General features: G+C 41.6%; 1 protein-coding gene and 1 long non-coding RNA gene across 4 annotated transcripts; both read left to right on the top strand.

Annotated features, from left to right (window-relative positions):
* Positions 1–16,332: 16,332 nt before the first annotated feature.
* On the top strand, positions 16,333–18,819 carry LOC112071288 (hepatocyte nuclear factor 3-beta). Its single transcript, XM_024138755.2, has 2 exons — positions 16,333–16,598; positions 17,386–18,819. Exons 1-2 carry the CDS (start codon positions 16,527–16,529, stop codon positions 18,574–18,576), a joined length of 1,263 nt encoding a protein of 420 aa, XP_023994523.1. The 5' UTR covers positions 16,333–16,526; the 3' UTR covers positions 18,577–18,819.
* A 2,527-nt stretch (positions 18,820–21,346) lies between these two features.
* On the top strand, positions 21,347–49,337 carry LOC112071287 (uncharacterized). Of its 3 annotated transcripts, XR_011475806.1 has the most exons (4): positions 21,347–21,620; positions 37,275–37,468; positions 39,221–44,676; positions 48,918–49,337. It is a non-coding gene; the product is annotated as an uncharacterized lncRNA (long non-coding RNA). The 3 variants fall into 3 exon arrangements; XR_002894046.2 differs by lacking the exon at positions 48,918–49,337 and having other exon boundaries at positions 21,387–21,620; positions 39,221–45,496; XR_002894047.2 differs by lacking the exon at positions 48,918–49,337 and having other exon boundaries at positions 21,475–21,620; positions 37,278–37,468; positions 39,221–45,496.
* The last annotated feature ends 15,925 nt before the right edge of the window (positions 49,338–65,262 follow it).

Below are 65,262 nucleotides of genomic sequence, written 5' to 3'. Positions count from 1 at the left end.
TTTTAAGTGTCGCTCAGTTTAAAGGTGTTGCTCAGTTCCAGTTTTAAAGGTGTCGCTCAGTTTAAAGGTGTAGCTCAGTTGCATTTTAAGTGTCGCTCAGTTTAAAGGTGTCGCTCAGTTTAAATTTGTAGCTCAGTTCCAGTTTAAAGGTGTCGCTCAGTTTTAAAGGTGTAGCTCAGTTGCATTTTAAAGTGTCGCTCAGTTTAAAGGTGTAGCTCAGTTCCAGTTTAAAGGTGTAGCTCATGTTCATGTAGCTAGAGACTGATGGCTGATATGTTCTTTGTTTAAAGGTTTAACTCATTCTGTAAATCCATGCTTTACAGTAGGAGGACAGTTTATATAAATGTCTTTAAGAAATCAATTGTACCTGATAACTGCTAATGTGTTTGACCAGTAAAGTGTTAACAAATTGCCAAGAGATGTAGACATACGTAGCTCAGAAAATGATGCTATATTTGTTACATTTCTGTTTTATTTCTCAACAAATATGTATATGCATCAAACATGCTGAAAAATCTTCTTACGGATTCAAAGGAATCCACTCTGGTCAAATGGCCATGTGGGACAAAAAAAATAATTAGCATTACTGTTACTTCAGCCATATGCTATGTTAAAGGCCCAGTGTCGACAAAAACGTGATTTTTCTGTGTTTTTATATATATAGTACCAGTCGAAAGTTTGGCCACACCTACTCATTCAAGGGGTTTTCTTTATTTTTACCATTTTCTACATTATAGAATAATATGTAAGACATCAAAACTATGAAATAACACATATTGAATCATGTAGTAACCACAAAAAAGTATTAAACAAATCTAAATATATTTAATATTTTAGATTCTTCAAAGTAGCCACCTTTGCCTTGATGACAGCTTTGCACGCTCTTGGCATTCTCTCAACCAGCTTCATGAGGAATGCTTTTTCAAACAGTCTTGAAGGAGTTCCCACATATTCTGAGCACTTGTTGGCTGCTTTTCCTTCACTCTGCGGTCGTTGAGCAGATAAAAGCACAAGACTGTAGGTTTACCTGAGACAGCGGTCGGTAAAGTGAATCTGTCACACTGATATATTAAAGCATACCCAAATGTAGAATGCACTTCAAGCCAATCAGAATCGAATATTAACATGCTGTAGTGTTATGCTGGTTAGATGAAATGTCACAATCATTTGAGTCCAAGTTAAAGTAAACATGGGGTAGAATAGAATACAGTGAAATAAAACAGATATAATGCAGTAGAATAGAACAGAATATGTGTGTGTGTGTGTGTGTGTGTGTGTGTGTGGTGTGTGTGTGTGTTGTGTGTTGTGGTGTGTGTGTGGTGTTGTGTGTGTGGTGTACGGAGTGAGGAATGGAAATTACCTAGGACTCAAGCATTATAAGACCACAACGACCAGATAAGTGTGTGTGTGTGTGTGTGGTGTGTGTGAGTTGAGGGAGGACTTAACTACTCCATTATAATGGCACCACATGTCAAATCCCATTTTCAGCATGGATGTAATTGTTGAACCACAGAGCATTTGGAGAAGCAGCCTGTGTAGTGCCTACCACAGGGGAGTAAGGAGATGAGGGGGAGAGGCTACAATAGGCCTCAATAGGCACAATGTAGATCTTCTGAGAGTAGTCACTTTACCAGGAAGTTAAAATAGCCAGCCAGCCATAGTTTACCAAGTGCCTTGAGGTCTCAAATGTCTCTGAAGGCTCCAAAATGATCATTGGCGGAGTTTGCAATCATAACAGGCTCACTGTAACTCAATCATCTAATTGCTACTGGTGAGCCTCCCCCTCCTCTCCTCAGGCTGACGAGCTCTTTGATAAAGCTCTTGACTATCAGCTCCACTGAAATCGCTTCAAGATGTGGGCAGCAACATGAGGCTCACTGACCCTGTTCACCCTGACACAACAATGCTAACAGATTTTATTAGACATTGGGAACCATGTACCACACAACTCTCCAAAGGTAGCCTAGAGGTACACATCAGCAGAGAAACCCACGGCTATACGCTCTGAACTTTTTCCTATGGGGTCAAAACAGGAGAACTTATTTTCTTTGACTGTTAAGGGAATACATTTTGATTGAGTTGTACATGGCTTACTGGTGCTCTTCCATGCCGTCCCTAGGAGGGTTGCGTCACTTGAGTGGGTTGAGTCACTGACGTGGTCTTTCTGTCTGGGTTGGCGCCCCATGATTCACCCATGATTATCACATCTGCCCCCTATAACAAACTTAGGGTACAGTGCTTAGATTTTGATYGTGATGTGTAATACAGTCAAATCAACCATTTTGGAGATCTTTGTGGGCTATACTCGGCCTTGTCTCAGGATGGTAAGTTGGTGGTTGAAGATATCCCTCTAGTGGTGTGGGSGCTGTGCTTTGGCAAAGTGGGTGGGGTTATATCCTGCCTGTTTGGCCCTGTCCGGGGTATCATCGGATGGGGCCACAGTGTTTCCTGACCCCTCCTGTCTCAGCATCCAGTATTTATGCTGCAGTAGTTTATGTGTCGGGGGGCTAGGGTCAGTCTGTTATATCTGGAGTATTTCTCCAGTGTCCTGTGTGAATTTAAGTATGCTCTCTCTAATTATCTCTTTCTCTCTTTCTTTCTTTCTCTCTCTCGGGGGACCTGAGCCCTAGGACCATGCCTCAGGACTACCTGGCATGATGACTCCTTGCTGTCCCCAGTCCACCTGGCCGTGCTGCTGCTCCAGTTTCAACTGTTCTGCCTGCGGCTATGGAACTCTGACCTGTTCACCGGACATGCTACCTGTCCCAGATCTGCTGTTTTCAACTCTCTAGAGACAGCAGGAGTGGTAGAGATACTCTCAATGATCGGCTATGAAAAGCCAACTGACATTTACTCCTGAGGTGCTGACCTGTTGCACCCTCGACAACTACTGTGATTATTATTATTTGACCATGCTGGTTATTTATGAACATTTGAACATCTTGGCCATGTTCTGTTATAATCTCCACCCGGCACAGCCAGAAGAGGACTGGCCACCCCTCATAGCCTGGTTCCTCTCTAAGTTTCTTCCTAGGTTTTGGCCTTTCCTAGGGAGTTTTTCCTAGCCACCGTGCTTCTACACCTGCATTGCTTGCTGTTTGGGGTTTTAGGCTGGGTTTCTGTACAGCACTTTGAGATATCAGCTGATGTAAGAAGGGCTATATAAATACATTTGATTTGATTTAGATTTGATTTGACAGGAAGAGACAATAGAGTTCAGCCTACTTGACGGGAAGAGATATATAGTTCAGCCTACTTGACGGGAAGAGATAATAGAGTTCAGCCTACTTGACGGGAAGATATAATAGAGGTCAGCATACCTGACAGGAAGAACAATAGAGTTCAGCCTACTTGACGGGAAGAGATAATAGAGTTCAGCCAACTTGATGGGAAGATATAATAGAGTTCAGCATACCTGACAGGAAGAGACAATAGAGTTCAGCCTACTTGACGGGAAGAGATAATAGAGTTCAGCCAACTTGATGGGAAGAGATAATAGAGGTCAGCATACCTGACAGGAAGAGACAATAGAGTTCAGCCTACTTGACGGGAAGAGATAATAGAGTTCAGCCAACTTGATGGGAAGAGATAATAGAGGTCAGCATACCTGACAGGAAGAGATAATAGAGTTCAGCCTACTTGACAGGAAGAGACAATTGAGTTCAGAATACCTGACAGGAAGAGATAATAGAGTTCAGCATACCTGACAGGAAGAGATAATAGAGTTCAGCCAACTTGATGGGAAGAGATAATAGAGTTCAGCATATCTGACAGAAGAGATAATAGAGTTCAGCATACCTGACAGGAAGAGATAATAGAGTTCAGCATACCTGACAGGAAGAGATAATAGAGTGCAGCCTACTTGATGGGAAGAGATAATAGAGTTCAGCATATCTGACAGGAAGAGATAATAGAGTTCAGCATACCTAACAGGAAGAGATAATAGAGTTCAGCATACTTGACAGGAAGGGATGTTGCCTAAAATGAACAGGGAAAGGTGGCAAATTGCCTGAGTGAATTTACAAATGCACCATGGGAATAAATAGAGGACTTTATTCTAATGCAATCTCAAATCTCAGTGTGTTGTTCAAATATTCCTCCAAAATGAATGCATTTCATTGCTACATTTTTTCACTCCAGCCTCCATCACCTGACCAAAATGACGTACACTAATGGAGAATCCCAATTGGGCAAAATTCTGTCCTCTCATCAACTCCTCYGTCCTCCTCTCCTCAGTAATCTGTATACCGATAAGTAGTCGAGTGGTCAAGGAGAGTGTAAATTCATTAGTAGGTGAACAAAGGAGTGTCCTCTCCTCGATAGCCTCCTCGCACCGAATAAGCACAAGAGTATCCTCTCGGCTCCCTATCTCAGAATCGTTTTGAAATCCACCACATCTCCTTTGAATCGGCTGTTGTTTTCTCAGAGGAGAAATGCATGCACATATTTAAAAATGATACGCTATTTATTATTTTATCTTGCACAACTAGTTTAATTMGTGTTTATAACTTTACAAATWATTTTGGGATTCCACCCCTGTAAAGGTAATTTGCCTGATGACGTGCAAGTGGAGAAGGAGAGTCATTTCATATAAGCGCATTTGTTTCCATGTTTCCTCTCCTTGGCTCCTCGATTACCTTTGACCTTTTTCAAAGTGTCGAGGAGAGGACAGAGAGGAGGTGAACAATACCAATTGGGATTCTCCCTAAGTTAAATTTGAAAAAGATACTCATTGCCACATACGTCAATTCAATGTCTATTCCACGTTGGTTCAACGTCATTCTATTGAAATGACGTGGAAAAAACGTTGATTCAACCAGTGTGTGCCCAGTTGGTAAGGAGATTCTCAATTAGGCAAAAGTCTGTATCAGTATCAGCTAACAACATCATATGTTAGAGCAATCTGGTTCCCGACAGTCGATTATGTACAACACAACCATTAGTAGATGCATGCAACTTCTGAGCATGGGAACACGAGCATCATGTGGTTAGCTGATACGTAAAATACCTATCCAGGCGTTGTAAGATCTTGCATGGGTCAGCAACGCCTGGGCAGAGGAACGCGCCCGGAGAGTCTAATTTCATACGGAGTGCATTTGTTTCCCGTTTCCTCTCCTCGCCTCCGGTCCTAGATTACCTTTGACCTTTTTCTAAAGCAGGCGAGGAGAAGACGGAAGAGAGGCGATAGGAGTTGAGCAAAACCAATTGAGATTCTCCCATAGATTGTATTGGTTGCAATGAGAAACATCATCAATCACACGACTATTTGAAGGGAAAGAAAAAGATCATGGCAACACACTTGAAACAACATTGCTGGATAAAGAGAACAAAGTAGCATCGAAAGTTCTCAATATCACTCTGTACTACAGACTAATACTGTAAGTTATTTCTTACCAAAATGAAGTATCCTATAATATGCCTACCCATATGTCAGGAATGGTCCATACAATGACTTTGTATTTAAACCATCTGGGCTCACTCTCTAGTCTCCAGCCAAGGTTTACACCCATTCCAGTGTTACTCATGATATAGGCCTAAGGCTTGGCAGTCCATCAAAATGATTTAAAAGATTTGCGAGAGCCCAGATACAGGCAGGTTTGTATGTATATATTGTATAAATTCAGGTAATAAACTCCATATGTAGCCCCCAGTGGTCGTGAGATGGTCATGAATTGAGTAAGCCTTTTTTCAAGTGATCAATTTCTTATATAATGCATAATGGCTCCCTCCTCTGGACACTGAACAACATCATTAAACCCCATCATTGCCTTGTCACCAGGTGTCGCTCTATACAAGAGGATAGTCAGGTCAGGGGCCTGTAGCCCCAGAGAAGCACAGGTTCAATCGGGATTCTGTACAGTGAAACACTCCCAACAACGCATTGCTCTAACAAAATACTGTATGTAATAGATATAATTTCAATAAAGATTGCGATGTCTCTCAAACTGAGGGGGTGGAACGGGGTTATAATCCGTGGTGGAAAAAGTACTAAATTGTAAAAGTAAAGATAATTAGCTCAACAGAGAATTACTCATGTAAAAATGAAAATCACCTAGTAAAATACTACCTGAGTAAAAGTCTAAAAGTATCTGGTTTTAAATGCACTTAAGTACAGTGATGTATTAAAAGTTTAAAGTAAATTCTATTCATCAAATTCCTTATATCAAGCAAACCAGATTGCACAATTTTCCAACACTCAGACATAATTTACAAGTGCCATATTTGTGTTTAGTGAGTCTGCCAAATCAGAGGCAGAAGGGTTGACAATGTGTTATATTAATAGCTGTGTGAATAGAATCATATTGCTGTCCTGCCTGAACTTTTGAGTGTCAGGGCAAATGTATGAGTAAAAAGTACATATTTTCTGTAGGAATGTAGTGGAGTATAAGTTGTCAAAAATATAAATAGTAAAGAAGTACAGATATCCCCCCAAAAAACTACTTAAGTACTCAAAGTACATTTTACTGAATTACTTTAATAAGATGGCAGCTCTGTTTCTAGCTCCTACACCACTGGTTATAATGTCCTTCATTATGTCTTTCATCTTTAGCAAAAGAAAATGAATATGCCTCTATGAGGATAGCTTATATTGCACACAATATATATTGTGATATATTGTGAATATATGTATGTTTCATTACACATTAAATGACTGAAATTTATATTTTTTTCTACACAGCAGATATTACAATTGACCCTCTTCACATACCCTTTGTGTCTATGCACTTACACAAGCACATTTGTGATTACCTTTTTATTTTCTTGTGTGTATTTCTTTTATATGACTTAGTATTACTGCATTGTTGAGGAGGGCTTGCAAGTAAGCATTTCACGTGACAAAAATCCATTCATTTTTTTTCATGTAACAAAGGATCATGGAGATGGACGTCTGTCTTCGCGACGTCCTCATGTCTGCTTGTATTTGTACTAGACCAGCTTTGCTCAAGAGATTCACTGCACTTATCGTCTTCTTCTCATTTCCTTCTCCATGCCAGGTGTCCATGGGTATAAGACCAAACAAGCAAACAAACAACACAACAGCAAACCACCTCACAGACAAGATTTGTCTGGGCTTTGGGAGAGATGCGAAGAGATCTTGTTTGCACCGTGGGCCAGTTCCATTTCAGTGTGATGACAGAGGGAACCCTCTCGGGACAGGACAGGCCTTGAGTGACTTCTGGGTGATACAACTGCCTCAAAACTATATCACAGAGCACCACGAGCCCCAATACACTTTGTTATAGCCCTAGTCCTTATCTAAACTAATCAGAAATATCTTTAAGATGATAGTAGCATTTCGTTGCCATTCAGAAATCTTCCTCTCAGGACAGATTGTGTTGCAGCTCTCAGCATCCTTCCATCCTGCCACGCGTCATCTGATTAGCCAGTCCAAGAATGACATAGTGTGAAGAAACTTGAAACACTCAAATACTTGTTTAAAAAATTTGTAGGATATAGAGTCTATTATAAACCATCCAAAATATACTAAGCCACCCTTACCAGACAGCCTAGGAAACCAAAGCGCACCTAACCATATGAACTACTAGTACTCTGATATCACAAACATGTTTTAAGTTGGTTAGATTCTATGAGACATTGTATAAACCGACAAATAAACGGACATAGCTACCATGCTTATTTCAAAGTTGTAGTTATGTAGTCTTTGAACATTCCCTATATGTTTGTTTACTCTGTCCTTCCTGGAGGACAAAAGTCCAATCTCACAGCCTACAGTATTTATTTCCCCTATCTTTTTCCCACATTAAGGTCCAGGTGAGAATTGAAAGCAACGACTGGGGTCATTTACACCTTTGCGTATGTGTATTAGGGACAAAGGTTTTTTTTAAATGGCAAGTGGCTGACAAGATCAATTTTCAATTCCTCTGTCTCTTTACCAGTCATGGCAGTAGCATAAAGTATGTGCCCATTTTCCCTAAAGGCTAATAAAGTAGCATGTAAGTTAGAGAAGAGATAATCAATTAGGATTCATAACATGGGTTTTGTCACTAAAGTCAGGTTTCCACTATGCAATGCCAGAAGCAATATCTGACCATTGGAGTCAGAAGAATGCAGAAGAATGCAGAAGAATGCAAAAGAGTGCACGTCCAGGTTTACTTCTTGATATACTACAGTATCATGACTATGGAGGATGACACCAGTTCTATGTCCATTATGATTTTGAGATGACTGCAGGAAAGGAAAAATAAAGTCAGGAAGGATTTCCTCAATGGTAGTAAATGCAGATGAAGTACATTGGAGTGTTAGATTTGCTGAGCCCAGCTGTGGCTGAAGGTTTCCCATGACCTTGCAGGGCTGCTGTGATGGCCACACATATACCCTCCTGCAAGCAGGCACAATACGCAACCCCTGAAAGGGATGGCCATTGAACTCTCAGGCAAGTGGCAATATTTGCTCACCTGAAATACACACATCTTGCCAATTGGTGTCGGGGTGGGGAAGGGAAGGGCCCCTGGTACAGCTGCGGCCTGGAGAAAGGGCAGAGCAGGAAGTTTTGTGGGGGGCTCCCCTGCTGAGCGGCTGTTTAGCAGTGGCGGACCCATTGTGTTTTATGTGAGACAGGGCCATATTTGTTCCAAGCTGCAGGAGGCTGATGAGGTGCTAATCTGTTGAGTGGCCGTGTCATTGGGCCTCTTTTGCCAATGGCCTGTTAGCTGTCAGGGCCTGTAAAAGGCCACATTTACGGGCTCCCCAAGACTCTGCCAAGGGTGTTCATGGGTAAGCAAACACAGACACTTATGTTGCAGGGAGGCTTTATCGCCGAGCTCCTGGACTGACACATAGGGAGATCTCTTTGAGCCCTCTTCATTACATAGCCGGCCCCCGCTATGTTCCTCAGTAAACACTACAAAAGACCCATATACACATCTACATATGGATTGCTGCCGGAAAATACAGGATGGAGGCTGGACTACTCCTGAACATACAGTACCAGTCAAAAGTTTACACACCTACACATTCCAGGTTTTTTCTTTATTTTTTCTGATTTCTACATTGTAGAATAATAGTGAAGACATCAAAACTATGAAATAACACATATGGAATGATGTAGTGACCAAAAAAGTGTTAAACGAATCAAAATACTGTATATTTTATAGTTGAGATTCTTCACCCTTTGCCTTGATGACAGCTTTGCACACTCTTGGCATTCTCTTAGCATTCTCTCAAACAGCTTCATGAGGTAGTCAGCTGGAATGCATTTCAATTAACAGGTGTGTCTTGTTAAAAGTTCATTTGTGGAATTTCTTTCCTTCTTAATGCGTTTGAGGCAATCAGTTGTGTTGTGACAAGGTGGGGGTGGTATACAGAAGATAGTCCTATTTGGTAAAATAAGCAAAGCGAAATGACAGCCCATCATTACTTCAAGACATGAAGGTCAGTCAATCTGGAAAATGTCAAGAACTTTGAAAGTTTCTTCAAGTGCAGTCGCAAAATCCATCAAGCGCTATGATGAAACTGGCTCTCGTGAGGACCACCACAGGAAAGGAAGACCCAGAGTTACCTCTTCTGCAGAGGATAAGTTCATTAGAGTTACCAGCCTCAGCAATTGCAGCCCAAATAAATGCTTCACAGAGTTCAAGTAACAGACGCATCTCAATATCAACTGTTCAGAGGAGACTGTGTGAATCAGGCCTTCATGGTCGATTTACGGCAAAGAAACCACAACTAAAGGACACCAATAAGAAGAAGAGTCTTGTTTGGGCCAAGAAACACAAGCAATGGACATTAGACCAGTGAAAATCTGTCCTTTGGTCTAATGAGTACAAATTTGAGATTTTTGGTTCTAACCACCGTGTCTTTGTGAGACGCATGTGTCTTCCCACCGTGAAGCATGGAAGAGGAGATGCGGAGGTGCTTTGCTGGTGACACTGTCTGTGATTTTATTTCGAATTCAAGGCACACTTAACCAGCATGGCTACCACCATCCCATCTGGTTTGCACTTATTTCAATTCTTATTTAACTAGGCAAGTCAGTTAAGAACAAATTCTTATTTACAATGACGGCCTACCCTCAGCCAAACCCGGACGGCGCTGTGCCAATTGTGCGCTACCCTATTGTACTCCCAATCACAGCCAGATGTGATACAGCCTGGAATCAAACCAGGGACTGTAATGACACTTCTTGCATTGAGATGCAGTGCCTTAGACTGCTGCGCCACTCGGGAGTGGGACTATCACTTGTTTTTCAACAGGACAATGACCCCAAACACACCTCCAGGCTATGTAAAGGCTATTTGACCAAGAAGGAGAGTGATGGAGTGCTACTTTGAAGAATCTAAAATCTAAAATATATTTTGATTTGTTGAACACTTTTTTGGTTACTACATGATTCCATATGTGTTATTTTATATCATTTCTTCACTATTATTCTACAATGTAGAGTAAAAATAAAGAAAAACCCTTGAATGAGTAGGTGTGTCCAAACTTTTGACTGGTACTGTATGTCAGCTCTCAACAGATGCACCATCTTTTCATTTCACCTTATTCTSTTAACTCACGCACATTACTTATAAACAGAGGTAGTCCGTCCGGTGTGGCTGTGGAAATGTATTTCTGCCTCTGAGGCAGTGGGATCTAGTGGAGAGCAAAATGAAAGGCTCTGTGTCTCTGGTGGCAGGCTCAGGTCAGCCGTGGCTGTGTCAGAGATAATCCCAAACATGACGTTTTCCATCAGCCTGGAATAGAGACAGGACAGATGCAGATATGGGACTGGTGGGAAAGGAAATGGTCAAATGCCATCAGATGTATAACTGAATATTTTCTAAAGGCCCTGATGTTTCTCAGCTTCAGCTCAATGGATTTCAAGAGCTCAAGTCGTTGTGATGATTACAATAAGCTTTTATGTTTCAGACTATCAAAATGTCTGCATGTGGTGAATCATATGATCCCCAACTATTCCCTATTTATGAATCCAACCAGGTGTTAACTGCTTTTTGAGAAATCCCTTGATAATGTTTACCATTAGATGGGCCATTAACTGTTGGATTCATTTCCAATCAGCCCTTCTGATTGGTGCCTGTTTTCTTAGACCATGGCAGGTGAGTGTGAAGGACATTAGCTGACTGATTATCAGGGTTGGTTGGAGTGATATTAGACACAGTTCTTCCCATGGGATCACACCAAGTTAATTAGCATAGCACTACTTTGCCTCATGTTTAATTGCCTTCTGTCAAGGATTAAATGTGTATTGACATTGCAGTTCACTTCTAATGAATAACAATGGATAATTAGGCAATATTAAATATTTTGCCCAATACACATCAGTTAAGATGGTTTAACATAACATAATCAGATCTGGAGCAATATGCAAATGTGTTGTGTCTAAGCTACTGTACAATGTATTAGCAAAAATAGAGGCTCATAGACAAAGATAAGAATTGTTCAGTAACTAACTTCACAAATAATGCTCCACACATTATACACTGAGTGTACAAAACATTAGGAACACCTGCTTTTTCCAAGACATAGATTGACCAGGTGAATCCAGGTGAAAAATATGATCCCTTATTGATGTCACCTGTTAAATCCACATCAAATCAGTGTAGATGAAGGGGATGAGACAGGTTAAAGAAGGATTGTTAAGCCTTGAGACAAATCAGACTTGGATTGTGTATATGTGCTTTCGACACCTTGTAGAGTCCGTGCCCGAAGAATTAAAGCTGTTCTGAGGTCATAGGGGGGTGCAACTCACTATTAGGAAGGTGTTCCTAATGTTTTGTACACTCTGTAGTTCTTGTTGTATTATGTCCTTGTATTACTGTAAGTCCTTTTCTCTTAACATTTTTGAGATGCCATCTGATGTTAGCCACTCTCAAGATGTTGGGTCCCAGGATATTTCCTCCTGTGGTCCACTGGGTAGACAAACACCTAGTTGGATCGATACAGATCATCACTCAGCTTAGGCCTCCTTTTTACATGACAAGAGAAAAGTATCACAAATGAAATTGCCAGGCCCTGGATACAGCACACATAAAACGTAGGCTATTGCGTGGCATTCCCGAGCGCATTCCTCTCAATATCCAAAGGTGCGTATTTGAGGAAATCCTTAGTCCATTTGTGCCAGTGTTTGCCCCAGGACCCAGTGGGGTGAGTCGGTGCAATAACTGCTGCCCCCTCCCTCTGAATCACATCACTATGGCTGTCCTTCCTATTTATTTAGCCGGGTTGTGTGTCTTCCCAGTCTAGTTGCTTTTCAGATTCATTTCCAGGTAAACACACTGTGGCAAGCCGCAAACCTGCAGCCAACAAGCGTTGTCACAGCTGTGGCAGATAATGGGAAGTCCAAACTCCGGGTCTGTTCTGGAATGTTTACTGTCACCACAGGCACTTGGCAGCAAACATTTTTCCATCGCTTTCCGAAGAAAGAGGCTCTCTTTATTAATTTTATTTTTACAAATCACAGGCTTAACTTATTGGCCCCGGTGTTTTGTATGAGGTACGGCAACAAAAACTCGAAAAGGGGGAAACTAAAGTGAATCTTTAAAGCTCGCTGAAAACTGAAGCAGTACAGTGGCAAGAAATCCTACTCTGAAAGCGAAGCTTGAAGCAACACATTTCTGCCAACAACTTCTGGGTGTTTGAAGGAATGTTAGATGGTCCTACCTTTCTCACAGAGCAGAGAGGAGCGCACCCAGTTTCCATCCCCCAGCCCAGCTCTGTTTCCAAGTACCTCTTAGGATTACCCTGAGGCGAAGGGGATCCAGAGAACTAGGCTTTGTGATATGATGGCGTGATATGATGACGTGATAGGATGACACGATATGATTATGTAATTGAAGGTGTGTTGTAATAGCACAGCCAGGTGTCAGACTGTCACCTTTCCATTGGTCCACAAGGGAATCTCAAGTGTGGTAAGGACTGGAGTGTTCAACTCCGGTACGTTAGGGCCACAGTGTTTGAAAGCGGCCTTTGAAGGCTGGAGCTGTGCACCTGTGGGTGAGAGACTTAAATTCATATTCAATGTTTCATTCATGGGGGCAGACAAGAAATACATGTAGCCTATCCCCCAAGAGCTGCCATATCCCCTTAGCTTCCAGTACCTGGTATGAATATCAAATTGGCTGAGAATAAAAGCCAAAATCTCCATAAAATCAAAGCATAATGTGCCCTGATGTGAAGCTTACCATCCAGTACCATCCAGTTTTTAAAGACCCTGAACCATAAAGATCCAATACCATGCAGTTTGTAGAGTCCCTAGTGAGACTGGCCATGTAACATATTGTACAACCAGCATTCCTCTTGTATGGTGGCAGAAAGGTGAGTACCAGCTAGCGGGATACTGCAATGCCAGCGCTGAAGTACTATAGCACCACCCCTTCTGGAAAAGGTGAAAAAAAAGTGGGATATCCTTTTCTGTCACCCATTGGACAAATTATTATTGCACTCACCTCCATCTCACACATGACAAAGGATTGATGCATATGCAAGTTTGTTAAAATGGTCTACATCCATTGTTGCAGGCAGAGGTCTGGCCCAGAGGTCTGGCCCAGAGGCCATTTTAGCTGTTATATATATATATATATTAAATAATGATCTAAAAATATTGATGTGTAATGTTTTTAGACAAATGATGAGATGAGGATAGGTTGACTATTTTATTATTGATTGATGTATTTGTTATATGTTGTATTGTGCTGTTTTGTACTGATTAATGTGTTTAGTCTGTATTGTGTGTTTTCCATCAGGGACCAGGTTGGAAACAAGTGATTTTTGCTGTAACGTGTTATCCGTGTTATCTGTGTTATCCCCTGTGTTATCCCCTGTGTTGTATTCAGTGCATCTTTTTCCCAATCAATCAATATGGACATAATAATGTTATATTATAGTTTTTGTTTTTATAGTAATGAACAAATGTGTGACCACATGAGAAGACATGTGGAGGGGATACGCTGGTTAACATTTAACTCCGGGATTAGCTAAATATTTTACAAGAACATTGGTCATATTGTCTTCTATAGCATGTTTTTTATGAACATTACTTTGTGATAATATGGCCAGTCACATTTTACCATATTTATGTACAGTTGGGAAAGAGGTCAATGACATATAGTTGTCATGGACACAATGTATTCAGAACTCAACACTCTTATAAAAAAGGTTTCCAAAAGGGTTCTTTGGCTGTCCCCATACGAAACCCTTTTTGGTTCCAGGTAAAACCTTTTTGGGTTCCAGGCAGGTAGCCTAGTGGTTAGAGCGATGGGCCAGTAACAGAACGACTGCTGACAAGGTAAAAATCTGTCTTTCTGCCCCTGAACAAGGCAGTTAACCCACTGTTCCTAGGCCGTCATTATAAATAAGAATTTGTTCTTAACCTACCTGCCTTGTTAAATAAAAATACACTTTTGGGTTCTGTGTAGAACCCTCTGTGGAAAGGGTTCTACCTTGACCCAAAAAGGGGTTTTCAAAGGTTTCTCCTATGAGGACCTTCAGCCTAAGAACCCTTCTAGGTTCTAGATAGCACCTGAAGTGATCCAACAACGTCAGTATGAATATTGCAATGCTCAGCTTTTTAAAACACTGTAATGCAAAAAAGAATAATTACATTTTTTATAAGAACAATACTTTTCAATGTCTATACCATGAAGATTTCGGCTTATATTATGCCTCTCAATAAATGGAAGTAACTGTGTTGAATGTGTAGGCTATGTGGTCCTTAAACACACCAAGGGGTGGTCATGATCTCATTTCCAAGTTAAGCAGACGGTCTGTTGTCCCCACGTCAACACGGAATGGTTTACTCTCCTTTACTAATGGGTTTTTACCGATAGTTATGCTCTTACATCTATATGCAGTCAAATAGATGTTCAACCAACGGCACGTGGCTGGCACCATTCTGTGTCCTCACTTTGATCCGGTAAATAAGATAGGAAGTTATTCTATAGGCTAGTTGATTAATTAAAGTAACGATAGGCTATAGAGATTTTAGAGGGTGTTGTTTTCTGTAAGTAGTCTAATGCACCAGTAACAATTATTGTTGGATAAATATAACCAAGAGAGGGCGCTGAAACGTAAATCTTCCTCTAATTGTTCTAGCGCACAACACTAATAAATTATTACAAAAACATATAAATAATTCAAAATAATAAAGAAACCTTAAGACATGGTCGTTATAATTATGTTTTATGAAATCTACAGTGAAAAAAACATGGAACATGTTATTACTGATTAGGCCTATTTGTCATTTATCTGCCATGATTTTAAATGTTTATTTTTCATATTTGTTGTACTTTGTTTTTATTTTATAATTTCAAATAGGCCATTCCCTATTCCCTAGGCTACACCAAAATGTAAATTCGTTAGTGGCTGGATTGATTTTTATTCTAGCCTAAATCATTCTTACTTTTTACCTAAAGCCTATCAGCCGACATCGAGGCAATCCGTTAAATTGTCCGTGCTCAAACACATTGAATAAACTTTACTTTGTTTAAGGTATCTAGCTAACAGCAGCGCTTGTGTCCTGGGAAATCAATAGTCCACACCTTGACACACGCGCGCGTTCACGGACGACACTTTCTCTGGCCTATTTTAGTCCACACCTTGACACACGCGCGCGTTCACGGACGACACTTTCTCTGGCCTATTTTAGTCCACACATTCAATAGCAATAGAACCTATCAAGTGAAAATTACCTTGAAATTATAAAATGCAAAAACGTGGCAATATGTTTTGATATAGGCTACATATTATGGCCATATGTTGTTATTGCTTGCAATTGAGGTTGAAAATATCAATATTATTCTTAAGGGGACAGTAATATAAGTTTTTACCGTAAAACTGGTTGTGAAACCTGAATTGCTTAGGCTACGAATGATTCAGACTAATGGATCAAACTTAAACTAAATAAGTTCTCTATCACTTTACCAAAGCTATATGAAATTGGGTGGCTTAAGATGGAGTAGACTTCGATAAGATCGAGTAGACTAATGAAATAGTACATTACCTCGTCAAATACTCAACTAATTCTAGGTCCTTGGTGGAGGGGAAGAAAAACAATTAAGATGCATTTAAATTCCTTTTTCAAGCAACGTCTGAAAAGAACATCACAAGAGAAATAACGCATGATAAAAAAAAAGCAGCGCCAAAGCAGCAATTACCCCCCCCCCCTTCTGAAATTCAATAAGATTAAAATGAATATTTTTTATATGAGACTGTTCTTTTTATTCAGTGCAGGTGTACAATAGGGGGGCAAGTCGATGAGTCTCGCGCCTAGGTGTGAGGAGATTATTCAAATAGGGCAAGTGAAGAAGTAGGGATTGGAGGCTCGCCTGGCGCACAGAGCTATATCATAGCGTTTACAGCCAGCTCGGAACGTCATTTGAACTCCGGTCATCATCAGACGCTTTTCAGCGCCCGTGGGCACGGCTGGCTGAAAGACACACATGCGCCAGTCCTTGACTAAGGATCCTACCAACGACCCGAATACCCCGTGGTCCCAAATCACCGTTTGTTAGAGCGAGTTTTGCCATTTCTTCTGCGGAGAAACGGTTTGACAACTATTCGGAACTTCCATGATGCTTGGAGCAGTTAAAATGGAAGGACACGAACACACAGACTGGAGCACCTACTACGGAGAGCCCGAGGTGGGTACCTTAAATATCTTTTTTTCGTCTACAGCCGATCCCATTTTATACAACTCAATATTAGCCCAGAGATAATATTAACTTTGTGATCAAATATTGACTTGAGGCGCCTCCAAATCCTGCCCCATCTCTACGCACGGCACTATCCTAACGAAGTTGTGCTTGACATGTAGGGAAAACTTTTTACTCAGATTGTAATTCCATATGTCTACATTTATCTTTACAAAATCATACATAGTTGTGTCATTTTACCCAATGAGCAAACATTTGTTTAACCGTTTTGATTGGTGAACGATGAATTCAAATATTTGTGTTGGAGGTTCTATAATATTGTCCACACACTAGAACAATTTAATCAATTTTCTCTTTGTATTTAAGCTGATTACCGGACGTAAAATGTGGTGACAATTCTTCGTTTTTACTTGCTTGATGTAGGCTAGACATTTAAGCTATTGGTCACATCATCGAGTGAAATTTATATTTCTGTCAAGCAATTTGCTTTACCAAATTTAGCATTGGATTTCAGAAGATGGAACTGCGCCGGGATTGCTTGCTTTAACATCAATTTCGATCATTTATGTTTACCATTTTAATAATACTGATTATCATAGTGTTGCTGGTTGTTATTATTATTTTGCTGATATATTTGATATTATGTTATTATTATAGCTTTATTAGGTTCACTACACATGAACACTATCGACCCTTCCAGAACATCTCAAACAGGCTAACAATACTAACAATACTATCAATACTAACAATACTTGTTTTCTGTCTTGCTTTCCAGTGTTACACCTCGGTTGGCAACATGAACACAGGCCTGGGCATGAACTCAATGAACACCTACATGAGCATGTCGGGCATGAGCACCACGGGCAACATGGCAGCCAACCCCATGAACATGTCCTATGTCAACACGGCCATGAGCCCCTCCATGACCGGAATGTCACCGGGCACCGGAGCCATGAACGGCATGGGCGCTGGCATGACCGCTGGCATGACAGCCATGAGCGCCACGCTCAGTCCCAGCATGAGCCCCATGACCGCGCAGCCTCCGTCCATGAACCTTACGTCCTACGCCAACATGAACGCCATGAGCCCCATGTATGGACAGTCCAGCATCAACAGATCTAGGGACCCCAAGACATACCGGAGGAGCTACACTCACGCCAAGCCCCCGTACTCTTACATTTCTCTCATCACTATGGCTATCCAACAGTCCCCCAGCAAGATGCTGACGCTGGCCGAGGTCTATCAGTGGATCATGGATCTTTTCCCGTTTTACCGACAGAACCAGCAACGCTGGCAGAACTCAATTCGCCATTCTCTATCGTTCAATGATTGTTTCCTCAAAGTGCCTAGATCTCCGGATAAACCCGGTAAGGGCTCGTTTTGGACCCTCCACCCGGATTCGGGGAACATGTTCGAGAACGGCTGTTATCTGAGGAGGCAGAAGCGGTTTAAGTGTGACGGCCAAAAGAAGATGTGCAAGGAGTCAGGAAGGAAGACATCCGAGGGCGGCTCGAACAGCAGCTCGGAGAGTTGCAACGGCAACGAGTCCCCCCATTCCAACTCCTCCCCCAACGATCACAAAAGGTCTCTGTCAGACATGAAGTCGATTCAGGCTCTGAGTCCCGAGCACGCCGCCTCACCGGTGTCCCACTCCCAGGTGCATGGGCACCTCATGTCCCAGCATGACTCGGTCCTCGCACACGAAGCGCACCTGAAACCCGAGCATCACTACTCGTTCAACCACCCCTTCTCCATCAACAACCTCATGTCCTCGGAGCAACAGCATCACAAAATGGACCTAAAGACTTACGAGCAGGTGATGCACTATTCCGGCTACGGTTCCCCCATGGCCGGGGCCCTATCCATGGGTTCAATGGGAAAAATGGGCTTAGATTCCTCGTCAATACCCGCTGACGCATCTTACTATCAAGGCGTCTACTCCAGGCCTATTATGAACTCTTCATAAACTCTGTCCCCAAACAGAAAACGGACACTTTCCAGCAATTTGTACATTTGTAAAATGATAGTTTGTGCATGTAGGACTATTCAAGATATTTTTGACGTTTCCCACTGATTTAGTTGTCAAGTTGGTTTAGTAATTATTTTGTAAAGGGATGTTAATAATAATGTGACAAAATCTGTTCAAAATGCGGCGTTAAGAATGGACCAAAAGACAATAAGCCTAGTGTAAAATGCATCTGTATAGGCCCTACCTACCGGGTTTCTTAAATGAATTTAAATGCATCGTGGGAGACTGAAGTTCTTCAATCATTTGTGTAATTCTTATTTATGGCTTGTAAATGTGTGTTCTTGTAGTTGACGACAAGAACAGAATCTATATTAAAGTGTTATTTGGATTTTTTTTCTGAACACAATTTTGTTATTTACACAGTTGGTCTAGGCCTATTACGCATCAATAAAATAATAGGCCTATTATTATTATTAGTAGTAGTAGTAGTAGTATTAGTAATATTAGTAGCATTGGTATTATTATTATTATTAGTAGTAGTATTAGTAGTATTAGTAGCATTGGTAGTAGTAGTAGTAGTAGTAGTTGTAGTAGTTGTAGTAGTAGACCTAGTAATATGCAGCAGTGGCAGCTTCAGATATGTCTAATATTTTAAGATGACAATATTTTTTTCATATTGAAAATATCAACATCAGGTCTTCACTCTTATAAAAGTGTTCCGTTGTGTCCAATAAAATCATATTTAGGAGGAGTTACATCTTTAAACACCACGAAAAAGGCGCATTTTATTTGGTGACCTGTGTGCTCATAACGATACTGATAATCTAGTTGTGTAGTGAGGATGGAGGGAAAAAAGGTTTTGATCCTCTCAATGACCAAACCATTTTCGAAAACATAAAGAGCAAACTATAGGCCTATTGATAAGTGGCAAAATGTTGACAATGACAAAAAAACATGGCCAATATGTCAATATAAGAGTAGAAAAAGAGAGGCAAGCACTAGGTTTATGCACAATATCGAACATTTACGATTTCTTTCAAATGTTGGATTGCAGTTATTAATCTGCACCTTCATTTCGCTGAGATAAAAAAAAGTCTTACAACTATCTTATAAGTGTTTCTTTGTGCCTCCCATGGGTGACAAGTGGACCATTCTCACTTTGGCCAAAGATGTTTCATTTAATTCCATCTATCATATTGTCATATTTAAAATGTTAATGAAATTCATATAAATACTAATTAGGGTGCTGTAGCCTACTTGAAAAATAATAGGAAGGCCCGCTCACTGAATATGCTCCCAAATTCTATTTTTTATTTTATTTATTTCATCTTTATTTAACCAGGTAGGCAAGTTGAGAACAAGTTCTCATTTACAATTGCGACTTGGCCAATCACTGACAACGATCTTTGTCAGGTCAAACAGAATGAATGATCCCATCCACATGATCATTACGCAAATTATGATATAATTCATATTCACACAATTCCTACGCGAAAGAAACCAGAAAAATGGGCCTATTTATCCACATGGCTACTAGATATTTAGCAAACAACATAATATATATATATATATGAGGAGGAAACGTATATTAACTTGCTGTAGGATATGTTACAAACTTTGATTCCAAGTGACAGTGGTGAAATAGGGGTGGATGGAGGGCAGAGACAAGGATAGGCGTTGGAAATGGTCACAAGCAGTCAAGCTATGAGATCGAAGTGCACCAAACAACAATATCCAGCTCAGCTCAACACAGGCATGTGTTTTCTATCATAATATTATGCTAACGATCTTTTCAAACGTGATCTCAACAACAGTTAGGGGCGGCTCAATGTCAGATAGCAGAAACAACAACAGCAATGTTCAAATGTTCTTCATGCGATAAGGGCTTTATTATATTATTATATTAATAATTACTAGGCCTATACAAGTAATTACCTCGGCACACGGCTTTTGCTTTAGTCATGTCTTTAGTCATGTTACAACCTTAAAATGCATTATGAAACGTATTCATCAGTAAATCGCGCACGCACGCACGCACGCACGCACGGCACTGCACGCACGGCACAACACCACACACACACACACACACACACCACACACACACACACACACACACACACACACACACACACACACACAACACACACACACACACACACACACACCACACACACACACACAGGGTGAGTCCCTCCTGATGGAAGACACACTCATGTTGAGATCTTTGGATGAAATGTGTTTCATTATCACATAAAAGTGTCCCGTGGGGTCAGAGAATAGTTGTGGGGAAGGGGGCTGATTGAGAACAGTCTACTGAATGTGATGCTCCGCCTGCTTTCTTCTGTATCACTAAGCCATTGTCTAGGGGTACTTTTAAACTACTGAGAGATGCCTTCTCAATGAGCCTAAAGATAAGATATAGTTATAGTCGACATGATTCAAAATCCTTACATTCCCAAAACGGCAAGACACCAATTATTTTCCTCCACGTACCGGGGGATACCAAGCCACGTACTGGTGTACTTAGAAATCTAAGGGCAGGGAGTTTGTCCCTTTGCCAGATAGGACACTGCTTCACCTTCTGAACACGTAAAGGGTGCATGCGTTTATTCTCCAGTCCCTCTCACAAATCGTACTTTAAACACCCGTGATCTGCGAATAAACAAAGGCAGTAAACAATGGAGTGTAGGCTATGCCCACAATATAGGAAGTACATGCACAACCAAATTGCAGGAGTGTAAACTTTGAAGAGGACGTCACCGCTCAGTAAATGTACACAGACATTCAATTTCGTTCTCTTCATTTTAGACATAATGCGTAACTGATTATTTTTTTTAGCACACTGATCGATATCTCGGTAAAATAATCTTCTTTTTTTTAACTAGCGGGGCAGTGAAATCTTTGCTTTGTGCTAAAGTCAACAGTGACAGAGTTTGAGCTCAAATAAATGCCGTGATGTCTCCAGCCCTTTGCAGAAGGCTGAAGGCGAGGTTCCACATTGGGCTCCTAGCTTGCCAGTAAGCATCCACCGTATTTCACAGGTATGGACATTTGATTATATATTTCCTAACTTTGTTTCAATTCAATCGTTGTGTGATGGTAGTTATTCGCTTGGGGCCGGGGGTATGCTAGATGAGAACTGAGCACTGGCTGAAATCATGGTTAGAAAGGTCCTCAAGCAGGCCCTATTGGGTTTCATGACAATGGTTGGTTCAAAGCTTCAAAAAGGCTGATGTGATTTGCAAGTTCTGTGATAGAGGTTGTTGCCTCTTCATTCAGTGTCTTTCAATTGCGTGTCAGAGAGCTATTGCAGCTGATATATATCACTGATGTCACGAGAGGAGCACTTGCTCCATTGCGCATGGAACTCTGTTTTATAGCCTACTATGAAACCCTGCGGCTCCAACATTCAAATGTTAGCGTCCGAGTGGTTTATAGCCTATTTTTTCATTGCTATCCGTTTTTGAGTGTTTTGCTGTGTTTTCAGGTTTTCAGAAACCCATTGAGTTAACATCAAGGTATTTTCTATTGGCTTTCTTTTGGGGATGATAGATAATTTTACACACACTGCTTGAAAATAATTCAAACACTAATCAATATTGGAATTCCAAATGTCAAGAACATTTATTTTAATGAATTAGCTATCATAAATTATCCTCATTATCTTCCCCATCTCATTCATGATACCTATTTACAATTGGTTGCGGACTTCTAATGATAACATATGGCTAATAAAATAATGATGATGATAATAATAATAATAATATGATAATAATAACAATAATAATAATAATAAGAAGAAGCCTGCGTAATAGGCTTAGGCTACTGTATAAAAAATACACCATTGTGCTCAGAAAATAGTAGTAGCCTAGTAAAAGTTGTAATGTTGAAATGAATCCGTATGATGCGTCCAAAACACTGGGGACCGTTTTCAATAATTAATTCCCCTCCAATCTCGCTCTCACAAGGAGCAAGAGCCCTCGAAAATACCCATTACCCATTATTAAAATAGCATATGCCGACGCTCTTCTACTCCGATCCTTTGATGGAGGTGATAACCTCAGTCAAGCCTCCTCCAGGATGGAGTGAAATGGGAATGGCCTTTAGGAACCCTAGTTCAAAGGTAACCGGCCTTAATCGGCACTGGAGAACCTTCTTACCAAAAGTGCACGAGAGTTTACGCCACTGACATCAGCCTCCTAGGCCTACATCATCCAATTTATTAGTTACCTGAGATAGCTAGGCTACATGACATGATGGACCAGGACCTTCATTATTGTGGAGAACCATTTATAAAGGCCCGCTTCCGAAAAGTGTTTTGTTTTCGCCTAAGTTAAAAGAAATCGGCAATAGAAATATATGCATGCGTCCTCGCTGGCTGGTCAGGCAGATGCACGCGCGTATCAACACACACACACACACACACACACACACACGCACACACGCACACACACGCACACACGCACACACACACAAAGGGGTTTCACATTTCAGCGCAGAGATGCCTCTGCAAAGGGCCTGGGCACACCATCACAGGCAACCCCTTCACTGTTGTTATAGCAACAAGATGAGCGATGGTCCAACTTGTTGATCCCTTTACTTTGCTAACCCATTTTAATTACATTTCTTACCGGTCGCCCTATTTGCATATTTCTAGATTAGTTTGAGTAACACAAGGAACCAATGGCATTTCTCAAGACCGAAACCTAGTCTGGATTTATTGGAACAAGTTGTGGTCAAACTTGGATGAAATTCCTCTTGCTGTGAGGACGCCAGGTTTTGTTCATTCATGCTCCCTTCTAGACTCAGAGGCTGAACTCGCGGATGCCTTATCTGTCCTTCCGTTTGCATTTCTATTGCATGAGCTTTGGAACAAAATTCTCACAACACCGGGACACATCGATATAAGGTCTATAAGCATCAAAGCAAAATGTTGAAAACTGGTTTGAAATAGGTTTTCATTTTGATAACAGATATCGTTGGCCCGGGGTATTGCTCTTCATGATGGAACCATGGATTGCATCATTTGAATTAACCAAGTGTATTCATAGCAGTAGATGCGCATGGTCCCATAGACATATAGGCCCATAATAATATCATGTGTGATGGGTTACCAACTCTGGCCCTATATTCCCGTTGAAAGCACTAGTAGCCTAAGCTCACATGCAGCCACCACCAGGGCCTGGAACACCCAAGTAGAACGGTCTCCCGGGTGATAGCGGGACACCGGTCTAACAAGCTGTAATTCGGTTTTAGCCTATTGCAGGGGTGGGACCGTCCACACTGCCCCAATTTAACTCATCTTTCACGCGAAATACTCCTAATCCCATATTTTAGTAAGGGAAACTGCTATCCTACAGTATATTAAAGACAACAAAGTGAAAACTCAAAGCCACCCATGGTTTCTCAGCAGTCAGTTAGATCCTCGTCATGATTTACGCCCATCGCGTCCACCCATCTTGCTTCAATTAACACTAGCTTTAGTGGCCATTTAATTAGCTGACACTTTGCATGAATAATTCTCAATGCGGGAGAGCGAGTTTATGCTATTCAAATAAGTGCATACATTTAGGATCCAGTACATATATACATTTATTTAGGCAAGGGATATAATTCCTTTATTTAAATAGATTTCTAGAAAAAAATCAGCAACATAGATTATGTATTTTGCTGGTGGCAAACCTATTTTCCCTCTGGGAATACATTATTATTATCATTATTATTATTGTCATAATTTTTTATCACAATTATTATTACTATTTATAATAATAAGAATAATAATAATTATTATTATTCGTGTAGACTATTAATAATTAGGCTACTGCTTTTAAATTGATGATCGAATGCCCATAGACTAACTAACAGACGTTGAGACCAAGAGGTGCAAGCGAGAGAAAAAAAATCTATATTGAGAAAGGTTGATAATAGATCCTTTGAGAACTACGATAAGCATTTTGACTAGAATAATTTGACATTTTCAATAGATGGGGGGGGGGAAACTAGATTTAAAAATAAATTATATACATTTTCGTTTTCATATATGTGAAAATATCAAAAGTTAAAAAGCTGTAATCCACCTAATATTGGTTTGCACCCTGCTATCAAAGCCCAAAGATGATGAAGAAGAAGAACAAGTGAAAAAGCTAAGAATAATCAGTTCATAGGTAACCCCAATCATTCATTCTATAGCAAATACAATTTGCACTTTTTCTTACAATATTTCTAATTTGGTATGATACTTATCTGAAGTAGAAAATTGGAAATGATACCTTATACACCTTTAAAAAACATGAATGTATTGCCAGGTTTCCCTTACAGGTTCATAGGCTTCTATACATGTTGATGTTTGATGAATTGCAGTTAGTATTTGGACATGATTTTGACCAATATTTTCAATGTATTTAGCAATTCATATCGGAAGTAGTATGAGAAATTAGATTGATTTGAGTCAAATGGTGATAATAAATATGGTTGTCTGAATGGTGTGGGAAACATCCTGTGGTCTACCCAATATGGGAAACTGTGTCTGCCTGACTCTGTGGCAGAAGCCTTCTCTGTTCACTTTACAGTAAACCTCCTCATTGTCTGTTTGTACCCTAATTGAGTGGGTCCTAAATGTTAGTTCCTCCAAAGCTCCACCGTGAATGAATCATTGGCTGTTCTAATGGAAACAAAACGCTATGGAGAGGGATATGGAGAGGGCTCTCAGAAGCATTGAGAGTAGGCAATTGTGCACATCCCAATGTAGCACAGAAGGGCTAATGTAACAGGATGAAAAGAGAACAGATGCCCACTCTACTCCCTGTGTGTTGCTCCGGAGAGGAGTCGGTATTTAGCTGCTGATACTGTTTCAATGGAGACTACACCAGGAAGTATCCCATCCTCACTGATAACTATCAGGAATTAGCAGAGTCATGTCATGTGCCACACACCTCTCTATCATACCCAGGTGCGCAACTTTTGTAATAGAAGTGGGGGGGGAATAATATTATATATTTTTTTGTTATCCGGTCGGATAAACACTCCAAACAGCCTACCTGACCTCTCGGAGGCGTCCGCATGTTCCACACCGTTGCCTTGTTATGTATCACATTCCAATGATAAAACTGGGTGGGGGGGACAAAAATGCAATTTCAGAACGTGTGTGTGGGGGGGGGGGGGGTGAAAGTTGCGCCCTGGCCATACCTACACTTCTCTCCGATACCTCACTTATTGTACACACTGTTCTTCTGAACCTAGCTGTCACTCCTATAGATACATCGTTCTGCTGCACACACCTCTTAACTTGACATCTCTTTCCCATTCATTTGAGAATGTCTGAGTTCTGAACAGACATATCAGAAGAAATATACAGAGACAGTTTGGAGGAAACAACTCCTATTTGAAGTACATTTTGGAGGAAACAACTCCTAGTTGAAGTACAGCTTTGAGGAAACAACTCCTATTTGAAGTACAGCTTTGAGGAAACAACTCCTATTTGAAGTACAGTTTGGAGGAAACAACTCCTATTTGATGTACAGGTAACACCATTCATTACATCTGGCTTGCTTTTCTCAGACGATAAATTCCAGCCATCATTTCAGGTTTGACCCACCAGAGCAGGTAGAAATCAAAGGTCAGAGTGTCAGTATGGGAAAAGGAGCAGTGTGAGATGGGAGAGGGGGACATGGTGAGAATGCAGCCGGTGACTGTGATGTGTCCGTACCTCTCTAACACGGCAGTGTGACATTACAGACCAGCGATTCCTTTCAGCCTGAGCCAGGCCGCATGGCTGTGTGGTCCACACATCCACACACAGAGGGCCGCACTGGCGTCACAGAGAAACCAGTCAATAATGCCCATTGACAGTACCGAGGCAGCAGCTGGTGGGACAAGCACTGACCTAAAGACAACCTATTCTGGTCAGGACGGGGTGCCTCTCAGTACCCCACTGCTTTTGTATCCCTCAGACTGGAAGGATGGTTGGTGCTTGTCCATCTACAGTATGCACTGTAGAAATAATCCTAGATTTAAAGATGTAGTATCTTCATTTGACCACCCTGTTGTTGTAGGACATTTCCTGCATAGCCAATAGATATAGCAGGAAATGCAAACTCGTAGTGTATTCAAGGTATAAAATGGCTTCTAAAGTTTGTAAATTCCACTTAAACATTTCCAACTTGATTTGCCCTAACTTTAAATGTATCAACCAAAAATGTCCATTAATTATAATCCAAACAATAACTCACATTTCCTGTTGCTGCAGCATTATTGTCCAGCTGTGAACAAACTTGGCTCAAATTAAGATCCTACATCTGCATCGAAGAGTCATCTGAAAAGATATGCAGTGATATGGATACAAAGTCATCAGCAAAAACAATGGACATCCTTGTGGATAAATAGGATGAACGGAAAAATAAGACCACAAACGTACAAGTGGTGTTGATTGTGCTTGAATAAAGCAGATATTGCTGAGCGATTAGGTCTTTTTTAGGTTGGTTCGGCTTTTTGGTTCATTATAAAAATACAATCACCGTTTTTGATTGTGGTTTCGATTATTTGGGTTTAATACTGTAACAACACAGAATAAAATAATGAATACAAGTCCCGTGATGGTAGTGACTGCCCATTATTGCTTTTCAATTATTAACCATCATTTATTCACGTTACTTTACTTTAAAACAATATTTCAGTTGTTGTGTATATTACTTTTTTGTTTTATTTGATGACTTTATTATTTCATTACAAGTCATCTCATCTCTATAGAGCTGCTTCCTATGCTGTCTGACAAAATCACGATTTTTTTAGTTCTTCAAAGTTAATATGGCATACATTTATGACTGCTGAACACCAACTATCAATCACTTAGATCGTGTATTTTCAGGTAGAGATACCTGGCGAAGCAACAGCTGCTCTATATCCCCTCACGATCGCGCATTCTTCTGTCTCTTCCGTAGCAGGTTTAAAACAAAGACATACCCGACAAATCGATACGCAATGGATTATGGTCATTGTAGTTAATTACCACGTTTTATGTGCTAAACAATGTATAATATTAGCCTGTTGGAAACTACAACTCCCTTCTACATAGCATAGTTCAGGCTGGATCTGATTTATATCTAGAGAAATGTGCAATATGCGCGTTGAGCTCACAAAAAAAGAACAAAATGGAATTCAAACGTCTGTCAATTAGTTGTTATAAAACTGAAAAATAACCGACATTTCAGTTAATGCTCAGTACTAAAAGCAGATGAACATTTAAAGGGGATAACAGGCAAGAGAACAGTTAAGAGAGGCTCAGGCATGCTAGGAAGGAAGATAAGCTTCTCAAGGAGATATATGAAGCTCAGGAAAACCCATGGCAAGATAATACATGTGTGTTCAACCATGCAGCAAGACACTGTATTAAATCAAGATTAGAGAAGTCCAAAATATGAATCTAAGTATTAGCGGGATCAAAATGGAGAAATGTGTGTTGTGTTATTTAAGTGCTTCTATAGCCTTTTTCGGTAACATAGTATTCTGCAGTCACATTTCCCAATTGGTTTGATGTGAGTGTTTGAGAGTGAACCCTGTTGGCAAAGCCAGCATAGAACAATATGTCATTCAGCTGTGTTAAAGAGATTCCTGCTCAGCTGTGATTGATCCGACATGGTTGCTTTATTCCCCCCGAGGCCTGAAAACCATGGGGTTTTAGATTCAGACTCTGGCAGTACTGATGGATATCTCTGAATGTTTCTCTGCCATGGACTCAGACCATCTTTTATTGCCTTCTTCCTCTGTTTCCACCCAGTGCAGACATTCACACACAGACATGTCCCTGGCATGTCTGCCAACCTCTTTCCTCACCTGACTTCTCTCCCCCAGGGAACTGAGGCCTGAGCCCTACAGGTCAGTCACAGCCAAGGACACACAACTCATTAAAAGTTAATGAAACCTAAAAACGCAGTGCGCCAGCGATTCATTTAAACCCCAAACCAATCTCAGCTTCCAGCAAAGGCAAACAAGCCCGTGTGGCCAGGGCCGTAACCAGGGTTTGAGTTTCAGTGCGGTCCGGAAGATACATTTTCTAGAAGTTGAAGCTCATTTGCTGCATTTATATATAATTAAAAAACGTCAAAATGCTATTTGGAGAACAGAAAAAAACAAGCAAAAATGACCCCAGCCTTTATCACCTTTGGCTGCTGCAGGTTCATTCACCTCAGTCGATCTACAAACACATAGCCTATTAGCTATACAATTGTAATGTTATACCCCTGAAAGGGGGAAATTATTCGAACTTAATATCAGTGCCGAAACGAAAATGTATGGCATTTTTAGAACTGTATTGTTTGTGTTTTAATGTAGGCCTAGTCCTATAGGCAAGATAGGCCATTCGGAGATGTTGATATTGAAACATAACTTCTTTTTTTTTAAGTTCCTAACTTATTTGATAAGATTAGTACAGATTTTCTAATGGGACCCCACATGGGGCCCCAACCCCAAGTTTGGGAACCACTGTACTAACCTATCTCTGCTTGCTTCCTGTCTCTCCGTCTCCCCTGCTTCCTCCTGCATGCATTGCCTCCTCCATCAGCCTCACCACTGAGCGCCAAATCACTGTCTGTCTCAGTAACCTATCTGTAAAGCAAAGTTATTATGAGAACCTAGTAGCGTATTTTTTTGCTCATGCTGAGGTAGGCTCCATTTAACGTTAGCTTCTTACTTCATCCTAGCTGGCTAAGTAAACGAGCCAGAGCCCTTCAACTTTACTGCAATAGAAGTCTCTGACGGCAGCTAGCCACTTGACTGACTGACATATATCCATCCATAAGCGACTATTTTCCGTTGTGCACTCATTCTCCGAGAGTCGGTTTTTGTTTGTTTTGGGGGTGTCTGTAGACGGCAGGAGTCGCGGGACGGTTTTTAAAATCTTTTTTTCCCGGTATCTTGCAAACACACTGACATCAGTGTCTCTAGTTGCCTACTTGAGTGGACTCCGAGCTGGGGTAGTTCGTTTTACGTCTCAGGCCTTTGGCGTAGTTAGCCGTTCGAGAAAGTGGTGAATGTGCTTGCAAAATAGGAAAATCCGGGAGGCAAATCGGGGGACGCACGCGAACATAACGAACAAACCACTGTTTATGATTCCGCTCGTTTGCAAAGAGGCTGGCGCTAATATAACGCAGTCAGATCAATAATATACGCGTTCTGAGCTTTGATCAACGCTTGGAGCAATATTTAGATGTAGGACCATATATATATATATTTTTTTTCTCTCTTTCTTCTTCAAATTATAAATAATTACCGAGTTCCGGACCTTGGTGTCCTCATTTGTAGTTATGGCCATGCGTGTGGCCCCAACACTCAACTCTGAATAACAAACGACGTAATATTTTCTTCTGTATATGTTCCCTATGCAGACATGTTTGGTGTGATAGGCTATCTTACAATAGGACTTGTCCAATTTATTGAATGCGAGGAAAGAGTGTTCTCCAGGGATGAATTCTGTAATCTGCTTCCAAGTTGAATGTAATATCTCTACACCGCCTCAGCTTGTCAGGGAGGCTAAAATATATGCGATTTCAACATTCATGAGAATCACTGACATTCAAATAATGTACTCATTTGAATACCATAGAAGTGGAAGCTAAAATGTGTGTTAAGTCTTGTATTTGTTCTTCTTCATGGGTATAGCAGTACAGAGGACTGTTCCTGATCTCTGCATTGTTTAACATGCATAGGCTATTTCGCCACTTTTAAATAACCCACTCCTCGCTCTCTTTCCCAGGGAAGCCTTCATCTAATAACATTTCGACTCAATTTAATAACAACCAATCTACAGAAATAACATGTCAATGTGTGTAAAGATGAGTGTCATTCGGGAAACCTAAGCTATTTGTGTCTTTAAAACCTCCACTTTAACATGACCCCCCCCCCCCCCACGCCCCAATAGAGGTGTCCTCTGAGGATCCAAATTAAATTCCCTCCATGTATAAGCCACTGTCAGCCTTTTAATGAATTCACATACCCTGACTTGAATTAAATTAATCCCCAATTTAATCCCATATAAATGGCAGTGTCGTTTATCACGTACAGGCTGATGCTCAGCTGAAGGGTCCTGGAAAACTGCTTGGTGTCTATAGAGCAGTTGAGCAGATTACCATTAAAAGACAAGAGCTGTACTTTTCCTCTTACAGAGTATCCCCCTGATACATACTATTTAACCCATCGCCTGTTCACCGCTGACAGTGACATAGTTTGGAGTGGGATATAATATCCTGTCAGATGAAGAAGTAATCCACCCAGATGTATGTGTCATGATCAGATAACTTTATTTTCCTATGTGCAATAGAGGCATTGAACAGATGCCAGATGCCATTGAATAGAAAAAATGTATGGATGCAATGTTATTTCTGGTTTCTTCAGGGTATTGGTGCAACACATCTTTGATATTGTTCTGGAAAATATTGGTTACAGTTACAGCAGCTGTGTGTTTGGACTTGTTTGAGGTCATTATTTCAGAGACTGTTGCGTTACTATATTGATGCAAATTTCAGGTGGGGTTGACATGCAAAGCAAAGCATTAGTTAAATGATGAACTCTTTGAGGCAGTGAGCTGATTGATACTAGTTTCTAAACAACTAATCCATACAAATGCTATAGTATCATGTGGTACAGTCAAATATTGCTAATGCGTGTAAGATGCAAATGCATACCAGCCTCTCACAGAGGTTTGAGTAAGAGTGTGTTTTAGTTTTCATGATTAGACTTGAACTATAAAATCAACGTGTACAATTTTGTTGCCATAATCAGTGTGGCGCTGTATGGCGTTTGTACCATAATTCAAGATATATCTAATGATAGAGGAATTGGTAGGGCAAAATAAGAACAGTTGTCTGGTTTGTTGTCTCTGGCATTAGAAGCTGAGCGTAGTTAGCCAACAGATATGCCAGTGTCACATATCCAAAATGTCTAATATATAGCTGCTAAGTAAGCAGTGATTTGGGATGATTTTGTGAGTGACAGATGGTACCTAAGGTCACGTTAGCAGTTCTGACAGAGGTTCCAGACTCTGTATCCCATTCCACCAAATGTCTGACCAGATATACTTTATGGAGGAAGCTTGGTCAATTCTCTGCCAAGCCTGGCTCGTGTACCTATCATTATTATAGAAAACAAAGAAGAAAGTTTTCAATTCACTCCCATACCAACAAATCCTTGACAGATGCTGTTCCGTCACTATTCATACTATTGTGCTGCCATTACAACTAAATGCATCATTTGAGTTTCAGAAATCCATCCTGTATGTATCCAACACCAAATGTTTGGTGACTGAAAGCCTACGTTGCAGGGCGGGGGTGCATAATTGCTAGGAAACATTTTACTGAACATTTGGTGATAAAATGCAGTCCCCCCCCCCACGCACACAGCTTAAAGCAATTAATTCAGGATCCTGACACAAACTCTCCAATCCTTTGACAGCTTGGAGCTGAAATAAAAATGCTAGTTCTCCTGGGAACCGCAGGAGATAGCCGGCTCTTTTCTGGACTGTTTGCTCACTGGCCCTGAGAGCAATCTTCCCCAGTCAGAATGAAATGCAAGGACACAAACAATGTACCTCAGAGAGAATGGGAGATGGGGAATGAACAGTTTGGACTATTTGCTCAGCAGAAGGGCAGCCACAATGGCTGGCCGATGGCTTTCCCATGCATCAAGCCTCTTAGTCTTAGGCCTCCCTTTGTTGCCGGGTTTCATCGCTCTGGCCAGATAAGAGCCCAGCTGCCCTATACTTTTAATTCCCATTGAACACCGTACCTGTCTCTTATACACATCTAGATGTGTATAAGAGACAGGGTTCACCTTAGCATGTGCTGTCGTTTAAGTCTTGAATCGCTCTCTCTTCGATAAACAGCGGGCGGTGGTTAGGGTGGGGGGATAACGCCTGATCCCTCTTCTCTACAGAAAAGGAGGCAGCACAAGTCAAGCACAGGATACGATAAAGATACCCATTTACACACAGTTGAAGTCGAAAGTTTACATACACCTTAGCCAAATACATTTAAACTCAGTTTTTACAAGTCCTGACATTTAATCCTTGTAAAAATTCCCTGTCTTAGGTCAGTTAGGATCACCGCTTTATTTTAAGAATGTGAAATGTCAGAATAATAGTAGAGAGAATGATTTATTTCAGCTTTTATTTATTTCATCACATTCCCAGTGGGTCAAAAGTTTACATACACTCAATTAGTATTTGGCAGCATTGCCTTTAAATTGTTTAACTTGGGTCAAACATTTCGGGAAGCCTTCCACAAGCTTCCCACAATAAGTTGGGTGAATTTTGGCCCATTCCTCCTGACAGAGCTGGTGTAACTGAGTCAGGTTTGTAGACCTCCTTGCTCGCACATGCTTTTTCAGTTCTGCCCACAAATTTTCTATAGGATTGAGGTCAGGGCTTTGTGATGGCCACTCCAATACCTTGACTTTGTTCTCCTTAAGCCATTTTGCCACAACTTTGGAAGTATGCTTGGGGTCATTGTCCATTTGGAAGACCCATTTGTGACCAAGCTTTAACTTCCTGACTGATGTCTTGAGATGTTGCTTCTATATATCCACATAATTGTCCATCCTCATGATGCCATCTATTTTGTGAAGTGCACCAGCCCCTCCTGCAGCAAAGCACCCCCACAACATGATGCTGCCACCCCCGTGCTTCACGGTTGGGATGGTGTTCTTCGGCTTGCAAGCGTCCCCCTTTTTCCTCCAAACGTAACGATGGTCATTATGACCAAACAGTTATATTTTTGTTTCATCAGACCAGAGGACATTTCTCCAAAAAGTACGATATTGTCCCCATGTGCAGTTGTAAACCGTAGTCTGGCTTTTTTATGGCGGTTTTGGAGCAGTGGCTTCTTCCTTGCTGAGCAGCCTTTCAGGTTATGTCGATATAGGACTCGTTTTACTGTGGATATAGATACTTTTTTTACCTGTTTCCTCCAGCATCTTCACAAGGTCCTTTGCTGTTGTTCTGGGATTGATTTGCACTTTTCGCACAAAGTACATTCATCTCTAGGAGACAGAACACTTCTCCTTCCTGAGCGGTATGACGGCTGCGTGGTCCCATGGTGTTTAAACTTGCGTACTATTGTTTGTACAGATGAACGTGGTACCTTCAGGCGTTTGGAAATTGCTCTCAAGGATGAACCAGACTTGTGGAGGTCTCCAATTCTTTTTCTGAGGTCTTGGCTGATTTCTTTTGATTTTCCCATGATGTCAAGCAAAGATGCACTGAGTTTGAAGGTAGGCCTTGAAATACATCCACAGGTACACCTCCAATTGACTCAAATTATGTAAATTAGCCTATCAGAAGCTTCTAAAGCCATGACATAATTTTATGTGTGAAAGTGAAATAGACATTTCAACATTGTATTTCAGCATTTTGGAGCCCACTGCTGAGTACTGCAAGACGGCCCTTGAGAAAGAGATGAGATGCGGTCATTAAATGACCTAATGCCAACTCGAGAGAGTAAATAAAGCTAATCGTTCCTCTGACTGAGAGCAGGAGCCATGTTGTGGTCTTTTGTTTCAGTTTGTTAGTTTGTGTTCGCATTTACATTGTTTCGTTTTTAGTGGAATGTGTATTCAGACTCAACCTTTGTAATGTCTATTTGACAGGAACAGAAATGACTACAGTTCCCTCTCGTAGTCCGCTGAAGAAATGTAGCTAACAATGATAACAGTTTCTTGAAAAAACGTCTGATGGCATACACACACCACGCACACACTCAAATACACACCCATCCCCCACTAATGTCAGAGTCCCTCTGGGTGGTCAGGGCCAGAGGCTGTGGATGGTGGGGACTCTGATGCCCTGTAGAACAGTGTATCTAATGGAACACGTTGCAGTTGAATCATTGTCACAGTTAATTTTCTCAGGTTGTTGCCGTTTTGTAGGTCCTTCTTCTCATTGTCATTTTGTGTTAAGCACTTTGCTCATGGATTCATTCAGGCGTTGGAGTTGAATGTCCAAAGACAGAGCAATTTTATGTCAATCACATTTTCCATTTTTAAATTAGTTGTTATTGTACATAAAATATAAAATACAGATTAAATGTAGCTTGGGTGTTAGCAAAGAGAGCATAATCATTAAGAAACAATAAGTGCTTGTTTTGGTTGAGAGTGAGCAGCTTCGCAGTTTGGTGAGCCTCTGAACGTTTAGTGAGCATGTCAGAGCTCAGGTATGGGAGGATAAATAGGTGTGCTACTGGGCTGTGTGAGCGGAGAGGCAGCCACCTGTGTGGTGGGTGGTGGGTGGTGCCGGCCCTGGCAGCCCTCTCAGCTTCACGCTCCACTGACCCTGAAATAAAGCTCTGTTCAAGGCATTTCAACACTGCTTAAGGTTGTCCGTGGCCGTGTAATTTATGAGTTCTGAGAACATGAGTTATGGGCTCCGTACAATGCACAATGAGTCATACAAGAAATTTACAACACTCCTCCAATTACCCCAGGCGCTGACGACCTCAGGCTCACCGGGCTATTGTCTTGTGTCAGAGAGCACTCGGATGACTCACTCAGTGTTGATGTTATGATGCTTAAGGTCATCTGAAATGTACTGTGTTCATGACGGTCTTTAGTCACCTGTATGGTTGTCTGAAGGCAAGAGGCTGCAGTCACAGCCATCAAATATCATGCCCTGCAGCTCCTAGTGGGTGGTCAGACACAGAATGAACTGTCATTGGCTGCTCCTTTGACAACCCAGAGCAGAGAACATTACTTGATGCACTTTGCATTAACTGTATTTTATAATGCATGTTTTATTGTATTGGAAATGTATGCAGGGATCTTAGCAGGTAGATTTTTCAATGAAATCATATATAATGTAAGATCGTTTTTTTCTTTAAGTAAGTACATACTTTCAAGGGCATTAATTTCATTTTCATCTTAAATTGTGGCTCGTGGTGGATTGATTTAACAGCGGATTTAATCAACAATTGCATGATTTGAAACGGCATAAAATGGCAATGTCACTCACAATTTGATAACCACTAGAACATAATGTTGAATGAAATTGCAGAATAATACATTGATAACTTAACTATATAACACATAGCAATATGTTGACTTTGATCGACTGAAAGACTGTGTACAATATAAGGCAAGGTTTGCTTGTTTTTATGAAGCATTTTACAAACTTAGAATGAAAATGTACAATTATGTATCGAAATTAACACTTTTAGGAGAAGTACAAGATGACCTTGTGTATTATTTAATGTAGAGGCAGATAGATACATAATTAAATTCCTTCATAATTAAATGCCCTCACTATGTGGATAATATTACACATCTGTTGGACTACATAGTATTTATTTTTGCCAGAGCTCTAGAAATTTAAGAAGAAGAAACAAAAAGGAAAGCATTTTGTAGTATTCTACAAATGCAATGATTTATTTCTATAATTTATGTGCGATAGTTACATTGTTTTCATAGGAGATTGAGAATAAGTACACTTAATATAATGACCCATTTGTCAACAATTTGTCTGTAGCTAGGTTTAAATTAAAATAACTATTTGAATGACATGAAATTTGACTATAATTGTATCATTGTATTGTTTTTCTTGAATTATATAAATAGGAAATGAACAAAAAGCTAGTAGAGTACAATTGCTATGTCAAACAAACATGTAATATGTGTTTGAGGTGTGCAAAAACAGAGAAAATGATTTAAGCACTTTCTCTTATTCAGCATGGAGGGTCATAATATCATTTCAAGATATCAAGATAAAATGGTACTGGACCATGGTGGTGTTGGTTGATTAATTGACAGACGAGCATAATTCAAAGAAGCTACACAAATGCACATTTTTACCTGGTTGACAGTGTTCTCTTATAGAACATGTGGCTACAATATACATTCATCCCTCAATTTATCAAAAGGATGACAGTTGTTAGCTTTCACCAGTTGCAAAGATCTTATTTTCAATTAATTTATACATGGGAAATGTTTTATTTTATGACTGCTGTTTTATTTTAGATCATGCTCAATATTCTAATTTGTTCTATACCAGTGTGCTTAATGTATGATACTTACTAGTTTGGGGATATTTCTGAGTGTTGTGCCTTTTTGCATTGTGTCTGTGAAACAAACTGAGTACTCATCACAAGCAGTCCACTGGTGATGTCATTCGCCGTACTACCTCTCTATGTGGAGGTGTCAACACCCCGCAAACACCCTTGACACACGTGCTTGAATGTTGCAGGCGAGTTAGCTAAACATTCCTGGGTGTTCCCCATTCTCCTATCTATACCTGCTTGCCACTACTCACACTGAGCTGTTTTAGCTTCGTCTCTGTGACCTACACCGCAAAGTCCACTCTCTCAAAGGAAAACGAGCAACTCACATAACCAGGCTTTTGACAATACGTTTTTTATATGTACAGGTATATGTGATGTCCTATTATGTACTAAACCATTACAACATGGTATACAACTTTATTAAAGTAAGTCTCAAATGTATATAGGTTTTGAGTTTTCTCCCCATACAGGTTCTTAAATGTGACTGAATAAAATGTTTTGCTCTGAGGCTTTGGGAATGATTGCTGCCATCCCATGCTTATCGGCACATTCAGCTTGTTTGAGTTGATTTGAGGTGCTGGGTCTCTGAGGACGGATCGCAGAACTATAACAAACATCAATAAATGAAGGGAAAGGGGTTTCTTGAGCCTCTCTCTCTCTGTCTAGCAGGGCTCTGCTGGGGAGGGCTCCATGGATGTGCCGTCAGAGAGGTTCCTTCAGAGAGAAGAGGGATAGGAAGGAGAGGAGGCCATAATGAGAAGAGGAGAGGTTCGGACAGGAGAAGCAGATGGATCTGCCACCACACCAAATGGTCCCTTCTGTCGTGGGCTGTGCTGTGACCGCCCCATGGCAGCGGCCAGGTATGTCAGCTATGTTTACCAAGCCATCCATCTCCTACCTGCCCTTCTGAAAAAGGAACCTTTGTTTGAACCATAAGCCACTCGTTGACTCGGATCAACACAATTTATTTCCTGGTGGGTGCAGCAGGATAGGATTATGGTCATCTTAGTTTTGACCTTTATTTGACCTTTTTTTTTCTGAAAAAAACCCCAATGTTAATGTATTTAGATGATTCAGAACAGATTGTCTGATTGTGGTCAGGCGAGGTGCTGAGTTATAGAGGGGGGACGCCAATGGTCCTTATCATGGCTGGCCAGGGTTAGCAAATAAACTGTCCATGGACGACAACACACATACACTGGTAGGATTAAGGCTCTGTGACGTTCATACATGCGTGGTATAAACAAAGAACATGGTACAAGTGTATGAAAAAGAAAAGAAAATGGCTACCAATATAAGACAGCAAATATGGATAAGAGGATCTGAAAGGAACCAATTATTTCCAAGTCACTGGAGTTAATAAATAGATTTTTATTTCTGTTTGCCAAACTCCTTTACACGTTGTTGTATTCTTGTAGGAGGAATTTCAATCCACTTATATTCTACTTTTTATTTAAAAAAATYATAGATGGAGATTAAGTGAGTTGAGGCAAGGAGAAACTGGGAAACTCCATCTGAGATGAGAGGGGATGTTGTAAAAGCTTTTAAGTCAAGGCAACAACATCAGTGGTTCATAGCAGTGTTTAATAAAACCATTATCAATACAAGCACTGACTCATACCAGAATGAATCACCTTGATCTAATTGTTGATGGAACAAATAACGTGACACRTTTCCTAAGTGAGATTCTGGCATGAAAACCTATCACAAAACTCTTCAACTGCTGTGTGCAAAACCGTTTCAGTTCCAGCTTCACCCTGTTCCCTAAAACGCAAACCTCCATTTATCTCTCACTTCTATTCACTAGGAGAGAGCAGATATCTGAATGCGCCACATTAATGATTGACTCATAGCTTGCAAAGTACCCTACATATGGTGTCCACTTTGTTCACTTACGTTTCACAATATTTTTWGCCTTACACTCGAGCTTCTACAACCCTCTCCAACTCTCATACAGTATTATTGGCTTTGGGGGTTGGGGTGGGTGGACCGAGACAAACTCTCTTTAGAAAACCATCGGCAAGTTCAGGCAAATGGGAGATAAGAGCTGTCGCTGGCCCTTTTAGTGGGTTATAAGAATGAAGCTGTGTAGACTTAATTCTCTTCTAAGATAAATGTGTCCCGGCTTTTCTGAAAGCAAGTTCATGCTTCCCCTTTCTGCCATAAAGCCCACTTAGACAGGCATGAAATGAGCCCTGGACTTCTCATTCACATCATGAACTAGAGAACAAACCAAGAATAGGGTCCTTTAATTAACTATGGGATGGTAAACCAGGAGCAAACCTTGAATGACTTGTTTTGTTGATGGTCATATTTTTTTTTATCAGGCACCATGTTGGACAAAAATGGAGGTGGTCCTGATTAGATTCCATCAGAATAACATTTTCTTTGGAAATGTCAAGCTCTCATTCTTATCACCACACCATTTCAGTACGTTTCTGACACTATATGACATATTGAAAGCTCGATGATAATGCTTTGATAGTTGAAGTCTTGTGCTGTTGTATATTTGAGGAAAAGAATGTCGCACCAGTTTTTCTGAAAGATGTATCCTATGGCAAAGGTGTTTTGTTGGGGATTAACTTGTGTTATTTTGGCTTTATCCTCCACAGATGGAGGTGGAATGGGACCAATGGGATCAATGCGGTGCTGCCTACAATCTTCTCCCTGCATCACCTCAGATCCACAGACACAGAACCACAAAGGCACTTTCCTCTCTGAGTGCTTGTCTACCTGGCTACGTCTGCGTCTGACCTGTCTGGATCTATGACATATCAAAGCTTGTGTCAGGCAGCGTGAATAGGGAGAGAGAGGCACCATTAATGATTAACTGTTCTTAAAGCCTATCAGGCGGCCATGTGACATGCTCGCAGCATTTTTTGAGCAGATTGGGGGAAGCTAGTGAGCAAACACAGGTGCTTTGGATTGGAGTCGCCGACGCTGTTAGGGACAACCACAAACAAGAGCAGCACTGCCTAGCTAAATGAGAGCCCACCCACTTTACTTACTCCCTGGCTAGCTTAGCTTAGTCACTGACTGCAGTGGCCGGAGATCCTCACCAGAGACCAAGTCCAATGTCCCCCCAGTGTTCCACAACCTTTCACACAAACAARTAAAACGGGAGGATTGGAGTCGCTGTGGTCTCAAGCATCGGGGAAAGCAAACAAATGAATTGTGTTTCAGTTCTCACTTTCTAAAAAAAACAAATGTGGGTTGAACACTTGTTCATGAGAAGCCTAGTGGAGGCAATGAGAGATATTCAGAAAGGTGCTAAGGGTGTTCAGAAATATGCAGGATGACAAACTGATTCTCTGGAAATGGAGTGGTTGATTTGATTGTTTCATTAATGTTTCATGACAGGTGGATGACGAATAGATCATCAAGACACAAAAGCATATTTCCTGTCAACAAAGTAAACTGTTTTGTTGTCCTGATTTTATTTAGATTTTTCTGGAGTTGTTTTCAAGGTTTTATAAACACGGTCTAGGTCCAGGCACTTAACCTTTTTCTCCTCAATAACGTCTGTCCCTTTGTAAAACGACAGAGAGCGTTCTGTAGCACAACTTTGATAACACAATCAGATGATATGATGGCGTTAACTGAACACGGCTTTCCGGCAGCGAGATAAATGAACAGCACGATAACGTGAACAAAAGCCTAGCTCTGATTGGTAGGTCTATGATTGGAAAACAGGCAGCACAGAAAGTCTACACAATAAGGGCAATTCATTAGATTTGTTATTTTCTACATGACCTGGGTCAGACGGACACCTTTTGTATCAGTCAAATATTTATTTGTGTGTTTTACAGCTCTTTCGTTTCATACCCAGCAATTACAGTGAGCCTGTAAAGCACAGATGATAAAAGTGTTTTAAAACAAACACTCCAAATCAACAGGAGAGGAAATGAAGTTGTAAAGGCAGAGCGAGACAGAGAGAGAGRAGCAGAGAGAGAAMAAGAGGGGGGGGGGGGTTAGAAACAGGGAATGGACTCAGGGGGTATGCTAATTTGGTATAGAGCAGACCTAACTCACTCTATTAAATTAATCAAAACAGGAAAATTTTACATTAGGCTAGAAATTCAAAAGGAAATTATCTCAACAGAGAAAAATGTCCTCCATTGTGCTACCTATATCCCCCCACTAGAATCCCCATACTTTAATGAAGACAGCTTCTCCAACCTGGAGGGGGAAATCAATCATTTCCAGGCCCAGGTACATGTACTAGTCTGTGACGACCTAAGTGCCAGAACTGGACAAGAACCTGACACCCTCAGCACACAGGGGGACAAACACCTACCTGGAGGAGACAGCATTCCCTCCTCCATATGCCCCCCTAGGCACAACTATGACAACATAACCAACAAAAACGGGTCACAACTCCTGCGGCTCTGTCGCACGCTGGGTATGTACATAGTCAATGATAGGCTTCGAGGGGACTCCTAAGGTAGGAACACCTATAGCTCATCTCTTGGCAGTAGTACTGTAGACTACTTTATCACTGACATCAACCCAGAGTCACTCAGAGCGTTCACAGTCAGCCCACTGACACCCCTATCAGATCACAGCAAAATCACAGTCTACTTGAACAGAGCACTACTCTATCATGAGGCATCAAAGCTAAAGGAAATGAATAATATTAAGAAATGCTATAGATGGAAGGAAAGTCGTGTGGAAACCTACCAAAAAACTATTAGGTAACAACAAATTCAATCCCTTTTAGACAACTTCCTGGACAAAACGTTTCATTGTAATAGTGAAGGTGTAAACTTGGCAGTAGAAAACCGAAACAGTATATTTTACCTCTCAGCTTCCCTATCAAATCTAAAAATGTCAAACAGAAAACCGAAGAAAATTAACAACAATGACAAATGGTTTGATGAAGAATGCAAAAAGAGAAACCTATCGAACCAAAAACATAGAAACCCAGAAAACCTGAGCCTACGCCTTCACTATGGTGAATCACTAAAATAATACAGAAATACACTACGGGGAAAAAAAAGGAACAGCATGGCAGAAATCAGCTCAATGTAATCCATAGACTCTAACCACTTCTGGGAAAATTGGAAAACACTAAACAAACAACAACATGAATAGTTATCTATTCAAAATGGAGGTCTTCTCCAGTCTTGTTGGCCCTATAACAAAGAACAAACAGCAAAAACATATACATGATCAAATACAAATCTTAGAATCAACTATTAAAGACTACCAGAACCCACTGGATTCTCCAACTACATTGAATGAACTACAGGACAAAATACAAACCCTCCAACCCAAAAAGGCCTGTGGTGTTGATTGTATCCTCAATGAAATACTAAAATATGCATACCACAAATTCCAATTGGCTATACTTAAACTTTTTAACATCATCATTAGCTCTGGCATCTTCCCCATTAATTGGAACCACAAAAGTGGAGACAAATTTGACCCCAATAACTATCGTGGGATATGCATCAACAGCAACCTTGGGAAAATCCTCTGCATTATCATTAACATCAGACTCGTACATTTCCTCAGTGAAAACAATGTACTGAGCAAATGTCAAATTGGCTTTCCACCAAATTACCGTATGATAAAAAACACATATTCACACTGCACACCCTAATTGACAAACAAACAAACCACAACTAAGGCAAAGTCTTCTCATGCTTTGTTGATTTCAAAAAAGCTTTCGACTCCATTTGGCATGAGGGTCTGCTTTGCAAATTGATGGAAAGTGGTGTTGGGGGAAAAATATACGACAATATAAAATCCATGTACACAAACAAGTGTGCGGTAACTTTCTTAATGTTATTTCCACAGAGCCGTGGGGTGAGACTGGGATGCAGCTTAAGCCCTACCCTCTTCAACATATATATCAACGAATTGGCGAGGGCACTAGAACAGTCTGCAGCACCGGCCTCACCCTACAAGAATCTGAAGTCAAATGTCTACCATTTGCTGATGATCTGGTGCTTCTGTCCACAAACAAGGACGGCCTACAACAGCACCTAGATCTTCTGCACAGATTCTGTCAGACCTGGAACCTGATCGTAAATCTCAGTAAGACAAAAATAATGGTGTTCCAAAAAAAGTCCAGTTGCCAGGACCACAAATACAAATTCCATCTAGACACTGTTGCCCTAGAGCGGTGGTTCCCAAACTTTATATAGTCCCGTACCCCTTCAAACATTCAACCTCCAGCTGTACCCCCTCAGCGCACTCTCAAATGTTGTTTTTTGAAATCATTGTAAGCCTGCCACACACACACTATACAATACATTTATTAAACATAAGAATGAGTGTGAGTTTTTGTCACAACCCGGCTCGTGGGAAGTGACAAAGAGCACTTACAGGACCAAGGCACAAAAAATTATATAATAATAATCAATAATGTTGCTCTTTATTCATCCATCTTACATATAAAACCTTATTTGTTCATCAAAAATGGTGAATAMCTCACCACCGGTTAATGAGAAGGGTGTGTTTGAAAGGATGCACATAACTCTGCAATGTTGGGTTGTATTGGAGAGAGTCTCAGTCTTAAATCATTTTCCACACACAGTCTGTGCCTGTATTTAGTTTTCATGCTAGCGAGGGCTGAGAATCCACTCTCACATAGGTACGTGGTTGCAAAAGGCATCAGTGTCTTAACAGCATGATTTGTCAAGGCAGGATAATCTGAGCGCAGCCCAATCAGAAATCTGGCAATGGCTTCTGATTACATTTTCACAGAACCGCTTGTTGCAACTTCGATGAAGCTCTCTTGTTCAGATATCGGTAAGTGGACTGGAGGCAGGACATGAAAGGGATAACGAATMTAGTTGTTTGCSKCAACCGTTTCGGGAAAGTACCTGCGTAATTGCGAATCCAACTCACTAAGGTGCTTTGCTATATCACATTTGACATTTTCCGTAAGCTTGAGTTCATTTGCACACAAAAAAATCATACAATGATGGAAAGACCTGTATGTTGTCTTTCCATCTTTCCAACTTTTTAATCATAGCTTCAATTTTGTCCTGCACATTGAGTATAGTTGCGGAGAGTCCCTGTAATCCTAGATTCAGATAATTCAGGTGAGAAAAAACATCACCCAGATAGGCCAGTCGTGTGAGAAACTCGTCATCATGCAAACGGTCAGACAAGTGGAAATGATGGTCAGTAAAGAAAACTTTAAGCTCGTCTCTCAATTCAAAAAAATTTGCCAATACTTTGTCTCTTGATAACCAGCGCACTTCTGTATGTTGTAAAACCTTTATGTGGCCGCTGCCCATATYATTGCAAAGTGCAGAAAATACACAAGAGTTCAGGGACCTTGCTTCAACAAAGTTAACCATTTTCACTGTAGTGTCCAAWACATATTTCAAGCTGTCAGTCATTCCCTTGGCAGCAAGAGACTCTCAGTGGATGCTGCAGTGTACCCAAGTGGCGTCGGGAGCAACTGCTTGCACACGCGTTACTACTCCACTATGTCTCCCTGTTATGGCTTGATTGATGTGATTGGATGTTAATTATTTGACTAGGCTACCTGTATTTGACATTGTGTTGTTATTTCGCTGAACACTAGATGGTTGAATTTTATTTTTGGCAGTGAAACGAGGCTACTCAGGCAAGAAAAAAACCTCACCCAAATGTATTGCCCCGTTGGAAAATATAAATGGACTGTTTGAAAATGTTAAGAAATATATAAATAAAAAAAGTTAATCACATTTTTATTTGGCKTACCCCTGACGGCATTGGGCGTACCCCTGGGGAATACCTGCCCTAGAGCACACAAAAAACTATACATATCTCGTCCTCAACATACCCTCCCTGGCACTCGAGGGCGCCAGGCTACCCTAATTTACATGCACCTGTCACCATCATTACGCGCAACAGCGCTCATTGGACTCACCTGGACTCCTTCACGTTGTTGATTACCCCCTGTATATCTGTCTGTTCCTCTGTGGTGTTCCCTGTGTCCCCATTAATTGTTGTTATGTGTTCCTGTCCAGACGCTGTTCCTGTTCCGTTTCATATCCGTCAGCTATTAAACCTTCACTCCCTGTACCTGCTTCTCATCTCCTGCGTCGATCCTTACACGCCACAGGTAACTTCCACAAAGCTGTGAACGATCTGAGARACAAGGCAAGAAGGCCCTTCTATGTCACCAAAAGGAACATAAAATTCGACATACCAATTAGGATCTGGCTAAAAATACTTGAATCAGTTATTGAACCCATTGCCATTTATGGTTGTGAGGTCTGGGAACCGCTTACCAAATGGGACAAACACCAAATTGAGACTCTGCATGCAGAATTCTGCTAAAATATCCTCGGTGTACAACATAAAACACCAAATAATGCATGCAGAGTATAATTAGGCCGATACCTACTAATTATCAAAATACAGAAAAGAGACGTTAAATTCTACAACCACCTAAAAGGAAGCGATTCCCAAACCTTCCATAACAAAGTCATCACCTACAGAGAGATGAACCTGTAGAAGAGTCCCCTAAGAAAGCTAGTCAGCAACCCAATTAGACCCAACCAAATCATGTGTCACGCCTTAGTTGTCTATGTTTTCTGTATTATTTTGGTCAGGTCAGGGCGTGACGAGGGTGGGTATGCGTGTTTTGTCTTGTCTAGGGTTTTTGTAGATCTAGGGTTTTTGTAGATCTAGGGTTTTTTGTAAGTCTAGGTATTGTAGGTTTATGGTGACCTGAATTGGTTCCCAATCAGAGACAGCTGTTTATCGTTGTCTCTGATTGGGGATCCTATTTAGGTTGCCATTTTCCCTTTTGGTTTTGTGGGTTCTTGTCTATGTGTAGTTGCCTGTCAGCACTCGTTTTATATAGCTTCATGGTCGTTTTTGTTACTTTGTTAGTTTGTTTAGTGTTTTTTCTTCATTAAAAGAAGAATGTATTCATATCACGCTGCACCTTGGTCTCCTCCTTGCGACGAACGTGACATCATGAGAAAACAAAAAGATAATTACTTGACAATTTGGAAAGAATCAAGAAAAAAACTGAGCAAACTAGAATGCTATTTGGCCCTGAATGGAGTACAGTGGCAGAATACCTGACCAATGTGACTGACCCAAACTTAAGGAAAGCTTTGACTATGTACAGACTAAGTGAGCATAGCCTTGCTATTGAGAAAGGCCGCCGTAGGCAGACCTGGCTTTCAAGAGAAGACAGGCTATGTGCACACTCCACACAAAATGAGGTGGAAACTGAGCTGCACTTCCTAACCTCCTGCCAAATGTATGACCATATTAGAGACCGATATTTCCCTCAGATTACACAGACCCACAAAGAATTTGAAAACAAACCCAATTTCGATAAACCCCCATATCTACTGGGTGAAATACCACAGTGTTCCATCACAGCAGCACAATTTGTGACCTGTTGCCACAAGAAAAGGGCAACCAGTGAAGAACAAACACCATTGTAAATACAACCCATATTTATGTTTATTTATCTTCCCTTTTGTACTTTAACTATTTGCACATAATATGACATTTGAAATGTCTTTATTATTTTGGAACTTTTGTGAGTGTAATGTTTACTGTTAATTGTTATTGTCTATTTCTACTTCACTTGCTTTGGCAATGTTAAGATATGTTTCCATGCCAATAAAGCCCTTAAATTGAAACGTAATTGAGAGAGATGAATAGAGAGAACAATAGAGAGGGGGGGAGAAGCAGAGAGAGAACAAGTGAGAGAGAGGGGGGGGGAGAAAGAGAGACAGTGAGAGAAGCAGAGAGAGAACAAGAGGGATAAAGAGAGACAGACAGACAGAGATCAAAACTAGGTCAGCAGTACCTCTGGAACTCTACTGTCCAGCTGACTTTTTGAGCCCAATTCTCAGTGTGTGTGTGTGTGTACACACACTCCAGGGGCTCACTCAAAGCTGTGTTTGTTTTCCTTCTGAATCTGATTGAAGAAATATTGGGGTCTTGATATAGAATATTGGAAATGAAAAAAAAGCCCAAATGTCATTTTATATTCTAAGAATAAAAACACTATATATAATTTAAAGTACTATTTTGAAGAAATATAATATTGTCTAACTTTTCGTGTCTGAAATTCTTTGCAATTGTTTATTCTAGCTACCTGGTACATTCAATTTGCAAACATTTCTAATTATTTTGGTAAGTATGTTTCACTTCCAGTAAGCTTTCTTTGTGGACATGGTGTCCAAGCCTCAATAGAAACTAACGAAGTAGACCCATTGATCAGCTCAACTCATGTTATGCAGAAGATCCCTGTGGGGATTTACTGTGATGTGATCGTGAAGAGTCTGATCTGAGGAGTTACGAATCCTCACTTTCAGAGATCTTCCTGTAATTCAAATGCAGGAGTTGAGTCAAAGCGTTGAGGGCTGAGTTAAAGCGTGGGGGCCTAACATCTCGAGAGGATTTCAGACAACAGCTTTGTTGCCAAGTCATTGTGCCACTGTGAAAGTTGTAATGAGGTAAAAAGATGAAAGCTCATTGAACATARCGACGCGCTCAAAGACCCTTTTGATGTCACAGGCATAATGCTAAAATTTGAAAAGAGCAAAGTGCGTCCTAAGCTGCAATGCACTGCACTAACCCCTAGTCTTTTGTCAGGCCTACACATACAACGAAGGAATATTCCATTCTGTGGAAAACGTCATTCATTAATGGTGAGTTGCTCTTTGAAAGGAAAGCTTACAGCCAATGTACTTGACACCGTCAATGTACTTGACTCTTATCTAGAAAAGGTGATCAAGGGATGGATAGTGTTCACTTGTATTTAAAATGTTGTTGTRGTTACAAGGAAATATGCTTTTTGTTTGCTATACACTGAAATAAATCACTTTCCCACAAATGCATGCAATATGTAAAGTGGAACTGACAGCATTTAAACTACTTTGCAGACATTAAACCAACAGACAATCATAATATCAGTCAAAAATATCACATTCCCACTAATATTGTAATTAATTATAGGTCATAGTTCATAGAACTCTGGAAACACTGGACAGTTACCTTAAGAAGTTCGTAATTGAAGGGATTTAATTAATCTTGCTCAAGATATCAAAGAACTCTGTAAAATGTATAGATATAAAAYCCAGTATCAGGTGTTCTATTTAGTCTCTTTAGATCAGCTGACTGAAAAGACATGCGCTACATCAAAGTGAGCAAATTTATGAGCAGTGGTAAAATCTTAATAGCGGCACATTGGAGGTGGCAACGCACACAACAGCCACACTTGTCATGGGTCACTGCAGGGCCGACTCCAAGCACAGCCACCGTCAAGTAAGTGGCCCGGCACTATCTCTGCACATCAGGCATCTGCAGATTTTTCCTAGACAAGAAGAGCAATCAAATAAATGATTAGGTCATAAGGTAAAAAGCGATTAGGTTATAAGGTAAAAGGACGAATACCTTTTGACCCACACAGACTTCAGAAAATCTGTCTYAAAGGATACATGCTCAGTCTAAAAATAGATCAGCTTTGGACATAAACTTCCCTTCATTGACTATGCTACTCAGAGTTATAATCTTCTTGGTTAGAGCAGATGCCACTGCCGTATAACATCATAACGAACATGGAACAGAAGGTAACATTCGGTGTACTGTGTAGCACCTTTCCCCCCCTGGAACAGTGGGATTTTTTGAATTTCATCTGGTATCTGATTTATTCTCAGTGACAGGTGTACCTGCGGCCAGGTAGGTGTGGACAGGTAGGCGCAATAGATGCAGTCTACTGACCCCCCTCCACCTGCACCYCCCCCCCAATCGCCTTGTCTGTCAGCTGCCCCCTTTCTTCCTTCACAGTGCCATGCTGCTCAACCCATTAGTGAGTATTCATTTTCCACATGGCGCTTAGACAAAGGCTGTCTGCTAGGGTAATGGAGAGAGGTCGGGGCGAGAGAGGGCAGGCAGGAGACCTCTCTGTAGCGATCGTCACGTCTGAACTCAAAGCAAATGACAGGTGTACAGCTAGATGCCTCGCCGTCGTTCAATTACTTGAGTAAATACTGATCTATTGGTCTCCTGCAATTGAGTCACATCATAAGGTAAATCTCAGGGCTGAATGTWATGACTGCCACAATGGTGCATGGAAAATGACAGAGATGCATCAACTAGTCTAGCCAAGTCATTAAAAAGAGATGTAAGAGTCATAATAATGAACAGGAAGTTTCATCAGCAGAAATTCACTGGCCTACAAGGCATTCAGTTGTTTGTTTTATAATATCTAGATGCAATGTGCATCTTTATGGTTCGGTGCGGAGTAGAGAATGTTTATATATTTTTTTAATTTGTGTGTGTGTATGCATGCGTGTCTGTGTGTGTGTGTGTGTGTCTGTATGACAGCTGTTGTAAGGTAGGCTCATACAGGTAGCAGCTGGGCTGGCTCACCTGTCGTATAAATGAACATGGCCAATCCCTTCCATCAGCAGCAGAGAGGCAGGAGAAGACTGGACTAAAGAACCCAGAGACATAAACAAAAGGACTACATGGGAGGGGCAGAGAAGGATTCAGGAGCAGGGGAAGAAAAAGGCTCAGAGAGGAGAAAGGTTCACAGTAAATATGTTTTAGGAACAACATTGGATCAGGCATTTTTCAGTCATGTTTTAAATCTGGCATATCATCACCTTTTTGGGGGGGAGGGGTGTTCCCAATTACTTACCTGGCTAAAGGTTGAATTAAAAAACAGTCACAGTACATCATCTCATCCCGACAACAATGAAAAATGTGAAAACAGATTAAAAAGGAAAACTGATTATAAAGAAACCAATCGTATAGCCAATTATTTTGTGTTTTTCACCTTATAAATAGTGGGAGAGAAGTCTCTTAATGAATCTGGTCAAAATGTCCAAAAGTGTAGAGGAAAATGCAGTAGCAGTTTTCTTGAGATGGAGGACCCAGGAGGACCCAGCAGCACTGAGCGATTGAACAAGAGACCCGACCTAGATTGGAGGGTCAGGATTTAAACGATAAAGAGATGACAATAGAGATATGATAAGTAAAGCACTTTGGAGACTTTCAGATGGTCTCTCTCATCGACCAAGGCAACCAGATAAAGTAAGAGGGCCCTGGAGAGAGAGCAAGAGAGAGAGAAAGAGAGAGAGAAAAAGAGAGAGCGTGAAAGAAGTGGAGAGAGAGAGAGAACAATGGGAGGTTGCGAAAAATGACAAGCAGGGTAAACGATTAGTTCCTGAAAACATCTGACAGAGCGGGCTATGCCATGGAGACGAGGCTGCCCTCCCCATCCATTAACCCCTATGACTGACTGGCTGCCTAGCTGTCTAGCGCTGATTCATYGAACACACTGACGGATAGCTGCTCCATGGGTGGGATCCATGTTTACCTGTACCTGTACGYTCAGAGGTTCTGAGTCAATCCCTTGAAGGATCTGATGTGTCACTGCTGACAGCACCATCAAAACAAACACTCTGCTTTTCAAAATCATCCGACCACCAAATAAGAGTTGATTCATTTGTCGCATTTTGACACCACTCCTCTTAAGTGAATTGAGAGCACATTGTCTTTTAATGGATAACATATGAATGTCTTTTATCATTTCTACTATTAATTAAGAGAAGGTTTACCTGGCATTTGGAAAGGTGTAATAGGTAACCAAAGACTCAAACATAGTAGTGAGTGATTAGGCTGATTACCTACATGAGTCAACTAGCAAGATGTGTACAAAGAAAGGCGTAGGAGGAAATTCTACATAAAGAATCTTTAAAGACAGATTGGCAGGCCAATGAGTGATCATAGATTTATGGATCAAGACACAAAACAAGAAAGTTCCCAGTGTTCATCGGAGGGCAGTGAATCCAAAATGAACTCCTTTTATGAGGCTGACTTTGCCGGTGTGACGGCGCTACAACAAAGCGGGTAACAAAGCAGGCAGTAAAGGAGGAGTTGGGACAAGATAGAGGCACAATGAGAGAATCAACTTTCACGTGGCTGAATGGAGGCAGAAGCCCGGCCCAGCTGTTTTTAATGGCGCTGCATTGACAGGCTGGCAGGCTATTTTTAACGGTGCGCATCGCTCCTTTCAGACACGCACACAAAACTCCCTTTTCACAGAGCTTTGTCAGTAACCTGCGGTGACCTGCATTCAAGGCTGCGTCAGGGTCCCCTGCACAAAAGGTGCCAGTGAGGGGGGAGTTGCAGCTGGATGATGACCACTCCAGTCCTCGCACCCCCAGACCCCCCCCCCCAGACCCCCACAGACCCCAGAACCCCCAGACCCCCACAGACCCCAGAATGGACAATGGTTGGGAGAGCAGAAAAACGACCTTCTACTTGAAAAGTTTGAGAAAAAAGTAAACAAATAGACGTGCGTAAACTTACACACTTGTTTACCCTACTTCTCGCCATCTCTCTCTGTCTAACACACACACATATACACACATACACACAAAGAGTGTACAAACAAATCAGGAAACAAAAGGGCTCTTGTAACAGGGCTTGGGGTCTTGATGAAAAATATTAAATAGAGAATGTCAACAGCACACGCACTCCTGGTGAGGGCCTTACAAACAGACAGAGTAACTCAGCACACACATTACCCCGCCACAGCTCAACCTCTCAGTGTAATGATGGCTGCTTTAACGTCGGCTTTTAAAACCTGTACACACCGCAAACACACTCCTCCTGCAGGGGTAAGAGGTCAGGGTGGGGCAGGCGAGAGGTGTCCGGGCCTGTCCTCTCCTCCAGACGTACCTGCCAGCCAGCGTCATGGGTCACCCGTGTCCCCGCCTGACCACTTCAACAGGAGTCACCTCCTGAAAGAAGCAGATTAAGATATCAACGCTGTGGCATTCCAACTGTCCTCCGTCACAACATGGTCCTATAATACCTCCTGACAGGAGAGCTTTACCACCAGGCATCAGATTCTCACATCCATCAGTAAGCTCTCTTCTTAGGGAATGGGGCAAAAGAAACAACTCACAGAAATATGCGGACCCACCACACTCAGAGCAAGGACCAAGGACCAAGAGACATGGACCAAGGGACAAAGTAGGGTGCTGAGGGTGTGAAGCACCCCCTCAAAAATAATCACCAAAGTAGTGCACTGGGCCTTTAYTAGTCCTGTATTWGCAGACCSATATAGACGTCTGTAGTAGGAGCAAACAATYGTTTTCAGCATCTCAGCTTTGGCAAAAACGGTAGTTGTTTTATTAAGAACATTATCTTGCTGGGTTCAATAGTTGGAATTGTAAGAGTCGTTGCCCTGTCCCTTTCTCTGYGATCACCATTCTAATGGGATCCAGAAAGAACAAAACCCTGTCCTCAAACATTTACATMAAAAGGTGCAARGTTATGGGTGAAGACACAAAACATCYACATCAAATGAAATATTTTTCTTGATCAAATATCAATGAAAACAACCACTTTTTGTGAAGTATTAATTTACCATCCTTAAAAACCACTTCATGTAAATGTGCATTACTGTATTGTACATAGGCTGGGGTTTGTACCTGTAGACTTTCCATCACCTTGAAGAAAAACAATGACCAATACAGTAATTGAGTACATTGAGACATCAAGTGGTTTGTGATGATTTGATGATGTGGCTCAGTTGTGGATTCGATTCCCACGGGGGACCAACACGAAGAACAAAAAGTATGGAAATGTATGCACTCACTACTGTAAGTTGCTCTGGATAAGAACATCTACTAAAATGGGAAAAGAATGAATAGACCATTTCAGTTTTCACATAGAAATAAGTTGCATTTGCAAAGTATTTCAAGAAACTGGAAAACATTTATCAAGCATTATTATATTCCACAAGTATTATCAGATAAACTGTTTTTTACAGATAATTATCAGACAAGTTATAAATGCTGGTAAACACTGAAATAGCAATACATTAAGTTAAAACATTTTCACAAAAGTAGTACACTGGGCCATTACTAGTCCTGTATTAACGAACCCATATAGATGTCTTCTGCCTGGGCTAGTAAAGGAGAGAGAGTAAAGTGAGTGCATGTGTGTCAATGTGTGTGAGAGTGTTTGCGTAAATGTGTGTGCGTATTTGCGTAAATGTGTGAACATGGTGTGTTTCCACATGTGTGTACGCGTGTGCGTGTACGTCAAAGTTTGGCCTCAACATTTTGCCTCACCCAGCGGTCACGCTAAACAGGGTCAGTGTCTCACCACATGCTGCTGGAATGACAAGGAGGAAGGGCCCATAGACAGGGACGTAGACAGGAAGCAGAGGCAGCAGGTGCTGTGTTATCATCTCASAGGAAACACAACCCGGCCGCTGATTGGCTGAATACCTGGGGCGCGGGGTGGTTGGAGTTGTCAACAAAGCAGCATGACAGAAATATGATGCTAAGTTTTCGAACTACCGGTTGTTTCTTTGAGAAGATATACTGCATAAAGCGATCTGTTGCATGTGCTGCCACTGTTTTGAACAGATTAGATTATACTATTTAGAATGAGCAGCCAGCTCACGAACGAACGACTTGCACCAGGGAGAACGCAACAAGCATACAGATGCAATAAGTGAAAACACATTACCTAACAGGGCAGTGGCGATTTTAGCATGTAAATCTATGTAGGGCTWATTCAACMATTTTTTTTTTTAGATGCATGACAGCAAAGCCACTACATAACACAACACTAAACAATACATTAATTGCACTATAACGGTGACAAACGGTGCCCACAAACTGTTAAGGCCTACATAAAGCTCTACCAACAGCAGAGCTTTCTTTTCAGCACCATGGAAGGAATCCATAGCACCTCTACACCCGGCAATCAGCGAAACAGTTCATTCAGCCTCATTTACTGCCTTTTAAAAAAACATAGCTGATATGGCTGACTTGCTTAAACAAATGTGGTTTCTACTGATAAGTGAGATGTACAAACTATGGCATTTCAGTGTAGGAAAGGATGAAACAGCGTCTGTGCCACCAGTAAGTACAGATAGTAACGTTCGTATAAATCCCCTCGCACGGTCCCCGCAGCCGGACAACTTTCTCATGGCTTCTGGAGGGAAATGCTGTAGGAATGCTCAAGGTGTCGCTCATTCAGCCGACAGAAACTTTCAACCGGTTTTCCCCATTAGGCAGCGAGTCGGAGTCTGATGCCGAGCCTTCTCTTGTCTCTACTCCTCCCGTTACGGGGTCTGAGACGCCGAAGCTTCCCACCAWTAGCTCTGACAAATTGAAAACCCTAGTCATTGGCGACTCCATWACCCGCAGTATTAGACTTAAAACGAATYATCCAGCGATCATACACTGTTTACCAGGGGGCAGGGCTACCGACGTTAAGGCTAATCTGAAGATGGTGCTGGCTAAAGCTAAAACTGGCGAGTGTAGAGAGTATAGAGATATTGTTATCCACGTCGGCACCAACGATGTTAGGATGAAACAGTCAGAGTTCACCAAGCGCAACATAGCTTCAGCGTGTAAATCAGCTAGAAAGATGTGTCGGCATCGAGTAATTGTCTCTGGCCCCCTCTCAGTTAGGGGGAGTGATGAGCTCTACAGCAGAGTCTCACAACTCAATCGCTGGTTGAAAACTGTTTTCTGCCCCTCCCAAAAGATAGAATTTGTAGATAATTGGCCCTCTTTCTGGGACTAACCCACAAACAGGACCAAGCCTGGCCTGCTGAGGAGTGACGGACTCCATCCTAGCTGGAGGGGTGCTCTCATCTTATCTACCAACATAGACAGGGCTCTAACTCCTCTAGCTCCACAATGAAATAGGGTGCAGGCCAGGCAGCAGGCTGTTAGCCAGCCTGCCAGCTTAGTGGAGTCTGCCACTAGCACAGTCAGTGTAATCAGCTCAGCTATCCCCATTGAGACCTGTGCCTCGACCTAGGTTGGGCAAAACTAAACATGGCGGGGTTCGCCTTAGCAATCTCACTAGGATAAAGACCTCCTCCATTCCTGCCATNTATGAATTGGAATGGAATATTATATTTGAATTGGAATGGAATCTTATCTTTGAATTGGAATGGACTATTATATTGACTTGGAATGGCCTCTTATTTTGAGCATCTTGGCTGAATGGCCTCTTTATCTCTGACTTGGTATGGCCCTTTCTCTGATGATGGCTCTTAGACTGGATGGCTCTATCCGGGAAGCCTCTTTCTCTGTGATTCTTACGATATGGCCTCTACTTACTGAGCTTTACTTGGATGATGGCCTCTTTATCTCTGACCTTGGATGCCTTATATGTGAAGCTCTTCTGATGATCTCTGTTGACTTGGTAGCGATCGCGTTGGAGGCCTTACTCTACTTATGCTATCTGTTTGAGGCTCTTAATTTGTGTAAGGCATTATTGACATTGGAATGGCCTTTTCTTATGGGGCTCTTTTGGAGGCGTCTACTTGTTGATGCTATTGGCTTAATCTCTTATCTCTGACTTTGGTATGGCCCTCTTATCTCTTGACTTGGTATGGCTTTTTACTTATGCTTCTTGACTGGATGGTTTTATCTCATGAGTATGCCTCTTATCTCTGACTTGGTAATGGCTTATTGCTGTATGGCTCTTATTCTTGACTTGGAAGTCTTATTCGACTGGATCCTCTTTTATGTCCTTCTATGTTGACTTGGAGTACACTGGTATGGCCTTCGACTTGTAAAAATGGCCCTCTATCTCTGACTTGTGGATTATTTGGATTGATCTCTTACTGAGGGCGATTATCTCTGACTTGGTATGTTTATCGCGTGGTCCGTTCTCTGATTGGTGCCTTACTCGATGTGGCTCTATTCTGATGTGTCTTATTGTTGTAGGCTGGAATACTCTTTAATTTGCTAATCTCTTGGTGCTATCTGCTGGAGGTTTATGACTTTTGCTCTTATCTGGGCTTGGAAGCCTAGCTTTGTATGGCCTCTATTGCTGAATAGGCTATGAAAGCTATTCGATTTTGATGCCTTTCTGCTTGAATCCTCTTCTCTGAGTATTGTATCGACTTGGATGCCTTTCTCTGCTTTATGGCTACTGAATCCTCTTTCCTGTTGACTGGCCTCTTACTTGACTTAATCCTCTTACTCGACTTGGTATGGCCTCTTATCTCTGAATGGTCTTTCGTGATTACTTATCGACTTGTGCGGAATGCTCTGATTGTAGTTCTCTGTCTTACCTGAATGAGACCTCTTATTAGAATGCCTCTTATGACTTGGTATGGCCTCTTATCTCTAGACTTTGGTATGGCCTCTTATCTCTGACTTGGAATGGTTCTATTCTGACTCTGGAATGGCTCTATCTCTCTCTAACTCCATCCTTCCCTCTACTCTCTATCCCTTCCCTCTCTCATCCTCTATTCTCTCCCTATCACTCTCTTACCTCTATCCTCTCCCTCAATCCTACCTCCTTCCTCTCCTCCCTCTAATCTACCTGCTACTCCCTTCTCTTCCCTTCCCTCCTTACCTCTCCTCACCTCTCATCCCTCCTTCTCTCCTCCCTCTTATCGCCTCTTCCTCTCCTACCCTCCTCCGTCTCCTCCTCCTCCCTCTCTCCCTCCTCCTATCCTTCCCCTTCCCTCTCTTTCCTCTCCTCCCTCTATTCCTCTTCCTCCTCCATCTCTTCCTTCTCCTTCCCTTCCTCCTTATCCTCTTCCTCTCTCCCTCTATCCATCTCCTCCCTCTATCCGCTCGCTCTTCTCCTACCTCTATTCCTCCTTTCCATCTCTCCCTCCTAGTCTCTTCCCTTCCCTCTTCTCTCCTCTTCCATCCATGCCTCCTCCTCCCTCTTCCCTCTTCCTACTTCCTCTCTCCCTCCCCTCTATCCCTCCTTCCTTCATTCTCTATCCTCCTTCCCTCTCCTATCCTCCTCCTCCCCCTCTGTCCCTCTATCGCCTCTTCCTTCCCTCTATCCTCTCCTCCCTTTCTTCCTTCCTTCCTCTCTCATCACCCTCCTTCCCTCTCTCCGTCCTCTATCCCTCCTTCCCTCTCCTCCATACCCATCCTTCCCTTCCTCCCCACCTCCTCCCTCTCCCCTGGCATCCCTCCCCTGCTCTCCCTCCTCTTCTATCCCTCTTCCTCCCTATCCCTCCTTCCTCTCTCCCTCTCTCCTCTTATCCCTCCTTTCCCTTCCTCCCTCTTTCTTCCTCCTCCTCTACCCTCTCCTTCCATCCTCCTCCCCTCCATTCCTTCCTCCCTCCCTCTACCTCCTCCCTAACCTTTCCTCTCTCTCATCCCTCCTTCCTCTACTCCTAAGTATTCTTCAGGGCCTAAGGAAGCGCATTGGGTTGGAAATAGTTCTCATATAAACCTCTAATATTTTACGACAATTGGACAAAAACTTTAAAATTGTGGTCTGTGTGGAGATTGGAGATGAGATTGCCCTCATATCGAGATGGAGATTGGCTCTATAGAATGGAAATGGCGTAAAGCAATGGAGAAATTGCCTCATATGAGATGGAGAATATGGCCTCATATGAGAATGGAGAATGTCTTGAAGATTGCATCAATTGAGATGGAGAATTGGCTCAATTCGAGATGTAGAATTGGCTTCATATCGAGAATGGAGATTCGGCCTCAGTAATCGAGAGATTGGAGAATTGGCCTATAGAGAGAGAGAGAGAGAGAGAGAGAAGAGTGAATACTGTTACAGTTCGTGCCGAAAAGTTTTTGAGAGATGACACAAATATTAATTTCGCAAAGTTTGCTGTGCTTTCAGTGTCTTTAGATATTTTTGTCAAGAATGTTACTATGGAATAACTGAAGTATAAATGACAAACTTTTCAGTAAGTGTCAAAGACTTTTTATTTGACAGTTACATGAAGTTGATGCAAAAGAGCTCAATATTTGCAGATGGTTTTTGACCCTTCTTCTTCAAGACTTCTGGCAACCGCCCTGGCTGCTGTCAATTTAACTTCTGGGCACATCCTGAGCTGATGCAGCCATTCTTGGCATAATTCAATGTTGGAGTTTGTGAAGAATCTTGGGGTTTTTTGTTTGAGGCTTGACCACAAGTTCTCAATGCGATTAAGGTCTGGGGAGTTTCCTGGCCATGGACCCAAAATATTGATGTTTTGTTGCCCCGAGCCACTTAGTTAATCAACTTTGCCTTATTTGCAAGGTGCTCCATCATGCTGGAAAAGCAATTAGTTGTTCTCACAAACTGTTCCTTGATGGTTGGGAGAAGTTGGCTCTCGGAGGATGTGTTGGTAACCATATCTTTAATTTCATGGCTTGTGTTCTAGGGCAAATTGTTGAGTGAGCCACTTCCTTTGGCCTGAGGAGCAACCCGACACATGAATGGTCCTCAGGATGCTTTTAACTGTTGGTATACCAGGACGTGATGGTAGCGGCTCACTTGTTTTTCTCGGACAGCGTTTTACCGGATGCCCCAATCAATTAAATGGGGAACATAAGATTCATGGGTTGTGCGTGGCGGAGATCTTTGTGGGCTATAACTCGGCCTTGTCTCAGGATGGTAATGTTGGTGGTTTGAAGATATCCCTCTTAGTGGTGTGGGGCTGTCTTTTTGCAAAGTGGGTGGTGGTTTATAGCATGTGTTTGCCCTGTCCGGGGGTATCTATCGGATGGGGCCACAGTCGTCTCCTGACCCTCCTGTCTCAGCCTCAGTATTATTGCTGCAGTAGTTTTATGTGTTGGGGGGCTAGGGCCAGTCCTTGTTATATCTGGAGTACTTCTCCTGTCTAATCCGGTGTCTGTGGTGAATTTAAAGTATGCTCTCTCTAATTCTCCCTTTCTCTCTGTTTCTTTTTCGCTCTCCTCGGAGGACCATGAGCCCTAGGACGCACATGCGCAGGAACTACTGGCATGAATGACTCTTGCTGTCCCCAGTTCACCTGGCCGTGTGCTGCTTCAAGTTTCAACTGGTTCTGGCTGCGGCTATGGAAAATGACCTGTTTCACACGGACGTGCCAACTGTCTCCTAGACCTGCTGTTTACAAGCTCCAAACTCCTCCCCCTCTACCATTAGAGACACGTGAGCGGAGAGATATCTTAATGATCGGCTAGAAAAGCCAACTGCATTTACTCTGAGTTCTATCTATTGATGCATCCCTCGACAATCCGTGTGATTATTATTATTTGACATGCTGTCGTTTATGGAACATTTTGAACATCTTTGCCAGTTCTGTTTATATCTCCACCCACCGGCACAGCCAGAAGAGGAACTGGCCACCCTATAGCCTGGTTCGTCTCTTAAGGTTTTCTTCCTAGGTTTGGGCTTTCTAGGATGTTTTTCCTAGCACCATGCTTCTACAACTGCATTTGCTTGCTGTTTGGGGTTTTAGGCTGGTTTCTGTACGCACTTTGAGATACAGCTATGTAAGAAATTGTAGATTGTGATTTTGATCAGAGAATGACATTTAACCACCAGTCCTCAGCAGTTCAATCCCTGTCCCTTTTGCAGAATAATCAGTCTGTTCTGATGTTTTTCCTGGAGAGAAGTGGCTTTTTGCTGCCCTTCTTGACACCGAGGCATCCTCCAAAAGTCTTCGCCTCACTAGTGCATGCAGATGCACTCACACCCCTGCATGGCCTGCCATTCCTGAGCAAGCTATGTACTGGTTGGTGCCCCCGATCCCGCAGCTGAATCAACTTTAGGAGACCGGTCCTGGTGTTGCTGGACTTTCCTTAGGAGCCCTGAATGCTTCTTCAAAACAATTGAACCGCTCGTCCTTGAAGTTCTTGATGATCCATAAATGGTTGATTGTTAGGTGGCAATCTTACTGGCAGCAATATCCTTGCCTGTGAAGCCCTTTTTGTGCAAAGTAAAGTGATGAGGCATGTGTTTCTGTGCAGGTAACCATGTTTGACAGAGGAAGAACAATATTCCAAGCACGCGCCCCCTTTTGAAGCTTCCAGTCTGTTATTCGGAACGTCAATCAGATTGACAGAAATGATGCTCCAGCCTTGTCCTCGTCACACTCACTACCTTGTGTTTAACGAAGAGAATTCACTGACATGATGTCAGTCTGGTTTTTTGTGGCAAGGGCTGAAAGCAGTGGAAATGTTTTTTTGGTAATTAAGTTCATTGCATGGCAAAGAGGGACTTGTGCAATTAATATGAATTGATCTGCGTCTTCATAAAATTCTGGAGTATACTGCAAAGTTGCCATCAAATCAAACTGAGCAGCAGACTTTGAGAAAATAATATATGTGTCTTTCAAAACTCTTTGGCCACAACTGTGTAGTGCAGCTACTTCGACCAGGGCTCTATGGCCAATGGCACCTCTATTCCTATATATAGTGTACTACTTAGACCAGGGCCTTTAGCCAATGGCACCCTATTCCCTTATATAGTGTACTACTTTAGAAAGGGCCCTTAGCCAATGCACCTATTCCCTATATTAGTACTCTTTAACCAGCCCTTTAAGCCAATGGCACCCTATTCCTATAGTGCACACTACTTAGACCAGGGCCCTTAGGCCAAATGGCACCCTATTCCCTATATAGTGCACATACTTTAGACCAGTCCCTTTAGCCAATGGCACCCTGATTCCCTATTATATAGTGTACTACTTTAGACCAGGTCCTAGTGGCCAATGTGCACAATTTTCTCCCCATATATAGTGCACTACTTTTCACAAAGGGCCCATTACTGATGTAATCTGCAAATAAGTGCCTATGTTAGGGTATAAGGTGCCATTGGCCAATTGCGGCCATAGTCCAAAGTAGTTGCACTATGTAGGTATAAGGGTCCATCTGGGACCGCGTCTCAGAACAGACTGGCTTTCTCTCACCGTCAGAAGTCTGTGTCTCATTGAATAATGCCGCCAGTGATAGTTTGAGTGGTCACACTGCCCCAACACGGCACCGCCTTGCTTCAATAAGACGAACCTCTTGAATACAGCATCTGTGGGAAAATACAGCACCTCCTTTTCCTGTCTCACATCAAGCACACAGAAGCTGGGTCCCCATTTGTTTGGCTCTAAAGTATATTTCCCCTTATGAGTGTCACGGCGTTGGTTAGACGTACCGCGCGCGGTGTGGTGTGTTGAATGGTGTGTGTTGAATGTGAAAGTATGTTTCCTGTACATCGAGGATGGCTGAAGATGGCACAGACTAGTCCTGGTTCCCAATGGTTTATCAATCAAGTCTCCCAGTTACATAGAGGACGGCTTTTGAGTTCCCAAGTGGACTGTTTTCTGTTCCATGAGGAGTGTGTCCATGCTTATCATCATCGAGGACTAGCCTGGTTCCCATGGTTTATCAAAATCATCATGACTAGCTGTCCATGGTTTCTCATCACAGAGGGAACTAGCCCGTGGTCCATGTGTTTCAATCATGAAGGACTAGCCGCGTTCCCATGGTTTACCATCATCCAGAGGCTAGCTGTCCTGGTTTACCTCAACGATCCTGATCCATGAGTTTATCATCATCAGAGCGCACTGTTCCAGGTTTTCATCCATGCGATTTTTTCATGTATCATACATGAGGGACTAGCCTGTCTATGTTACCACTAATGCTGTTCATGTCTCATCATCAGAGGACTAGCCTGGTTCCATGGTTATCATCATCAGACGGACTAGCCTGTTCCCATGGTTATATCGATGATCTCCATACTATCATCAAGACTAGCCTGTTTCCATGGTTTTACCATCATCAGAGGACTAGCCTGGGTTCCCATGGAAAGTCAGAGTGGACTAAGCCTGGTTCGCCATGGTTTTATCATCATCAGAGGGACTAGCCTGGTTCCCATGGTTTATCATTCATCAGAGGGACCTAGCCTGGTGTCCCTGGTTTTACATCATCAGAGGGAACTAGCCCTGGTTTTCCCATTGGGTTTTCTCAATCATCAGAGGGACTAGCCTGGTTCCCATCTGGTTTCTCATCATCAGAGGGACTAGCTGGTTTTCCCATGGTTTATCATCAATCTCATCATCAGAGGGACTAGCCTGGTTCCCATGGTTTATCATCATCAGAGGGACTAGCCTGGTTCCCATGGTTTCTCCCCTGAGGGCAGCAGGGTGACATAGTCCAGGGTTCAGAGGTAGAAACACTGCAGCCATTACAACATACAGTACAACTCATGATCACACACACACGCACGCACGCACCAGCATGCACATATAATACACACACACACACGCACGCACGCACGCAAGCACACACACACAGACATACGCATGCACACACGCACACACACGCACAGACACACGCACGTACGCACACACGCAAGCACACACACACACAGACACACGCACGTACGCACACAGTAGAATACATGACCTACGAACTACCACATCTGGGCTGTGGCTACATGACAACTACACCCAATATAACACACGTAGAGACCTCACCGTTGAGAAAATATAAGCCATGAACGATGCATCACAACACGTCACAGATCATGTATCAACCTCAAAAGATACTCTATGAACGGCACATAATGTAACGTCCACGGAAATATACAGGGTAAATACAGGGACACATAATGTAACGTCGCGTACAGATCATCTAGTGATAAAATGTAGAGGGGACATCTCTATCATTTAATAGAGATACTTTATTTAATAGAGATACTTTATTTAATAGAGATACTTTACTTTATCGTGGTGCGTCCTCAGGAATGTACTGCTTCAATTACTTCCTAATGGTCTCATTGTGTTGAGCAAAAAATATCTCAACTGCAAGATGTTAGAAGTGTGTGTATGTGCCTGTAAACACATGCAATCTGGGATATGTTATGCCCAAGCGTTTCTACTACACGTTCTCGTTTGTCAAGAACTGCTCTGCCTTTGATTCATGGGTAATTTGCCAAAGGAAAGTCATTTGAATAGCTCTGTCTACGGAAGCATTTTAGAGGACTATCGTAGAGACCCATTGGGTGTTCGGTGAAGTTTTGGGACTTTTTAGGACCAATTTATAAATGTCCCAAGTGGGAACGACCTCCTGAGCCCTCCAAGAGGAACTCACCAGGGAGGTATCGTTGTACCCCTTTCCTTTCCACTGTACACAAAAGGAAAAACGGTTCCATATAAAACCAAAAAGGGTTCTGTCGCTTTCTTCATGTATGGAACCCCTAAAAGTTCTAAATAGAACCCTAGGGGTTCTTCTTCACTGAACCAAATATAGAACCCCGAAAGGTTCTTCTTCACTGAACCAAATATAGAACCCCGAAAGGTTCTTCTTCACTGAACCAAATATAGAACCCCGAAAGGTTCTTCTTCACTGAACCAAATATAGAACCCCGGAAGGTTCTTCTTCACTGAACCAAATATAGAACCCCGAAAGGTTCTTCTTCACTGAACCAAATATAGAACCCCGAAAGGTTCTTCTTCACTGAATCAAATATAGAACCCCGGAAGGCTCTTCTTCACTGAGCCAAAAGTGGTTCCATATAGAACCCTGTATGGTGCCATTAGTTAAGTATGTCTACTGCTAATAAATAGTCATATTTCTAGCTAAGAAAATAATATAATAAACAATTAAATAACAAGACAAAAAATATATCAGCATAGTTTTGATATTTTATTGTCATTATATGCAAACACACACAGTTTGTACAAAACATTTAGGAACACCTTCCTAATATTGAGTTGCACCCCCTTTTGCCCTCAGAACAGCCTCAATTCGTCGGGGTCCTGGACTCTACAAGGTGTCGAAAGCGTTCCACAGGGATGCTGTCCCATGTTGACTCCAATGCTTCCCACAGTTGTGTCAAGTTGTCTGAATGCCCTTTGGTATTGGACTATTCTTCATACACATGGGGAAACTGTTGAGCTTGAACAACCCAGCAACGTGGCAGTTCTCAACACWCTCAAACCGGTGTMRCTGGCACCTACTACCYWACCCCGTTSAAAGGCACTTAAAAATCTTTTGTCTTGCCCATTCACCCTCTGAATGGCACACATACACAATCCATGTCTCAATTGTCTCAAGGCTTAGAAATCCTTCTTTAACCTTGTCTCCTCCCCCTAATCTACACTGATTGAAGTGGATGTAAAAAGTGTTACCAGTAAGGCATTGAAGTGGATGTAAAAAGTGTTACCAGTAAGGCAGTAAATGATCAGTAAGTTATCAGTCTATGTAATGGAAAGAGCAGATGCTCCTAATGTTTTGTACACTCAGGGTAGTTTGGAAATATGTACTGGTGCCCAGAGAGGCATCTCTTTGTTTGAATTAATAGCCCACCTCACCCGTGGTCCCAACTCTGGTTGACTTCTTTACAGTAGCCTATGGGCTGTTGCCTTGGTAAGAAGCAAAAACACGAGTTCATCTTCAGYCATAACCGTGAGTGTATCTGTCATGTAATGATCTGTACTGTAATGATTAACTARTGAATCATCGTAAGACTTATTATAGATAATGTATTATAAATAATGTAGACGCATATTGTACCTCCTCTCAGTCAGCCCACTGCCCATCACCTGCATTCAACAGAGGACAGCAACAGTCCTCTCATGGCTTCATGAGACATAGTCCCCTCATCGGACTCCACACTGACATACTGAAGTAAAAGGAGCAGTAAGGTAATTGCCAATGTCAGACTTGGTCTGTAGCTATAGTTGACATATTCAATAAGAACAAGTCATGTTTATTGGTACAAGTTAGCTAGCCTGTAAAGTGGCTAATTTGAAGTACCTTTTTCCTGTCTAGCTAGCTAACGTTAGCTAGCTCGCTATCTTACAAACGGTGCTCAAATTCTAAAACAACCTTATCTACAGTATCTAGCTATAATTTACAATATAACTTTTCCTTCATATATTTAAATGAAATAATCAACTTTGCTTACCTTAATAAATGTGAGAATAACATGCGTATTGGTAGGCTATTTGTAAGTTCAACCACTGTCCTCTTGCATCACATGCTGGAATGGCAGTTCGTTTTTTAATTGGAAATGGCAGTTAATTTAATTGGAAATGGCAGTTAGTTTAATTGGAAATGGCAGTTAGTTTAATTGGAAATGACAGTTAGTTTAATTGGAAATGGCAGTTAGTTTAATTGGAAATGGCAGTTAGTTTAATTGGAAATGGCAGTTAGTTTAATTGGAAATGGCAGTTAGTTTAATTGGAAATGGCAGTTGAAATCTGAATTAAACCCCTTTTTTTAGCTAAGAGTGTATCCTTTTATTAAAAGCATTATTTCCTCGTGCTTCTAGCTAGCATTTAGTTTGCAACGGCACAGGTTTGAACTTTACTGTTTGCCTCTCCGACCGCTGCAAAAATGTATCAAAATACAAATTCGATCTCTCCCCCTGCCGTAGTGAGTGAACGTGTAAGACTAGACGGCGAGCCATGTTTCTGACCGGGGGAAATCAAGCAGCAGCATCATTAATAAGGATATACAATACATGTCAATGCAAAACAGCTAAAACGAATTTAAAGGCAGCTATTTCGAAGTCCTTTCAGAGTTCGATGTGACGATGTTAGGTTTCGTTAGCTGTTGTTAGCTAAAATCCACACTACAATCTAGGGTAGGCATAGAACCCTCAAGGTTATTATCCTTCAATGGGTTGACATATATCATCTTTTTTTGTTTTTGTTTTAACATCTTGTCCAAAGAACCAAAAGGTTCTATATAGAACCCCAAATAACCCTGTTTTAGGGAATAGGAGTGTAATCAAAGTGAAACTACAGAGTTGGCAACTCTTCCCTCCATTTCTATGACATAGTTCACATAAATTTACTCACATTCCTTCTTCACTCTCTCTCCTCTGTCATCACAGTGACAGACAGTCAACATCAATCATTTAAATTACACCTATTGCCTGTTATTTAAGCTAATGTTTCCATCATGCCATGTCATTCCTTTGTCTCCGA

The sequence above is a fragment of the Salvelinus sp. IW2-2015 genome, unplaced genomic scaffold (genome assembly GCF_002910315.2).
Source record: "Salvelinus sp. IW2-2015 unplaced genomic scaffold, ASM291031v2 Un_scaffold1571, whole genome shotgun sequence".
In the NCBI taxonomy this organism is placed as follows: Eukaryota; Metazoa; Chordata; class Actinopteri; order Salmoniformes; family Salmonidae; genus Salvelinus; species Salvelinus sp. IW2-2015.
Note: the sequence above shows the minus strand (reverse complement) of the source record. Positions and strands in the feature narration are given on the sequence as shown.

Bases quoted from the DNA above. Each gene is read 5' to 3' on its own strand.
- LOC112071288 (XM_024138755.2), top strand. From the start codon at position 16,527: ATGATGCTTGGAGCAGTTAAAATGGAAGGACACGAACACACAGACTGG. The intron at 16,599-17,385 runs GTGGGTACCTTA...CTTGCTTTCCAG, and splicing joins CCTACTACGGAGAGCCCGAG to TGTTACACCTCGGTTGGCAA.